The following is a 72,089-nucleotide window of genomic DNA, read 5'->3' on the forward strand; positions in this document are numbered from 1 at the left end:
TCTAGAATCCGGTACTTACAAGAGGGATTGCATAAAAGTTCTTGTTTATTTGCCCCACCCCCCACCCCACCAGGGCAGAGTTAGACACAATGTCGATTTTTAATGTAAGGAAAATCCAGCTCCCCCAAAAGTGGCACTCTGGATAGGAAGAATAATAAAAATTGTCTCAGTCATGAAGGATTTCTCCTCTACTGACTGAGGACAGAAAATACGAAGTGTAACAGTAACAGATATTGGCCCAAATTATGGAACTAACAGAATTCGAACTTGAAACACTAAACTCGTCTATTAACATTGATATATACACAACGGTAGCCTCTAATGAATTTGTAATTGTTGCTTGTAAAATTTAAGAAAATTTTACATATTTCTTCAATCAATCAGTGTCATTTGGCAAAAGTGTTGCAAGGCAAGCGATGTTGATTGATTTTACAATGAATTAGTGACACAAGACAAATGAAGCAATGCCCCCCTAAAAAAAAAACCATGAGAGTTAAAATGTGTAAAAAACAAGGAACGTTTATGATTTATTTATTTGTGGACTGTTATTCTCATCTTCATAGTTGTTGTTGGTTCACCACGTTTCGGCCAACTAATCTTTTGGCCTTCTTCAGGTGGTTAACCGCGATGGGATAGGAATGCTGAGTATCATAACTGTATCTGCAGTAATTACTAGGATTAAGACAACAGCATATTCTTCTCATTTGACCCTCGAGTGTGTATCCGTTGATATCTTATATGCTTTTATATAGAGTGATGTGGTTCTCGGTTGATTAACTGTGTCTAACTGTGTCGGATATATACGCGAGAGTCAAAACAATGAAAAGAATATGCTGTATGTAAGGAAAATCCATCTCCCCCAAAAGTGGCACTCTGGATAGGAAGAATAATAAAAATTGTCTCAGTCATGAAGGATTTCTCCTCTACTGACAGGACAGAAAATATGAAGTGTAGCATTAGAACAGATATTGGCCCAAATTATGGAACTAACAGGATTCGAACTTTAAACACTAAACTCATCTATTAACATTGATATATACACAACGGTAACCTCTAATGAATTAGTAATTGTTGCTTGTAAAATTTAAGAAAATTTTACATAATTCTTCAATCAATCAGTGTCATTATGCAGGCATACATCATCTTACACGTTCTTATTACATCACGTAATTAATGATGAATGATGCCTTTTTGTGACATTTGGCAAAAGTGTTGCAAGGCAAGCGATGTTGATTGATTTTACAATGAATTAGTGACACAAGACAAATGAAGCAATGCCCCCCTCCCGCCCCCCCCCAAGAAAAATATGAGAGTTAAAATGTGTAAAAAACAAGGAACGTTTATGGTTTATTTATTTGTGGACTGTTATTCTCATCTTCATAGTTGTTGGTTCACCACGTTTCGGCCAACTAATCTTTTGGCCTTCTTCAGGTGGTTAACCGCGATGGGATAGGAATGCTGAGTATCATAACTGTATCTGCAGTAATTACTAGGATTAAGACAACAGCATATTCTTCTCATTGTTTTGACCCTCGGGTGTGTATCAGTTGATATCTTATATGCTTTTATATAGAGTGATGTGGTTCTCGGTTGATTAACTGTGTCTGTGTCGGATATATACGCGAGAGTCAAAACAATGAAAAGAATATGTTGTTGTTATAGCCCTAATAATTACTGCCTTCCATAGTTTTTGTTGTCTCAGTACGTTTTGGCCAACTAATTCTCTGGTCTGCTTTGGGTAGGATTGAAACCACTATTTTCAAACTTCGAATTTCGCTATTATAGTGTAGTTTTCACCAGAGGTTCTTTTCCAATTAAAGGAATGAATAAAGTTAACGCCAATAAAAGAAATAATTCAGTATAAAATCAACGAGGGAAATAATCTCTATATTGATAAATTAAATATACCACATCTTGTGCGTCTGTAAGTATTCCTGTTAGTACATGACTGTTTAAAATAAAATAAAGGATGATGATGTAGTTTGCTTGACATATTGTGCACAGTGTGAAAGAAGTTGTGTTTGAAGACTACGACAATGCTTATGGGAAACATCGTAGACTGGTTGACTTTCGTCTGTATTGTAAAATTGGACGTTGAACAGGCTGCCATGTCACTAACATTCCTGTCTGCACTTTCCATGGCAAGAGCTATCTGTCGGGCATAAGGAAATGTTAGTTTCCTCTCGGAAAGCAGTCGCCGACGGATTCGGTCATCCATCAATCCAACGACGAGCAAATCTCTCAACATATCTTCTATCGTATTTCCAAACTCACAAAACTTTGTAATTGTTTTTAAATGAGCAATAAAATCCAAAATGGACTGACCTGGTTGTTAGCGGCACATGTAAAAGTTGAATCGCTCAACAATTACGGACGGTGTTGGGTTGCAGTGCTCTTTTAACGAGAGCGAGAGTTCCTCATAACTTTTGTCTCTTAGGCTGTGCGGCGTAACGAGATCCTTCAGCAGAGAAAATGTTTCACTACCACAAACAGAAAGAAGGACGGCCTTTTTCTTTCCTGGATCTTGTATTCCGTTAGCCTCGAAATAATACTCCAATCTTTCTGAGTATGTGTCCCAATCACCTCCACTCGGCGAGAATTCGTCGATTTTACCATAAGACGTCATGTTTTTAAAATGCGTGTGTGCAGGTAGAAATATGTCGCTATTTAATTTCTATTAAACGCGATGTTTTTCGAAGAAAAAGTTTAAATAACTTTCCCCTTTATGAGAAATGATCTCATCCTCGTCGCCGTGTGGTGTTTCTCACTGAGAACGCAAATGCCGAGTTTGTTTTAAGACTTTATTCAGCCGAGAACCGACCGCAAGTATCTACATGCTGTCTCTTTTTTCACCGCCCCCTTTTTTTCCGGTGTTCCCCCTGTTATCGTCCCCTGTGTACCTACGTACATTACAAAGATGTTTACAACCTGCCACAGCCAAATAGTGTCGGCAGTTCTGTCTGTTGTTCTGGCCAGCTCGTGTTCAGCTGTGACTTGTCACAGTGGCAACTTCATTAACTTACTTTCAGATACATGTTTCAAATTTTGTGCTTGTTCATTCGCTGTAATTAACATTTCTACTTCATGATTGTAATTTGTTTTATAACCACAGCAACAATTTTGGGCTTGTTCTTTCTTCATTTGCAACACATTTTTGCGTGGCACAACTTATCCCTGTGTGGCACAACTTACCCCAGAGGTTGGATCAACTTGCCCCATAGTCGGGGCAACTTGAGCCATTTAATATGCATTTTTGTAAAGCTCATGGTCGGTTTAGGTGTACTAGCAGAAGACTGCAACTTGTTTCACAATGTTCCCAAATAAAAGAATTGAAAAAAATACGCTCATCTTTGCAAAATAATTAGTCGTTTGGGTTCTGAACAGCCAAAATGGAAAATTAGCTCAACTTACCCCGTCTTCCTCTACATGTTCTAGCAGAATCCCAATTCAAAGGGACCACTTTATCAGACCAAAGAAGGGGCGATATATATGCCTCTGTATATGTTTGGGGTGTGTGTGTGTGTGTGTGTGTGTGTGTGATTTAGGTAGATTTTTTACATAATCATCAGTAGAATGAGGTAAATCTTTAAAAATTTTATTTACGTGTAAAGTATCATAAATCAAGTGTAAGGCTTTTCTCTAGAAAACACTTCGTTGCTATAGGAGATACATAGTTATTTGCAGTTCTCTTTTTTTTAATGTTGAATGAGTAAAGAAATGAAAAACATTGTCATACAGAATTTCATTTTTCCTGTTAACCAGTTCATTATGTTATATTGTATCCCTCTTGTCGTCTCTGGGTTTTACCAAATTCCGGGACAAATATCGATTTAGTCTGGTGGGATGCCTTACTAAATACTGTTAATAGGTAAAAAAAATCACTTGAAGATGCACCGTTCCTCGCATGGACCAGTGTGTAGAGATACCTAGAGGGATCTTATTTGGACTACAAATACTATGCTATTTCGAATATTTTGTCAGGGTTTTTTGTTGAGTGAAGTATCCTCACGTCAGGTGGATCTGACAAACTCTTGTACAGAGAGACCAGAGACACTTAAGAGGGTATCTAATAGATTATTCACTCTTTTTCTTTTGCAATTTTCTTATAATTTTATTCAATCTAGGTATATTATAACCGAGAGTTGTTTTTAAGATTCTAGCCATTCCTTTAAGTGCAATTATTTCCTATTTTAATTTTATCATTTTGTTTTTGCTAGAGATGGGGGATTCTACAGTATGCCCGACAGTCATTATTTCAGTCACTCCAACACAGAGATCTTTTTAAGATTTTAGCCATTCCTTTGAGTGCAATTATTTGTATTTCTCTTGCACTTGGTTAACAAATATATATAAAAGTATATTTGCCAAGTAGTTTTTGAAATTCTTTTCATGAATCTAGTTGCTTCTAGAATGTGTAAGTTCGTATGCATCTTCTTTTGGGAATGATGATTCACAACAAGCACGAGAATAATATTTCTTTTTGTTCAATTAGTTCTAATACGAGACTCTTTCCTGGGCAAAAACCTTATTTTCTTCATATTGTATTTGTATATGAGGAGACTGTTTAGGATTCATGTTGCCCATTTTAGATATGTTACTAGCCCTTTGATATAGTTCGTTTTAAAAGGGGTTTCAACCTAGGTATTTTTTTAGATGTTTGATTATATTAGTTTATCAGTACAATCAGCATTTCTTTCAAAACCTGACGCTTTCAAATCATCTTTGAGGTTCTGGTATTTTCTGAATTTATCACTCAATTCTATTCAGAAGATAATAATCCATGAAATTTACATGAATAATAAATTACTCCTATTCCTAATGATAATATCCGGATTTATTGCTTTTTTTATGTATCTGCCAACTTGTATGTCTTAATAGAATATTATCAACTTTCCATTTAATTCTTTAGGAAAAGATTAATGCTCCTAAATATACTGTGACTTTTCAAATATGTCTCTACAGATCGTCCAATCTATATATTCTATAATGGCCATCTCTTAACATGAGTTTGCATGCATAGGTAAATAGGTACGTATTTGAGTGTTTAAGTAAATTTCTCCGATACCTACGAAGCATTAGGTTAGTAAAGAGCATCAATTTTTCTCTACCTAATTGACCAGTCAACTATTTTATAGTATATCGTTTTTGCAATATCTTACTCTTACAGGATTCAAGGATGAGAATTAATCTATTCTGGTGGAGTACCCAATTAAGAGCTGTTAACTGAAGCCTATTAATGTAACATTATGACCAGTCTATAAAATAAAAATTATAGAAAATAACAGGTATTAATAGTTGACTGATTGTAATTATTTTTCCAATATCGCATGTGCCTTTAAATTAACTGAACTCATAAATGATGAGTCATGTACACCACAAGAATAGAGTTTCTAAGTTTTAAAAATAATCTTACCTTTGTTTTGGGGATGGGGTATCCTTAAAGATGCCAGACATTCAACTGCTATTTCAGAGACTCAAACAGAATTCTCCTTTTAGGAGTTTAATTGTCCCTTTCAGCGCAAGTATTTTTATGTCTTGCACTTGGTTCACTGAGTATATTTACCAAGTAGTTTTTTAAATTGGTTGTCATGAATTGGGTCACTTCAATTTTTAAAGGTATAATGGAGAGCTTATACTCATGTCGTCCTTGATATTTAATTATCTTTTTCCTATTAGTTCCCTTTAAGTCAACATCATTAGAGACACTAACTCCAAATAGGGTTACTACTTTCCCTCTTTTGTCTTGCATCACTATATCAGGTTTACTAGCTTTGTTTTCTATGTATATAGCTATAGTCATAGTCGACGATGTATGATTTATTTATAACATTTCTTTTCTGATATATGTTCCCACGATCTCTTATATTGAATATTAAATTTTCTACAAATGGTGCAGTGATTATATTTACACACTCCACTGTGTTTCGTTATATAATAACTATAATCCACTAGAACCTTACAGCTGGATGCCAAGTGGCTCACCCTCCCTACATTTCCCTGTGAGAAGCTTCACTTGTGCTATTATTGAAACTACTCATCTTCTTAAAAGCATTGATCAAGCCTTATCTTTGGAAGCCATTACTCTCCATTCTGATCTTAAAGAACCTTCCTTATCTATATTTTCCTGTAGTCATTCTTCAAGAAAATATTTGGCATGTTGTTGATTGATCCATTTGGACAGTTTTCTATAATGGATGGATGTCTAGCAGCTTTTTCTTCTGTCTATTTCTGTGCCGGACTTATTTTGCATTTTTATATCATCTGTGAAACAATCTTGTTCTAAATATTTAGCCAATTTGTAATGGAGTTTTTTACTGTCCTTTCTTGGTGTTGGTGTTTTATTATTTGTATTCTTCGGACTACTATTCTCATTTTAAGTTATTTTCAGAATGTTTCACTCAATGCACTCTCTGACCTTCTTCAAGTATATCTTGTCAAATTCAGCAATTTTTCTGTCCATCTCTGCACAGAATTTACCGCAGAACCCTTAATTTAATCCATAGGGGCAGCATGACCTCGTTGACTTGTTGGAAGTCCTAAGTAATTTGCAAATATATTTTGAGTATTGCTCACTGAAAATTGAACCTTTACCTTCCAGAAGAGTTTAACTTACAACTGAATTTTATCACATACATTATACACTATGCTACAAGTCATCCAGTCTTTTTATTTTCAATTTCACAATCATTGCAGATAATTTTTCATCCTTTTTTTTATTTTACTTCAGTTAGGAACTAACATTCGATTCCATTACAATTTACATTTATATCAGAGGGCTTTTTATGGATGTTGTTCCTTTTATGACTGTTATTTGTATTTTGCAACAGCTCGGTTTTCCAGGGATTGCTTATATATATTTCTAAAGATTCTTTTTCATTAGGCCATTTGCTACAATCACAAATACATAGGTCCTGATATTTTGTTATCTTTTAGCGTTGAAACTGTGATATCAATTTTGAGCACAGTTCTTTCAGGCTTGTTCAATATTACAATGTGATTTGATGGCCTTGTCTTTTATGTATCTTCTCGCCTGTATTTTTGTCATAGAACACTGTCACCTTTCTGTTTGCTGTTACCACTGATGCTTCATGTTCTCAGACGTTCAACGACTTGTCAAGCTGCATCTCTCCACAAATCTTCTAATGGCGGTATTTACATACTTTGTTATGGCAGGCAGTGTAAATACTATCTGCTAATAGAATTTGGTATCCAAACATTAGGTGATACGGCTCTCAATTGCTAATTGTAAAAACCTTCACTAGTTAGTTGATTGTATGTCAGCCATTTTTTAATAAATTTGTGAGGAATCCTGATCTTGTCTGGCTATAATGAGTCTTTCCTCATTAAATGGAAGTTTCCCATTCTTCTTTTTTTTCTAATTTATTTCAGTTAGTTTCAAAAGATCAAAGGAGCTAACTCCTCCTGGAGCTAACACTTGATTTAATTAATATTTGGATTTATATCCGAGGGCTCTATTAAGAATAAACGTTGCTCCCTTTATGGTTGCTATCTGTATTTCGTGCCAGCTTGGTCTTCCAAGGATTGTTTCTAAGTATTTAAGGTTTTTTTTATTCAGCCAATTGCTCCTATCAACCGGTATAATGTGTATTTCTTTCAGAGACTATGTACTTTTTAAATCATTTTTTAGGTCTTACAATGTGGATTTTCATGTGTTTATTTAAATCAGACTTGTTCATATACGATAAATCACACACTTGACAAGAATAGGCCTTCTCTCCACTGTGAATTCGCAAGTGCACCATTAAATTATATTTTCGTGTGAATGATGAGCCACACACTTGACAAGAAAAAGGTTTTTTCCCTATGTGGGTTCGTATATGTTTGATTAAAACAGATTTTTGATTGAATGATGAACCACATGTTTTACAGGAATGTTGTTTCTCTCCAGTTTGAATTTGTATATGTGTTGTCAACTTTGATTTGCATGAAAATAAGGAGCCGGCCACTTCAGATACCCCAATATGAATCCGAATGTGTCCCTTTAATGTAGATCTCTGAGTGAATGATGCACCACATACTTCACAAGAATATGGTTTCTCTCCAGTGTGTATTCGCATGTGAACCTTTAACGTTGATCGTTGTGCAAATGAAGTGCCACAAATTTCACAAGAATAAGGTTTTTCCCCAGTGTGAATTCGCATATGTAACTTTAAAGTGGATCTTTGTGCAAATGATGTGCCACACACTTGACAGGAAAAAGCTTTCTCTCGAGTGTGTGTTCGCTTGTGTTGGATTAAAATAGATTTTTGATTGAATGACAAATTACATATTTCACAAAAATAAGGTTTTTCTCCACTGTGAATTCGCGCATGCGCCGCTAAATCGGATTTTTCCTTAAAACAAGAGCCACATGCGTCACAAGGATAGGGTTTTTCGCCAGTGTGAGATCGCATATGTCTTGTTAACTCAGACTTGTATCTAAATGCCATGCCACACACTTCACAATAAAGATTCTGTACATGGTGAGATCGCACATGTTGTTTTAAAGCATCTAAAACAATAAATGAAGCATCACATACATCACAACAAAAAGGCTTCTCCCCAGTGTGATTACGAATGTGTATCTCCAGCTGCAAAGTTGTTGGGAATGATGAGTTACACATTGAACAAAAATGAGTTTTATTCAGTTTCTGTCGATTCATGTTTACATTTAAACTTAGATTTTCTCGTAATTAATCATTGTCATATTTTGGAATACAAAGATTTGCTAGTTAATATTGTTTAATTAGTCTTTGTAAATGGAAATTCATAAATGTCTATTTGCAAATTTCCAAAAGATAGTAAACAGGACATGACATTGCATTTTTGCAATGTTTATATTGTGAGACATTTTTTAAAAAACTGATGTTTAGTCAAAATTAATATTACGGTTGACATCCCATAATTTTATAAGTGCAATTTGCACTTTGCATCTGATGGTTTGCTTTTAAAAATAACTTTTCATTAAAAGTATTTGACTGGCTTCCATATCTGAAAATGAAAATAGATATGGATTATTCCTTCTGAATAGTGATATTCAGTTTATTATTTATGTACAGAGAAAAAAGTAAGGATTAATCTTTAGCTTTAACATTAAACATAATTTGATTTCAAAGACTAAATAAAAACAAGTTTCTTTGGGATAGACGACTACAAGAAATAATGATACAGGAATGCATAATCAGTAATTCTTTTGTGTTGATTTGATTGTAGTTGTAAGTTTATAACTTTCATAACTATAAACCGGTTAAAGTAAAATTTGAAAAATATCTCAGACAAAAGTAAAAAAAAGAAAAGATAAACAACATTACAAAGAGAAGCTGCAATTTATAAATGCATTAAAACATCATTTGGTAGTAATAAATGTACTAACATAAATTTATTAAAACAAAAGTAATTTCACAATTCTATTCAGATTTTCTTAAATCATTTTTAATTAACCAGATTATTAAAAACAACCTAATTGTATTATTGAGTACCACACATAATTATCAAAATTTTCATTGAAAGATTTTTCTTTTATAGTTTAGCACAGCAAATGAAACTGAAATTGTCATTGTAAAATTTGAATGAGAATCAATATAAATGAATAAAGTTTCATGCTTCATGTCTTTAGGAGTTAGTAACAAAGGACATGATACATTAGAAATATGTGGTAATAATGAATGTAATAGCAGTCAATTTGTAATAACTTAATTTCAAAGTTCTGCTTCTCTTTTTTGCTCAGATTATATTTTGGTCATTAGCATTGGCATAAACCTGCTATGCTCTACGATTTTCTATGATTACAATACATAAATAGTAGTATCAGCTAATGCAAATGAGTGCAATTGAGTGATCAGAACGAGTTAACGTCGTGTACAAAATTGATTTAATGTTGATAAGAGGAGACAATACAAAATAGAGAATAGCCAAAATGAAACGTTTTACAGTCAATGAAAATGTTTAATATAAAATAAAATGTTTAATAGCCTATACACGAACAAAAAATATAATTGTGAGTACATAATTTACACAATTTGTTTTGTTGGAGAAAATCTAATTTTCATCAGCAGTCATTTCTGGAATATTATTTTTCCTCATATTTAAGGTAAATTGGTTGTTATTATTATTATTATTGTTGTTGTTGTTTTGTAGTTGGCTAATTATTAATGAACTATTTATCAATGTTATGTTATGTTAAAATATGGATAGATGGAAGTAAATATATGACATAAAATATTTTAATTTCATGAAATATTGTTGTCATTTTTAATTTTAACTTAAATACAAAAGGCACATATTTAACACCGCTTTTCTGTTATAAGGCAATTTATTAAATTCTTTTTTTTCATAAAATTTTGTTATCCACTTCCATATTCTTTAGTTAATAAGCATATATTAAACTTGAAGTATTTGCTAATAATGTTCAATAGAATCGTTTATTTAACTGCCTATAATGACATATTATAAGCGCAATATTTGAAATTATATTAAGAATTTTGATCAAAATACTAAGAAGTCAAATCTCCCAATTTAGAAACATCTATACATAACACTATTTTACTGGAATTAAATGCATAATAATTACAAAATAGATAAACACGTTTTACAAACTTGATACACAATACGTATTTCCTATCAATCATATGAACAATAAAACTCATCATTTATTATAACAAGTTTAAAAGTTTATTACCAGCAATTCTTTCACCTTTACTAGAATTTTACATTAGATAAACCTTCTGTACGATTTTAATTTTTTTCAGTAGATTATGTTTGCAGCAATATATATATATATATATATATATATATATATATATACATATATACACACACAGATTTGACCGTTGCAACTCTTTCAAGACTGGCAATTCTGCACATAGATGAGGCCAGCACAATGAAGCAGCAAATAAAATCTAAACATTAATGACTTTTTCAAAATTAAAAAGAATATTTTAGATTCAACCAGATTGGAACATTAAAATGCCTTATATACAAATATGAAAAGGCAGCAATTAATAAAGTTAATTTCGTAAGCATTAAAATCATTTTGATTTAATGCTAATTTTAATGCTTTCACCAAATCTCATAAAAATATCTCAAAGCTTAGTTTTAATTTGATATCCAGACTCCGCTGATAGTTCTAGACAAAACCAGATGTACTATGAAACTGTTATAAGTTCGATCCCTAAAAATCAGACAATAATTTCACAACTCAAAAGGATCAAACGGAAAATCTACAGACAACCTGTCTTTACTATTTTATCAAATATGTTTTTGTATATAAATAAGTATATGCATAGACAAATATATAAGATTAAACAGTACATGCCGATTATATATATATGAACATACAGGGTGAACAGAAAGTCCTTGGACCATTTTTAGTTTTAAAATTAAATATTGTTAAAATCACTTTTTCTCTTTTCGAATAAAGTAAGTATTTAGTCTAACTATTGATCTAATTATTTTCAACAAAAATATTAAAATAATTTTGTTTAAACTTTCAGAAAAATGAGCAAATGATAGGCCATAATTCAGCTTCATTGCGTGGGAAGAACAAACTCAGAGATTATTAAGCCCTTGAAAGTGGCTAAATCCACCGTGTACCATGTTGTGAACAGATTTAAGGAACTTGGTACATCTGAAGACCGTCCTAGGAGTGGAAGACCTCGCACTGCTCGAACAAAGAAGGTGATTAAAGCTGTCCGAGAGAGGGTAAGGAGGAACCCGAAGAGATCTGCAAGACAAATGGATAAAGACATGAATGTGATCGTGACCTCGATAAGAACCATCGTAAAAAACGATCTCCAGTTGTCCCCCTACAAGATGAGAAAGAGACAGTACCTCACACCTGCCTAAAAGCACAAGAGACTTGAAAGAGCAAAGCTTCTTCTTGGAGAACTGAAGGCTGGCATGGCAGAGCGAGAGATCGTTTTTTCTGATGAAAAACATTTCACAATTGAAGCGACTGTTAACAATCAGAACGACAGAGTTTACGCAAAATCTTCAGCAGACATTGATGACTCTGTGAGAATAGTTTTCCACCGACAAAAGCAGTCTTCCCTCTGCAGTCTCCAAATCTTGGAAGTCGCCTCTGATTTTCGTGGAGCAGGGGGTTAAGATCAACACAGATCGCTACATTAACGATATTTTGGTTCCAGCATTTGAAGAGATGAAGAAACACTTCAAAGATCAGCCTTTCACCTTCCAACAAGATGGAGCACCATCCCACACCTCCAGAAAAACTCAGGACTGGTGCCAACGTCATTTTCCAAGATTCTGGAGTAAGGAGATGTGGCCTCCTGCATTGCCTGATTTGAATCCCATGGATTTTTCGGTGTGGTCTTTGTTGGAGGCAAAGGTCTGTTCTGTTGCTCATCCAAGTGTTGATGCTTTGAAGACATCTCTTCTGAGTGAATGGGCTAAAATACCTCAGGAAACGCTGCATGCCTCGGTTGGTAACTTCAGACAGAGAATTGAACGTCTAAACTACTGATGCAATTCTCTATCTATATAAAAGCCAAGTACGTCCAAGGATGGAATTCTGTTGCTATATCTGGGCAGGAGCTGCTAAAAATAGCCTATTCTGCCTTGACAGAGTACAAAATAGACTTTGTGGCTTAGTGGGGGATGCCCTTTTCTCTACCCTGCAACCTCTCTCCCACAGAAGAGACGTTGCGAGCCTATCCTTGTTTTATCGTTATTTTCATGGCAGGTGCTCGTCTGAACTCCAATCTCTGGTCCCCCCTCGCCAATCTTTCACGAAAAACACCTGTCTAGATGAATCCACTGTGAAAAATTTCCCCCACTCTATATCTGTGCCTAAATCAAAACACGGATTCCATGAACAAAGCTTCTTTCTTAGAACTGCATGCCTGTGGAACTCTCTTCCGTCTGCCTGCTTCCCACCGGACTACAACTTGGATGTGTTCAAGTCCAATGTTAACAAATTCCTAATGAACCGCCCCCTTAAGTAAACACTTCATCAAATCTCTACACTAACGTAATGTACTTGCAATAACCCTTATCCCTGAGTGGCTTCCGGGCCTTGATAAGTGGTGATCACTGTGTAAAAAAAAAAAAAAAGGGACATCACATTGAAAATAAATAATTTGAATTTATTCTTGGTTTCCTAACTTATAATTTTCATTCATATTTAATTTATATTTTTGTAATTTTCTTTTAATAAACCACTTTTGAATTGGTCCAAGGACTTTCTGTTCACCCTGTAGTCAAATTTTAGTAATTAGGAAGGAAAACAACAAAAAGGTCATTTTACATAGTCTTTTTGGTATTCTAGGTTAGGAAATTTTACTTTTTATCAACATTAAAATGAAAATGATTTCACTTATTAACTATTTATATAATAAAATATAGACAAAAAAATGACTGTCGATTTATTAAATAAAACACTTTTATATTACTGAATAAATTGAAATGGTTCTGTGTCTATACTCCTTTATTATTAACTGGTTGTAGGCGCACGGCCTTTTCTGGTTGTAAAATATGTATGCAGATTTTGTATATTTATTATTATAGAGCCAATTCTCTATTGAATATTATTTTGTACCTAACATGTAGTACTGATTTCAAAAGTTAAAATTAAATGACGTGGGTACCATCAGCTAGAATCGGAATCAAATCATTTAATGCATTCTCTACCATTCGAGCTATTGCCAAATGGATTAGAAAAAAAATTTAAATTAATCCACTCCAAGCTATGAATGAATTTGCCTGCACAAAAGTAATAGAAATATGTCAGCAAGTTGAAATTAACATTTTGCATTTCAATTTGCTGACATATTTCTGTATGCATTATTCATTCATTCAAACAATGATGTTACTCGTTATGAACCATCCTTGATTTCTGGTTACTATTTACTGTTAATTTCAGTGCTATGTCACAAGTAGTTTAAGAGTTTATCAGTAAAAACTTTTCATACAGACATACACATACATAAATCTACTGTTTTATTTATATAGAGGAGAGAAATAAGTAATGAAGATTAAAAAAAGAAAATGGAAAGTTGTTGGTGTTGAGAAATGAAGGCCAAAGCAAATGATATTCTATAAATATATATTTATTAATTTTTTTTATCTATAATAAATCTTACTTTGAAAATCAAACTTCTAAACAATGGTCTAATGTGTGTAACTATTCCATAATATTTTTCAAGGAAAGTCTTCTTTGTAAAATGGCAGGTGTTTCAAATCTTTTGAAAACTGTGTGGACTGGAAATTGTAGCTTGGAGCTATGTTGCCGTGATTAATTACATCTCTCAAATAGAATTTATTTATATTTTTGTGTGAGGGTGTCTGAGTTTATGTGCTAAGTGTGTTATTCATTTATTTTTCACTATATTACCTACTTTAGTATTTGTTTTTAGAATATTATGCTAATAAACTATATTCGTTTTATATATACCCTTAGGAGAATCCAAGAGTCCTGCAGAAAATGAAACTGAATAAAAAACAATCTACATTACATGACAGAATGGCTCTTATATATTAGGATAGGTGGATTTTCAACTTTGTTTGAAAGTGTAAAATGTTCCAGTACACAAAGTTGTACAAACATATGGGGAGTACAAATATAAAAAAAAAACTAGGTTTCTTAACATCAGCCTTTAGACAAGTATTTGATTTTAAAGATTGCTTACTTTGATATGAGAGAAAATCCTTGTTTTTGAAAGATTTATGTGAAATTATTTATTATTTTCCAGTTTCAGTTCTAACAAGGAGTGTTTATTAATTTAAATAAACTACATAACTGATATGCTAAATATTGAAAAAAATTACAATTGCTACCCACCTGAAATTTCTGAAATGCTGAATTTTACTTTATTGCACTATAACTGTAAAAGATAGTAAATAAGAATAAAAATTTTCTTTTATCAATGAAAAAAAGAAAAGTTTTAATTTTGTTTGAAAAAAAGTTCTAACATAAAATGCCACACATATTGTTTACCTCTGGGGAGTTCTATCTGTTTCTGTAAAAACACAAAACAATTGAAAAGTAGCAAATATAGTTATTTTTGTTCTATGTCAAAATTCTTCCTTTAAGAACCCTTTGAAGCAAAACAAAAGGTCTCATTTCACAGCATAAAATTTTAGCAATTATATGTCTATATCTTGCTTCAAGTCCATTAATTGGCAGGCTTCAGATGTGAATTTTACTGTCCTTTCAGCACTTTGTGAATGTGCAGGCAAATGAAATAACTTTTGCTTTCTGTCACTCATCAATAATTTCTGAGGTTCACCATTAGATAACCCTTTAGAAAACGCTGGCTCTGAAACTCCACTTTGGGAAGTGTCTATCAAATGTATCCAATGTGAAACTTCAAAATTTATTCGTGAAAAAAAAAATTTTAACGCTTTTTTACTAGTTTCCCACTACTGAAAAAGAAAAGTCAATTTATATAATTGAACTGAATAATTGAACCCAACTTTTTCAAATTGTGCCAGATTATTTTGTACATACACTTTTGTATACTGAATTTTCCGTGTACACCAAAAATAAACTCTTCAAATAACGATTACATAGGTGTGTCAGAAATTTCGTGAAAAATATTGAATAATTCCACCCCGTCTTTCCAAGCTTATAACTCCTCGAAAAATGTAATTCAAGCCCTATTTTTTTTTTTCGATTAAAGGAGCAAGGACCAAGGTTTCATTAAAAAAACAAAAACAAAAACAAACGTGTTTTTTTAAAAAAAAAAAAAAAGGTTTTAAACTTCGGACTTTACAGGTAAATTTCTAAAAAACACTACTTTTTTTTAATATGAATATATTATTTATTGATCTTTTATTTTCAATTTGTGATATATAAAACTTTGGTGAGTAAATTAATTATTTATTTTTTAATAGACACTTGAAAACGGGGGGGGGTTAAAAAAAACGTTTGTCTAAAATATTATATTCGGTTTATTGAAAAGAGCATAACATTTCACATTGACCTTGAAAATGTCGTAAAAATTGAATTAATAGAAAAATTTTGATAGATTTTTAAAGTTTAAAAATGGAAAAATACTGAGCTCGTAAAATTCAATTAATTTCATTACTGTTTAAAATATATATATATATATATATATATATATATATATATATATATATATATATATATATATTTCTATAACTTTTAAAACAACTTTATTAGTTTATTTTGAAAGTATAATCCATAAAGAAAATAAACAACCCACTTTTAAAAGAGAAATTACGAGTTTTTTTTTATATTTTATTCGCAGTTTCGTGTTAGGGGTGTAAAAATAAAATTTTTATTTTTGCTTTTTTTTTTTTAATAAGTGCAATTTTAAATAAGCAACATTTTAATATAAAACTTTTGCGATCGCCTGGCCTTTGGGTCAAGATCAAAGTGTAGTATCTGTTCTTCAGATGCTACACTTCAATTTCTTGTTCTCTGTTAGTGGAGGAGAAATATTTCACGACTGAGATAATTTTTATTTTTGTTCCTTTTCTCCACATTAAAAAACGACCCTGGTGTCTAACTCTGTCCCGTGGGGAGGCATTGTAAATAGGAACATTTTAATATAAAACTGACAAAATGTGTTATGAGAATTATCTTACCGACGAGTAAGGGGGGGGGGGAGAAAAGACGTTAAGGCCTGCAACGAAATGGCGTCGTTGCTTACACGCAATCTTTTCTTGTAACGGTAACAAAGACACACGTAGGTTCTGTTTGAAAAACAAACATTAACTACCAACGAGAGATCACGGTGTAGCATATTTATACACCTAACCTCTCGTTCAGCGAGATTTGACGAGACCGTGGTTATATAATGCATAAAATCCGGGAGCTAGTTTTATTTTATTTATTTATTTTTTTGTAAATATACAGAAAAACGGTCCAACGCCGTCCATACAGGAAAGTGTCTTACTTCCCCTCCTATTCACTCTCGGCAAATTTAACAATTCCAAGTTCTCACAGTTTTAAATTATTAAGGATAAAGTTATGAAAGTAACTAATTAATTTATTTTTTAAAAAATGCTCGGTCGAATATTCTTGTATTCGTTCGTCTAATAAATTGCGTACGTTCTCAGTGATCCAAATTGTCTCTTGAAGTTATCTCTCCTTTGATTCGCTCTTTTGATACAAGCGCACATACTCGTAAACGTGTTTTTTTATGTTTTTTTTTTTTCGAAGTGATAATTCATTAGAAAAGCCCTATGCAGTAGTGCCAAAAATGTATTTTCTCAAAGATCATGACATGCAGAATGTGTCGGCGTTAAAACTGTGGAGAAATGCGTGACTTACCTGGATAGACCACGTGCGGGTCGGTCACCAAAAATAAATAAAAAGAAAGAAAAGAAATGGTCAAGACTCTTATTTATAGAGTAGTGATCACGTGAGTTAGAAGAATATGCAAATAGAGGTGAACGATTTTGCGATATAAAAAGCCTGTGTTGTTAAGAGGAGGGGCAGACTGTTGGCAGAAGTCAGTGCTGTCAGACGTGCTTTAGAGTTTTGTTATTATATGCTGTGTTCGAAAGTTGGGAGAGAGAAAAGAGAAGAGGAGGAACCAAGAAGACATTCTGCAGATACTTGACTTTGTGTTGGTTTTAAGCTATCTCGGCGCTTGGTGTGCGGTTACTAACAATGGACAGATTCGACATTCGCTTAATACCCGAGTTCGACGGATCTACCACTGGACCGGCTGTCGTTGAATGGATTGAAAAGGCAGAGAAAATCTGTAAACTGTGCAAAATTAAAGAACCAGCCACAGTTATCCCTTTGAGGCTAACCGGAGGGGCCTATGCAGTCTACCAACAACTCGGGGATGAACCAGACTGGGATGAAATCAAGCAGAGCCTGTATACAGCGTTTGGTACAGATCCATTTGTTGCGTGGCAACAGTTCACGAGCCGGACACTTCAACCCAAGGAAACAGTCGACGTGTACCTAGCCGACCTGCGAAAATTATCTGTACCGTTTGGTGGGGTCAACGATAAAATATTAAGCTGTGCTTTTTTGGTAGGCCTACCCGAGGAGGTCAGTAAACTGTTGCGGGCATCATCAAGAATCGATGAATTGTCAACTGATGAGTTATTGGCCCGAGCTCGAAACATCTGTAAGGAACAGGAACCAATTGCAGCAGCAGCTCGTTTTCGACATGGAGGCAATGTGGACTCTCTTCCAGATAGTAATAAGCATGCCACCCCAGTGTGCTATAAATGTGGGGAGGCCAATCATTTTGCTAAAGAGTGCCGGAGTGATAGGAGAGGTGTATATCCACAATCAAAGAGACCAGTGCAATGCTATCGCTGCAATAAGTTTGGGCACATATCTCGCAACTGTTCGGGAAACGAAGTTGGGGGCAAGGTACTATCGCTACCCTTGCCCCCTGCCAACCAATAAACACAGGATTGCCTGTCATTAGCGTTAAACTTGATGATGTGCAGTGTTCAGCACTTATAGACACGGGGTGTTCCCGGTCTATAGTTAGTGCCCATTGCTGTCCGGTGTGGCGGAGGAACCCAGTTGGCGTTATGACCATCAATGGCTTATCACGGGTATGTTGTGGTGAAGGGACAGTCACAATCTGCACTGAGAAGGGTGACACAGCTAAAGTTGACGTTCTGGTGATGCAGGAGAAACCCCTTGGCTACGACATGTTGCTTGGAATTGATGCAATACAAGCACTAGGAGGCGTTACAATCACAGCAGCTAGAGGTATCAGGCTTGGAGAAGGGAAAGACGTCTGTGCAGCCATGTCGATTGAAGAAAAGGACTTCTGTGCTACATTTGATGACAACGAAAGGGTGTGGACTGCAAAGTGGAAATGGGCCATGGGCCAGGAACCAGATCGGCTGTGCAACACGATTCCAGAGTATGCAGTTTCTACCAAGAATAGGGCCGCATATGAAGAAGAACTTCAGATGTGGATTGACAACGGTTGGTTAATACCATACCCACAGGAACGTCTGGGACCACCCAAGGGATTAATTCCGCTCATGGCTGTTGAACAACCTACCAAAGAAAAAATTCGTCCCGTAATGGATTACCGAGAGTTGAATCGGCATGTTGATGCGTTTACCGGAAACGCAGATGTGTGCGCTGCTAAACTGAGAGAGTGGCGTCAAAAAGGGAGCAATGTAGCACTTCTGGATCTAAAGAGGGCCTACCTGCAGATACGTGTCCATGAGTCATTATGGCCGTTTCAGACAGTACTACTCAAGGGAAAACTATATTGTTTGACACGTTTGGGTTTTGGCCTAAACGTAGCACCCTTGATTATGACAACCATTATTAAAACTGTTTTGATGCAGGATGAGACCACAGCAAAAGCTGCTTCAGCCTACATAGATGACATCTATGTTAATGAGGACATAATGTCTGCGGATGCAGTTCGAATAAAACTGAAAGCGTTTGGGTTAATAAGCAAAGACCCTAAGCGCCTAAAGGATGGAGTGCCCGTGCTAGGCCTCGAGGTCTGGGAGGAGGGCAACACGTTGCGATGGAAACGAGGGAGCCCACTTCCAAAGTTACCCAATGTATTAACAAGACGTACTGTGTTTTCTATCTGTGGTAAATTGGTAGGACATCTACCTGTCTGTGGATGGCTCCGATCGGCAACAGGAGTGGTGAAAAGACGAGTGACTACAGTAACAAAAGGATGGGACGATGTTGCGGATGATGATTCTCTCCAACAAATGATGGCTGAAATGTTGTCCAGAGTGCATAGGAATGACCCTGCCCGGGGTGAGTGGCAAGTGTCTGGAAACGAACTAAATGCATGGGTTGACGCAAGTTCGTTGGCTACAGGTGTCGTGTTGGAGCAACTAGGTGTTGTTGTGGAAGATGCATGCTGGCTTCGTCCGAAAAATGATGCCCAACATATAAATTTGGCAGAACTTGATGCCACGTTAAAAGGTCTTAATCTCGCATTGCAATGGCAGACTAATGTTGTGCATCTCCACACTGACTCATTGTGTGTTTACCATTGGTTAACCGACACCTTGACTGGAAAGGCTCGAGTTACGACTAGAGCTGCAAGTGAAATGCTAGTACGAAGGAGACTAGCAATAATTAAGCGTCTAGTTGACGAATACAGCTTGCAGGTAGACATTACGTTAGTCTCGTCGATGCAGAATTTGGCTGATAGCTTGACTCGAGTACCAAAGAGGTGGATCGATGCAATGAGGCAGGGATCCGATCTTCAACAACAAACATGCGCGACTGTAACGGATCAATTAACACCTGACCAGATCCGTATGATACACCAGCAGATTGGACATCCTGGAATTCAGAGGACTGCATATTTTGTCCGAAGAGTATGCCCTGCAACTACAAAAGCATCAGTGAAAGCAGCCATACGTTCGTGTGAAGAGTGTCAGAGAATTGATCCGGCACCATCCCAATGGCAAAAAGGGAAGCTCGAGGTGGAGGGCAACTGGCAGCGAGTAGGGATGGACATAACACATTATGGGGGCAAACATTTTTTGACCATGACGGATTGTGGCCCGACGCGTTTCACAATATGGCGCCTGTTGACACGACAGGATGCAGCCAGCATTATACAACAGTTGAGAGCCGTCTTTTTTGAACGTGGTGCCCCGATTGAAATTCTGACTGATAATGCCGCCACATTTCGATGTCAAGAATTTCAGAAATTCGTGCACGAATGGGGGATTAAAATGCATTATCGGTGTGCATATTATCCCGAGGGTAATGGTATAGCAGAACGGTGTCACCGCACCATCAAAAGAATTGCAGCCAGGACGCAGTGCTCTATTCCAGAAGCTGTGTACTGGTATAATATAACACCCAAGGACAATGCAACACCAGCAACTGCACCAGCCAATGGGATTTACCAATATGAACAGCGTGTGAAAGGAGTTGATGCCATACCATCAGTGGTGAGTGTTGTCAATACACCATATCAGGTGGGAGACCTTGTTTGGATAAAACCCCCAAATGCTGGGTGCACTACGAAATTTTTCCGGGGAAAAATAGATGAAATCATAAGTCCTCAGACCATGTTGATTGGTGGCATACCACGTCACGTAAAAGATATCCGCCCTTGTTATACCTCTTCTGATTCTGAGGACGATGAGGAGGATCACACACCGTTCAGAGATGATCCTGATCACTTACTGCCCCTTCAGTTGAGCATAGAAACACCACCAACAGAACCAGATGAGGGAATGATGGGACATACTAATGACAATAGTGAGGAGAGCGATGGACACAAGGAAGTAATGCCTCATCGAAATACTCGACAGAGACGAATACTGCCCACCCCCCGTGATTGCGAAACCCAGCGAGAAGGGATGATGGAGCATACCGAGGAGATGACGCCTCCGATTCTTCGGAGAAGTACCCGACAAAGACGGATACTGCCCCCCTGCCCTGATTGTGAGACACCGCCTATGGAACCACGAGACGGGATAATGGAACAGACTGGTAGTAATGATGGTGGTAATGAAGAAAACAGCAATGAGGAAGTGCTTCTTCGAAGGAGTACCCGCCAACGACGATTGCCCGCATGTCCTGTTTGTGATCATGAGATCAGGGGGGAGTGTGGAGAAATGCGTGACTTACCTGGATAGACCACGTGCGGGTCGGTCACCAAAAATAAATAAAAAGAAAGAAAAGAAATGGTCAAGACTCTTATTTATAGAGTAGTGATCACGTGAGTTAGAAGAATATGCAAATAGAGGTGAACGATTTTGCGATATAAAAAGCCTGTGTTGTTAAGAGGAGGGGCAGACTGTTGGCAGAAGTCAGTGCTGTCAGACGTGCTTTAGAGTTTTGTTATTATATGCTGTGTTCGATTGTTGGGAGAGAGAAAAGAGAAGAGGAGGAACCAAGAAGACATTCTGCAGATACTTGACTTTGTGTTGGTTTTAAAAACCACTCCAGTATTATGAAATGGGGGAAAAAATCATTTTAAATTAGTGAATTAAAAAAAATGCTGGGATTGGCTGCTTTCATCGGCGTTACTAGTGAAAAAAACAGTAAGATATATTAAAAATATAGGTTATTTTCTTTCCTATACCATACGTGATACTAAAAGGAATTTAACGTTAATTATCACGATAAAAAAATAAGTTATTATATATCAAGTGTATTTTTCATTAAAATATTACTTCGAACATCTTACGTTGGAAAACATATTGTGGTGAAATCAGATGAACTCTCCCATCAGCATCCGTTGATTATCTCCCTACTTCCTGTACAGGCCCCCTCCCTTTACCCTTTCCTCCTTTTTCGAGAGTCTCCTCGTAGTACGCACGCTTCTCTCATGGACTCCTCATGTGAGGATTTAGTTCAATAAAGCCCACTTGAGCAGTTACTCCACCCTTTGCCTTATTCTGTTCTCGTTGGTCACTCAGCACTCTTTCATTACACATATGAAGACGAAAGAAAATCTATTTCATTCATTTTGGGGGAAAAAAATCTTCTTACTTTCATGTATTTTCTTCGTCTTATTTGTTGATACTTCTACACTTTATCGCCGAAACTGGAGACGCCATTTTATTTCGCGCACCTGCCATTAAAAATCCAAGGGAGAAATCAGTATTTTAATCTATGGCCGAAACATGAAATAAATAACAAAAAAAAAAAAACAAAAAAATTAAACTGGAGAACCAGAACGATTGTTTCCGGAAAGAATAAAGTAACTTAAAATTAAATGAAAAACTTTCCCATTTTCATTAATTAAATCGAAAAATTTTCAATTAAACAATTATGGATATATGTTCTCTTTCACTTTGTTTACTTTTTTTCATAGTTCTTTCCGGAAGTTTATCTAGTTTTATTTTTTTGTTATTTATTTCTAACTTCGGCCATAGTTTAAACTACTGATTTCTCCCTTAGAATTTTAACAAGTGCGCGAAATTAATGGCGTTCCCAGTATCGGCGATAAAGTGTAGAAGCACCTATTTGTTTACTTTGTAAAAGAGACATTAAAAAAACCCAGATTTTAATTAAAGAACATGTTGTAACGTTAAATTTAATCATAAAGAGGAAAATAACTTTTATAATAAAAAATTCGATAGATAACAAGGGAGATAATCCAGTCTAAATTAACAAAAATAAATTCAAAGTTAAATGCACTTAAGCTAAACTCTAAAATAGCAAACAAATCGGCAGCACCGATCACTACAAGATCAAAGTGTAGTATCTGTTCTTCAGATGCTGCACTTCAATTTCTTGTTTTCTGTCAGTGGAGGAGAAATCCTTCACGACTGAGACAATTTTCATTTTTGTTCCTGATGTATATCAACATTAACAATGCATAATGAATAAAAATGCACAAGACAAAATAACATTATAGATAGATCGGCAGACGGTACGTCTCGTAGGGAAAGATCGTCTCCCAGTCCTTTTATTTACAAAAAGAGCAGATTTCAAGACTGTCGCGCCCTCTAGCGGTAGTTCATTGAAGTGCAAGGGAGATAATCCGTAGTTCATTGAAGTGCAAGGGAGATAATCCTGTCCAATATATTACATCCCTTCAATCTTACTCTGGATCATGAACATAGTCTTCAAATTTTTTTGGTGGTCTCCGAATACGTCCTGACTTGCGAGAGGGTGGTGATGCCGATTTTTCTACCACTGCTGGAGTCTCTGCAACCTCTTCCATATGCCTGCTCTCAGGTATTAAACTTTCTTCAGGACTGTTGGGTGTGCTGGAAACTTCAGGTGTGCCGAAACTCTCAAGATTCTTTGCAGCATTATCTGCTTGTATCTCAGGCGTAAGTTCCACTGCTACTGGTGATGAGAGTTTCACAAGCTGGTCCACATGCCTCCTTACTAGTCCTCTACCGGTTTCCACTTCAAAATTCACTGCTCCCAACTGTCTGGTAATGGTATCTTCAATCCATCGCTGAGTAGATCCATAGTTACGCACAAGCACAGGATCGGCTACTTTAAATTCACGGAGCGGCACCATTACCTTGCTCCCCCTTTCCATTTTATTTTTTACATCCATAGCCTTGTACGTGTCTGGCTTTGCCAAATGAAACGCTGTTCGTAACTGCCGTTTGAACATCAGCTCGGCAGGAGAAACCCCAGTTGATGAGTTTGGAGTTATCCTATAAGTGAATAAAAATCGGTTCACCTTGGTTTCAAGTGTTGCCTTTCCGTCTGTATTCATCCTTTTAAGCGCTTCCTTGAAGGTGCGTACACTGCGTTCTGTTAGTCCATTCGAGGAAGGATGGTAAGGAGCTGTGAAAATGTGCCGAATTCCATTAGCATTCATGAATGCTTTGAATTCTTCACTTGTAAAACAGGGACCGTTGTCACTCACAATTAATACCGGTAGTCCATGAGTTGCGAAGATCCCTCTCAATTTTTCAATTGTGGTCATAGCAGAAGATGATTTTGTAATGCAAACTTCAGTCCACTTTGAATGAGCATCCACTACTATCAAAAACATGTGCCCCAAAAATGGACCCGCATAATCTAAGTGGACTCTCTCCCATGGTGAACTTGGATATTCCCAGCAATGAATGGGAGCCTTGCCGGGGTTGCTTTGATAATGTATGCAGGTTCCACAAGCTTTACCGGCTCTCTCAATATCTGCATCAAGATTTGGCCACCACACATAGCTGCGAGCAAGGGCCTTCATTCGCACGATCCCTATGTGTGTCTGATGTAATTGCTGCAACACTTTTGTTCTGAGTATAGCCGGAATTACTACTCTACTCCCCCATAAAACGGTACCATCTTCACATGTCAACTCTGTCCGTTTGTTGAAGTAGGGCTTCATTGCCGTGTCTGGAATACACCTACTCCAGCCATTCAGGATGTATTCGTACACCCGACTCAAAGTAGGGTCTCTTCTTGTCTCCAATCTTACTGCCGCCACAGTCACTGGAGCATCAACCAAGTTCATCATGTGTATCCTGTTAGAATTAGGTGTGACATCTTGCTCCTGCACACTGATTGGAAGACGACTGAGGCAATCTGCATTTCCATTAAGGGACCCAGCACGATACTCCAACCTGTAATTATAGGCAGCCAGAAATATGGCCCAGCGTTGAACTCTGGCAGCAGCAAGAGAAGGGATCGGCTTGTTTTCAGCAAACAACCCCAATAACGGTTTGTGGTCAGTGAACAACGTAAAATTATTCCCATACAGATATTGGTGCAACTTTTTCACCGCAAAGACTAGGGCCAGCCCCTCCTTCTCAATGTGCGCATAATTCCGTTCTGCCTCAGACAGCGTTCGTGATACATAGCATACTGGTTTCTCCCTTCCATTTTGTGAGCCATTACAGCTCCCAGTCCATAGGGAGAAGCATCTACTTGCACCAGAATCGGTCTAGATGGATCAAAATGAGTTAAAAGAGGTGCAGAACACAGCATTTTCTTTGTTTCTTCAAAAGCCCTGGTTTGTCCAGCACCCCATACCCAGGGAGCACCCTTCCTCATTAAGTTGTGAAGCAGTTCAAGTATAGTTTATAAGTTTGGCAAATGACTATGATAATAGTTAAGTGCCCCTAGATAGGCTCTTAATTCTGTGATGTTTTGCGGTCGAGGTGCCTCTGTCATGGCGGCTACTTTGTCTGGAAGAGGCACTATGCCTTCCTTACTAATTCTGAAACCCAGATATGTCACTTCAGGAAGGAGAAACTTGCACTTACTTCTCTTTAATTTTAATCCGGCCTTATCTAAAGCAGCAAATACACTGTATAAATTCTTCAGATGACTACTGTCATCACTACCTGAAACAAGGATGTCATCCACACGCACCTTGCAAAAAGGAATGTTCTTCAATCTTTTGTCCATCTCCCTTTGAAAAATCCCTGTAGCACTGTGTACCCCAAATTGTAGTCTGGTGGGCTGGTATAATCCTTGGTGAGTGTTTACTGTTAGCAGTTCCTGGGTTTCTGCATCCAATTCCAGCTGCTGATAGGCATGGCTCAAGTCGAGCTTGCTAAATTTTTGACCCCCTTTCAAAGTAGCAAATATATCTTCTGTCCGAGGAAGAGGGTAATACTCACATGGTGATGCCCGGTTTACTGTTTGTTTGTAATCTCCACAGATCCGGATGCCTTCATTATTATTTTTGGCAACCGGTACAATGGGGGCAGCCCACCTAGAGTATTCCACTCTTTTGTAAATTCCCTGGTTTTCCAGGCGATCTAGCTCCTTTTCCACATCCGCTTTTATGGCATAAGGTACTGGTCTTGCCCGACAAAATTTGGGACTCACCGTTTTATCAATGGGTATTTTGACCTTAAAATCCTTTAAACACCCCATTTCTTCACTGAACAGCGAATCAAATTCTTTTAAAAGCCTTTCCGACCTCGAAGGGGAATCTTCCTGGTATAAAGGAAACATGCTTCTCCAATCCAGCTTTACCTTATTCAACCAGTTGCGGCCAAGAAGTGTCGGTACATTACCTTTCACCACCAGCAAAGGTAGTCGATGCTTTAACCCTTCCTGGATTACTTCCACGTCTGTGGTCCCATGTGGTTTCACTAATTCACCAGTGTACGTTCTCAACTTGACATGGCTTTCCTTTAGATCACGAACTTGGCCAATTTTATTGAATTTTTCTAGGCTCATTACTGTGCATGCAGCTCCAGTGTCTACTTCCATGACCACTTTCTCTTGATTAATTAGCAGTTCCACTAATACTGGTGGTGTCCGAAGGTTAGCAACTGTGTGCAAGTCTAGCCTTTCCATATTTATTTCCATTTCTTCACAACAACTTTCCTCCACATTGTTCACCATCCTGCTTTCCTTACCTCGTTTTGCGGAGTTAGGAGGCCTGCTCTCTTCTTGCCTACACTTCCGACGAGTATGCCCTATTCGCCTGCATTTAAAACATTCCTTGTTTTTAAACTGGCACTTGTCCGCTTGGTGGCCAGTGCTTCCACAACAATAAAACTCTCGTTTTAATGGTAACCTGTGTACGGACGTTTCACTTCCACTCGTCTGTGCTCCCAACATCAACTTGGAATATTTCCTTGCCGATTCCATAGACACTGCTATTTCAATGGCCTTGTGCAAAGTTAGCATTCTTTCGCCCAGCAAGCGCTCCTGTATCTTCTCATCTTTCACCCCCACAACCAAACGATCACGTATGTGTTCATTTACTTTTTCTTCAAAGTTGCAATGTTCCGACATTTTTCTCAGTGTGGCCACATATTCACTAATGGACTCACCTTCTTGTTTGTCTCTCGTGTTGAATAAGAAACGTTCATGTATCTCATTGGAGGCCGGCCTGATGTGCCTCTCCATCAGAATACATAGTTCTTCAAATGTTTTCTGCTCTGGCCTGTTTTCGGCTAAACCCCTGAGAATAGCATAATTTTTTGCCCCAATAACCGACAAAAATATAGCACGTTTCTTACCTTCATTCAACACATCATTGGCAGTAAAAAAAAAACTTTACTCTCTCAATATAGTGCGACCATTCTTCTTCCGCACTATTCCATTCTCCAATGGTGCCTAATAAAGCCATTTTTATCCGCTACTCGGCAACTTTTCCTCGTTCGATTTGTTGTGGGTGTTCGCTTTTAATTTTAAATTGTCTTGTTACTCCTCCGCATTATTCGTTCTTCGTCGCCAATTGATGTATATCAACATTAACAATGCATAATGAATAAAAATGCACAAGACAAAATAACATTATAGATAGATCGGCAGACGGTACGTCTCGTAGGGAAAGATCGTCTCCCGGTCCTTTTATTTACAAAAAGAGCAGATTTCAAGACTGTCGCGCCCTCTAGCGGTAGTTCATTGAAGTGCAAGGGAGATAATCCGTAGTTCATTGAAGTGCAAGGGAGATAATCCTGTCCAATATATTACAGTTCCTTTTCTCCACGTTAAAAAACGACCCTGGTGTCTAACTCTGTCCCGTGGCAAGGCAAAGTAAATAGGAACATTAATTAACCAATCAATCGTAACCATCTTCTCTGAATATGTAAAATAAATAAATTAATTAATTAAAAACGATACTTTATTTTTCGTTTACTCTGAATATATGCTTTCTTTAAAATAATTTTTATTCGGTGTATTTTTGTTTTATTAAGCGGATTAAAGTCTTTTGAAAATGATTTTCAAAATGCGATTTAAACAAGTAAAATTGTCGGTGCTTATTCAAATTGGCACTGTGGCGACATGTAAAATTAAAGAAAATACAGAAATGTACGGGGCGAAGATAAAGAATTCCAACAATCACGTAATTTGATCAAGTAGGGTTTTTTTTTGGGGGGGGGGTCGTTTTTTGTTTTTTTTTAAGAAAATCAAATTTTACTCTGTTTCGATGAGGATGAAAAAATGAAATCAACCAATCTGTAGACAAAGGTATACAATTTTAATGCACGTGCAAACTGTCAAAATAACCCCGGATTACTTCATACATGGCCTCGTCTGTCATTTATCAGTAAAAACCGGCAAATTTGTTTTTCGTTAATTTTTAAAAAATACTTGATCAATTTTTGTTATTTTTGGAATATACAATCTTTATTCCTTGACAAGTAGGTACAAAATATAAGTTGTTCTTCATTTTTGTATATTACTATAAGCGCCAATCTGAATATGCACCAAATTGTTTATTATTATTTTTTTTATATTATGACATTGTGAACGTTTTTAAAATTCAAATCAAGTTAGTATAACGTAAAAAAAAAATTTTGGAAATGGATACGAGGATCGTTCCAAAAGTACCCCCCCCCCCCCCACACACACTTTTTTTTTTTTTTTTACTCAAAAACATGGAGAGCTTCAAAGACGGGAGTGACAATATTAAGACGAGCGACCTTTTGTGCTCCACAATTTATTTTTCTACGTGGTCACCACCATTCTCAAGGCACTTTACCAGGTATTTAATGATGCTTATCTGCTTTTGACGCACATCCATGACAGATGTTTCTTTCTTACATCGTCACTATTTGCAACAGAGAGATAAGTATTTACTGCTTACTCTAATGTCCAAACCGTTTTCCTCTTTTTTATTTACCATACTCTAATTCCCAACTAAATTAACTAATTTTCTGTCTTCATTTCCAACCCAATTTAGGTTTTTCTCTATCTTAATTCATAATGCTATTTACCGTTTTCTAATTACCTTGATTCCAACACCATTTTCTTATTTTCCTCCTACCATAATTCCCAACCACGTTTATTTTTTCTACTTACCCTAATTCACAATGCCATTTTCCTAATTACTGCCTAATTTCAACCTAATCTAATTCTCACCCTATTCACCTTTTGTCAACTTACCCTAATTCCTAACCCTATTTACCTATTTGCTACCTACATTAATTACCACTTACTTTCTACCTTCTCTAGTTTCCAAAACCATCTACACACTTTCTGCTATCCTAATTACAATTTCATATTTCTTTGTTCTACTTAGCCTAATTTCCAACCACATTTATCTTTTTTCTGCCTGACTTTATTCCCAACCCTATTTACCTACATTCTGCCTACCTTAATTCCCAACATCATTTTCCTATTTTCTACCTACCTGAATTCCTTATCCTATTAACCTTTCTTGGCTTAAACAGTTTCTCCAATTTTGTTTCATAAGCTTATCAATTACTGAAGCTCTAACTACCTTAACTGCCTGAAATATGACACAAAACTGGATCCAGTTGTGAGAACCTAATTTGCAAAATTTGAGTAGTGGATTCACTTCCCCCTTTACTTACTGCTACTCTCAAGTTCCGTCTCACTCAAAGTAATAGTACATGACTTGGCCCAATCTATCTCTTATAAATATAGATTTTGTTTGTCTGTCCATCAGTCACATTATTTTTTAAGTAATAAATTAATTTCAGAATTTGTCTTTTGAAATATCAAAGTTCTTCAATACTTTTAGAAAAGAAGAATATTGCATTAAATAATAAATTCTCAACAAAAAATCAAATATGATAGGACATTGAAACCCATACCTTGAGATCTTCGATTTAGGGTTCTATTAACTGACATATTTAAACTTTATTAATAGAGCTTAAAACATTACCTTAACAAAATAGTTATAGTGTGATTTCATAGATTTATGATTTATGCTATTTTTCAAAACATAAATTTAAACACAAGCAATAATAAATTAAATGAATGCACAGACTTTATCAATAGCGTTGGAAATTATTTTAATAGTTTAAATTTATTTTGCTTTAACTATGTATTGTATTTAGTTCTTTCACGATTATATAACAACCTTTTTGGGCTCATCTTCTCCGAGATTCGATATTAGTTAAGAATGGAGAAAAGCTTCTCACAGCTAATGATAACGCGGCCTGAAATATTTGTTAATATTAATGACAGAGTAAAGTAAATAAAACTTCAAAGATGGGAGCAGTTTTCTCATTTTACTTTGTGCAAGGTTTTTATGGTCTTTTATTTGTGTCTCATTGGTTGAATATCATTTCTTAATCTTGTGTATCAAATCACAATCAGATATAAAATACTTTAATTTCTGGTGTTTTTCTTTTAAAAGTGTCATTTGTTCTAAAGTAAAAACAATAAGCTTTCTTGACTTTGTCCAACAAATTCATCATAATTTGACATGTCTTATACAATGATTTTCAATTGTCCTGCATAATATTTAATTATCAAAAGTAAATCCTTACAAAGAGGATTGCCTTTCATTTGTGCATCCAGAGATTTCGTTTGTTTTGCATACTCAAAAATAAAATATCTTATTTCACTGATATTTAGTACTTTATCTATTTAAATGTGATTTATACCAATAGTTTTGCAATTTGCATACAAGCGATATATTCGACTTCTATTAATCAGGTATGATAGAATGAGAAAGAGGATTTAAATGGTTTATGTTATTCAACTTGCAATTGAATTCCAACAATACAAAGTTTTGAACTCAAATCCTTCAATTTTCTTTTAAATGTGCAACATTATTTGGTGGTGGGATGATTCCAATATTTTTCCCGATTCCAATATAATTACTGATTCCGATTCTTTATAAATCTCTGAATATTTATGTGGTGTTTTATCATAGAAAGGAAGACAGAGCAAAACCTCTTTACTAGGCTTTACTAAACTAATTTCACAGCCAATAATAAATGTAAGAGCAAATAGTAAAGAGCAGGTAGCAGCAGTAAACGCAAAAGCTGTTAGTAACGAAATGTTGAAGAAGAAAAAAACTCAACCCTTTTAAAAAGGAAAAGGAACGGGTGCAAAATCACGTGCCATAGAAACTTTTACTTAACGGAAATATAACAATCTCCCCCAGCCCCCCGCCTCTAGTAAGAGAGATTGCAAGGTGTAGGTATTTTTTTTTTCAAAGTATAGAGTTATCTTTGAAAGTGGCAATGTGTTTTATTCATAAGTCCAGTCGCTGGACTGGTTTACGGATTCGGCTAGACTGGCATGGAAGCAGTTCAATATTTGAAGGACTGGCAGGTCTCTGCAAATTCTCTATATTTCTGCTGGACTTGTTTCAATCAAATGGGCCGGGTCTGCATTTTCAAGGTTGGGTTGAGTATTCTCAGCAAGACCCTGAGGTCCATCAGAGCGCGGAAAATGAGCCAAATGTCTTAGCGCCACTGAATCCTCCCGAGCATCATTATGCCGTTTTCTCGCATGCGTAGGGTTGGCCTCGAGGAGTTCCACAGGTCGTACTTGCTCCTGTTGCCAAACCGTTTCAATAGTACCTCCCCCAGGTTCGCAGAGCCAAACAGGTAAGGCAGTACCGGTAGAAAAGCACCTTTCAAATTTGGACAATCGTTCGTGGGGAGTTGCATTCGTACTAGTGCATAGTAAGGAGTGAATAGAATTTAAAACATCAGGCAGAACGTCCTGTGAAGCACTAAGGGGTAACTGTTTAGATTCCAGGGCTAATAATATTGAGTGTCAAATAACACTGTTATAGCGCTTGCACTGACTGTTTCCTCTTGGGTTGTATGCAGTAGTGTTACTGCACCCAACCCCAAGTTGCGTCAGGAAATTTCTGAACTCTTCCGACACGAACGATGTTCCTCTATCAGAATGGATGAAAGTGGGGAGTCCAAAACTAGAAAAAATATTCGTCAGGCACTTGATTGCGGTCTGCAAAGAACAATCACGGCAAGGGAACGCAAAGGGAAATTTATTTTTCTACGTGGTCACCACCATTCTCAAGGCACTTTACCAGGTATTTAATGATGCTTATCTGCTTTTGACGCACATCCATGACAGATGTTTCTTTCTTACATCGTCACTATTTGCAACAGAGAGATAAGTATTTACTGCTTACTCTAATGTCCAAACCGTTTTCCTCTTTTTTATTTACCATACTCTAATTCCCAACTAAATTAACTAATTTTCTGTCTTCATTTCCAACCCAATTTAGGTTTTTCTCTATCTTAATTCATAATGCTATTTACCGTTTTCTAATTACCTTGATTCCAACACCATTTTCTTATTTTCCTCCTACCATAATTCCCAACCACGTTTATTTTTTCTACTTACCCTAATTCACAATGCCATTTTCCTAATTACTGCCTAATTTCAACCTAATCTAATTCTCACCCTATTCACCTTTTGTCAACTTACCCTAATTCCTAACCCTATTTACCTATTTGCTACCTACATTAATTACCACTTACTTTCTACCTTCTCTAGTTTCCAAAACCATCTACACACTTTCTGCTATCCTAATTACAATTTCATATTTCTTTGTTCTACTTAGCCTAATTTCCAACCACATTTATCTTTTTTCTGCCTGACTTTATTCCCAACCCTATTTACCTACATTCTGCCTACCTTAATTCCCAACATCATTTTCCTATTTTCTACCTACCTGAATTCCTTATCCTATTAACCTTTCTTGGCTTAAACAGTTTCTCCAATTTTGTTTCATAAGCTTATCAATTACTGAAGCTCTAACTACCTTAACTGCCTGAAATATGACACAAAACTGGATCCAGTTGTGAGAACCTAATTTGCAAAATTTGAGTAGTGGATTCACTTCCCCCTTTACTTACTGCTACTCTCAAGTTCCGTCTCACTCAAAGTAATAGTACATGACTTGGCCCAATCTATCTCTTATAAATATAGATTTTGTTTGTCTGTCCATCAGTCACATTATTTTTTAAGTAATAAATTAATTTCAGAATTTGTCTTTTGAAATATCAAAGTTCTTCAATACTTTTAGAAAAGAAGAATATTGCATTAAATAATAAATTCTCAACAAAAAATCAAATATGATAGGACATTGAAACCCATACCTTGAGATCTTCGATTTAGGGTTCTATTAACTGACATATTTAAACTTTATTAATAGAGCTTAAAACATTACCTTAACAAAATAGTTATAGTGTGATTTCATAGATTTATGATTTATGCTATTTTTCAAAACATAAATTTAAACACAAGCAATAATAAATTAAATGAATGCACAGACTTTATCAATAGCGTTGGAAATTATTTTAATAGTTTAAATTTATTTTGCTTTAACTATGTATTGTATTTAGTTCTTTCACGATTATATAACAACCTTTTTGGGCTCATCTTCTCCGAGATTCGATATTAGTTAAGAATGGAGAAAAGCTTCTCACAGCTAATGATAACGCGGCCTGAAATATTTGTTAATATTAATGACAGAGTAAAGTAAATAAAACTTCAAAGATGGGAGCAGTTTTCTCATTTTACTTTGTGCAAGGTTTTTATGGTCTTTTATTTGTGTCTCATTGGTTGAATATCATTTCTTAATCTTGTGTATCAAATCACAATCAGATATAAAATACTTTAATTTCTGGTGTTTTTCTTTTAAAAGTGTCATTTGTTCTAAAGTAAAAACAATAAGCTTTCTTGACTTTGTCCAACAAATTCATCATAATTTGACATGTCTTATACAATGATTTTCAATTGTCCTGCATAATATTTAATTATCAAAAGTAAATCCTTACAAAGAGGATTGCCTTTCATTTGTGCATCCAGAGATTTCGTTTGTTTTGCATACTCAAAAATAAAATATCTTATTTCACTGATATTTAGTACTTTATCTATTTAAATGTGATTTATACCAATAGTTTTGCAATTTGCATACAAGCGATATATTCGACTTCTATTAATCAGGTATGATAGAATGAGAAAGAGGATTTAAATGGTTTATGTTATTCAACTTGCAATTGAATTCCAACAATACAAAGTTTTGAACTCAAATCCTTCAATTTTCTTTTAAATGTGCAACATTATTTGGTGGTGGGATGATTCCAATATTTTTCCCGATTCCAATATAATTACTGATTCCGATTCTTTATAAATCTCTGAATATTTATGTGGTGTTTTATCATAGAAAGGAAGACAGAGCAAAACCTCTTTACTAGGCTTTACTAAACTAATTTCACAGCCAATAATAAATGTAAGAGCAAATAGTAAAGAGCAGGTAGCAGCAGTAAACGCAAAAGCTGTTAGTAACGAAATGTTGAAGAAGAAAAAAACTCAACCCTTTTAAAAAGGAAAAGGAACGGGTGCAAAATCACGTGCCATAGAAACTTTTACTTAACGGAAATATAACAATCTCCCCCAGCCCCCCGCCTCTAGTAAGAGAGATTGCAAGGTGTAGGTATTTTTTTTTTCAAAGTATAGAGTTATCTTTGAAAGTGGCAATGTGTTTTATTCATAAGTCCAGTCGCTGGACTGGTTTACGGATTCGGCTAGACTGGCATGGAAGCAGTTCAATATTTGAAGGACTGGCAGGTCTCTGCAAATTCTCTATATTTCTGCTGGACTTGTTTCAATCAAATGGGCCGGGTCTGCATTTTCAAGGTTGGGTTGAGTATTCTCAGCAAGACCCTGAGGTCCATCAGAGCGCGGAAAATGAGCCAAATGTCTTAGCGCCACTGAATCCTCCCGAGCATCATTATGCCGTTTTCTCGCATGCGTAGGGTTGGCCTCGAGGAGTTCCACAGGTCGTACTTGCTCCTGTTGCCAAACCGTTTCAATAGTACCTCCCCCAGGTTCGCAGAGCCAAACAGGTAAGGCAGTACCGGTAGAAAAGCACCTTTCAAATTTGGACAATCGTTCGTGGGGAGTTGCATTCGTACTAGTGCATAGTAAGGAGTGAATAGAATTTAAAACATCAGGCAGAACGTCCTGTGAAGCACTAAGGGGTAACTGTTTAGATTCCAGGGCTAATAATATTGAGTGTCAAATAACACTGTTATAGCGCTTGCACTGACTGTTTCCTCTTGGGTTGTATGCAGTAGTGTTACTGCACCCAACCCCAAGTTGCGTCAGGAAATTTCTGAACTCTTCCGACACGAACGATGTTCCTCTATCAGAATGGATGAAAGTGGGGAGTCCAAAACTAGAAAAAATATTCGTCAGGCACTTGATTGCGGTCTGCAAAGAACAATCACGGCAAGGGAACGCAAAGGGAAATCGACTGTACTCATCCACAATAGTAAATAGGTAATGACATCCTTTCGAAGATGCCGGGACAGGCCCTTTGAAGTCTATGGAGAGGCGCTGGAAGGGAGCAGTAGAGCGGATCCATGAATCCTTAGTAGGGCTGAAGAATTGAGGCTTTATTTTTGCACATGGTGTACACTCGGATGTCACTCGCCGAACTTCATCAATTGAGTATGGCATATTTTGTGATCGTATAAAGTGCCAAAAATGCTGTACACCAGGGTGTATTAATGAACTGTGTATGGCCCTTAGCTCCTCCAAGGAGGAAGCAGTGTCACCACACACTTTCGATAAAGCATCAATAACAATATTTTCACTTCCAGGATTGTGTTTTATATCGTACGAGAACAGGAGAAGCTCCATTTTCCACCAAATGATTTTATCGTTTTTAATTTTTCCTCAGCTGGCTTATACATAAAAGATACAGATTCCTGGTCTATTAAGATAGTGAAGTGCTTCCCAGCAAGGAGGTCCCTCCATTTTCAGACACATTAAACTATCGCATAAGCCTCTTTTTCAACTATGTGTAGTCATATTTCCGATGGGTTTAGTGAGCAGGAAAAGAACGCCACAGGCCAATCAGCCTGTAAGAGGGTGCCTCCGATAGCCTTTTCTGAGGTATTGGTTTTGATAGTAATTGGTAGTTCGTCATCGATAACCTTTACAGATGATTCGGTGACGTCTTTTTTAAGTTTCTTGAAAGAATTCACAACTATAGGCGGCATGGGAAATTATTTATTTTCAACCAGGGGACGAATGTTGTGTGAATACTTAGGTATCCATTTTGCATAGTAAGAAAATATACCAAGGCACCTTTTTAGCGAATTTGAATCCAAAGGAGGAGGCATTTGCAAAAGGGGTTTCAAACACTCAGGATCAGGTTGGATAGTTCTGTCACAGATTTGGTATCCAAGCAAATTGATAGAGCAAAGCGAAAACCTTGATTTTACTCGGTTTATTTCAAGGTTGTATGTTGAGGCAGCCTTTAAGAAACGTTCCAAATTAGCATCATGCTCGTTTTGAGTTTTACTGCAAATGGTAATATCATCAATGTAAGAAAAAGTTCCGAATAACTTATTTTCAGAAATAAAGGAATTCATAAATCATTGAAAGGCAGAAACCCTATTAGTGACACCCATGGGTATTCGTTTGAATTGATACAAACGATTTCCAGCTTGAAAAGCCGTGTAGGGCCGATCTTCGGAACAAATTTCAATTTGGTAGTAAGCCTTAGACAAATCAATTGTACTAAAAATATGATACTGGGCAATTTGGTTTACAAAATCCTCAATCCGAGGCAAAGGGTATGCGTCAAGTAAGGTGAAATGGTTAATAGTTTGAGAAAAATCAACCACCAGTTGTTTCTTTCTATTAGGTGATGAAGTTACGACAATTTGAGCATGCCACGATGAATAGCTGGTTTCAATGACATCATCCTTAAGCAGTTGAAGAATTTTCTTTGCAATAAATCGGGCATCCTCCGCACGGTAGTTTCGGGATTTTGTAGCAATGGGTCTGCAATCAGGGGTCAGGTTTCGTAACAATTTTACAGGGGCACAACTGATCTTCGTTAGCACGCAGATTTTTAAGGCATCCTGAGATCCACCAAAAGAAATAGTAATGCCTCGGTGTAGTTTCAAAAACGGCACCCCGAGTATAATGTCCATACAGGAGTCAGAAAGCACAGTAAGGTCAATCCCTTTATTTCGCAACCATTGAAGAAAACGTTCTCGTGCTTCAATCTGGGAGGCATACGATTCCACGCGAAAGTGAGCTTGTTCTAAAGCCCTAGCACATTCAGTAGCTTCTGTGAGAGTTAGAGTGTCTGTTTCAAGGAGCTTAGCACGTATCAATGAGGACCAGAGACCATGAATGAATGCATCGCGGACAGATTCATCCCTGTAAATAGTAGCCGTTACGTCTTTAAAACAACAGTCAGCGGCAAGTCGATTCAAGGCCTGAAGGTATTGGCCGACAGACTTGCTTTCTTGTTGCAAACGCGTGGAAAGCAGATGTCTAGCATGAATAATGCTTGGAGACTTGCCGTAAATGCCTTTCAATAATTCCATGGTATGTTCAAAACCAGAGCAACCTTCGATAACGTCAGCAACAGAGGGACCGATGTTTAAATAGAGAACTTCTAGCTTATCAGGATTTAACGAAGCAATAGTTGATAATAGTAATTAAAGTTGCGGAACCATAGTTTCCAAAGCTTGCTGGCCTGAGGGTCTGCTGAGGAAACATCAAATTTATCCAGGCGAATTATCTTCTCCATGAAGAAAATAAAAAATTAGTTTGGTAAATTGTGGTGTTTTATCATAGAATGGAAGACAGAGCAAAACCTCTTTACTAGGCTTTACCGAACTAATTTCACAGCCAATAATAAACATAAGAGCAAATAGTAAAGAGCAGGTAGCAGCAGTAAATGCAAGAACCGTTAGTACCAAAATGCTGAAGAAGCAAAAAACTCAGCCCTTTTAAAAAGGAAAAGGAACGTATGCAAAATCACGTGCCATAGAAACTTTTACTTTAACGGAAATATAACAATTTAACTAGAAAGTTGCTATTTTTGCTGATCGCCATAACAACATGTTAAATGTGCAGATATTTTCTCAAATGTAAAAATACACTTATTGGAGAATGATCTATAGGTTTTACTGGTTGTTTCATACCACGTGCCAGAAATAGGCAGTCGAACCCATCCCAGCATGCTGTAAACAAACAACATTGATTCCGTCCTTGTAATGTTAAACTCATGCATACCCGTTATTTAATTCTCCATGTGGAAATAGATTTTTACCCTTATCTGATGTTTTTCTGATTGTTTTAATTTCATTTAAAAGAACATTACTTCACCAGTCGGGATGACTTTCTTGTTAAATTTTATGTTTTTAATTATTTTTGAAAAGATCTGGTTTGTCATACCCAGAATTTTAACTTTTCCTACTTCATCTCTTAAGAAAAACATTCTGCCTCAGTTGGGGTAGGATTTCTCTTTTCTCCTGATGTTACATGATTAGGGCTGCCCCCTTTTCATGTAACTATAAAAATAGAGAGATTTAGTTAAAATGAAATTCGAACCTCGTAAATTAGGTTTAGAAATAGATTACGTGAAAGAATTAGAAAATGGAATGTAAAACAAACTATTGTTTAGCTTAGAGATAAAATAGTTTCAGGAAAAGAATGTGCACTGTCAATTTTGTTATGAAAAATTCAATTGAGGAATGCAACTATAGAATAATTTAATAAACATGTTTTTAACATATTGGAAATATAGGTTACTGAGAATATAGGTTAAAATTCCTTTTGTAAACAAAGGAAAAAGTTTTGGACACGCATGTCCAGAACACGTGAAAGAAGACACATGTTTTAACATGTGTATGACGTCATGGAAAATAGAAAGTTCTAGATATAGTTAGAAACTTGGGAGAAACTGAGGGAGAGTCAGAGGGAGTCTGAGGTCGGCAGACGACAGTCCAGTTGGTTTTCGAACGTCTAGAAGCGAGACGGTCACTTTTGAAACTTAATATGTGATGCTTTGAATTCTTGATGATGAAAACCATGGCAAGTCGTGAGAAGAAATAAACCCATCATGTGTTTTTATAAACGTTGTCTTTGTGTTGTAATTCTACCAAAAGGTAAAGTGAAAATTGTTATTATATGTCTTGTATATTATGTGTTTTAAAATATCTTGACATACACATCTCATATCTACAATGTGAACTCTACATCTCATATCTACACTAAGACTGTCTGAACACTATCTCCTCACTCTAAGAGCATATCTACACTTCTAAGTAATGAACTTTTTTAATATATATGAATCGTCATAATGGAAACAACAACATGCTTTATAACACGAACAATCTTCTTTACAACATCACTTGTAATAAAACTCTCACTAAGACTCTAAGACTCTCTTTTAATGAAACCCCTATATAACACTTTTTGTCACAATTTTTATTTCCTAGAAACTCTTTTCAAGAACAATTCTGCATTCTTACAAAACATAAACAGTTCAATCTCCTTTTCCTCATGTGTTGAATCAACACACACATTAAAATAAAACACAAAAATGATTTATTTTTCTTTCTATTGTTAAATAAAAATCATGTTGTGAACGTTTAAATTTGTCTTTGCTTGATGCTGATTCTGACACCTTTTAATGCTTTTGTTTGTATTGAGGTACTAGAAAAACATTATCACATTCACCCTCATAACACCAGTGACACTCTCCGCTAATCTGGTCCCTCGCTGCAACAATTTAAAAAAAACCAAAAAACTATGAAATAAATTGTCCATACTCTAAAGTGTGTTCTATTTCATAATCTCTTCAAGTATTATAGTAAACTGCTAAATGGTTCTAAATGGTACAATTCTATATAATTTAATAGCAAGGTCTAGTTAAAGATCAAATTTGGGTGACCTTTGTGAATGATAGTGATACTTACATTATGTTTTCATGTGTAAATATATCTATTTGTAAAAAGTGCTCTCTTTATAGCATTTTTTAGGATTGAACGATTTTTACAAATTTATATTCATCATAAGTATAAAATGTAAATGAGCAGTCTTTAGAAATTAATTTAATCAGCACCTGTGACAAATGACGTTTCTGGCTCTTAGAACTTGCGAGTTACACTTAAAGGTTGGAATTGGAAGGTATGTGTGTGTGTGTGCAAAATTATCTACTACTTCCTGGGATGCAAAGATGAATTCCCTCATTTGTGAGAAAGTGCCGACAAAACCACATATGTATTTTTAGTATAATCTGTAGTACCCACTTTTAGGAGACCTAGATTGTTTTAATCTGTTTAAAAAGAATCATTGTATTTATATAATGCTTCTTTGTAAAAGGAAAAAATATACCTTGTGAATAATGATGTGGGAAAAGTTTTCCTTCACATTAAGCTAAGTAAAAGATAATCAATTCCTAAATAGGAGTTGGCTGAAGAGTTCTTTATTTGTGTTCTACTGATTGAATGTCATCTCTTGAATGTCAAATCTTGTGAAATAAATCATAATGGAAACCATTTTATTATCTTTGTAATATACATTAGTGCTTTTTACTATTTTGTGATATGTTCTGATTTTTACCCTCGTTTTATAAATTTAATAAAGCACGTTTATTTAGCCACATGTGATAATTGTCTTTTGTTTGTTTCACGGTTTTATTAATAAAGAAAAAGGATATAGATAATACTTGTGTTATGTTGATTAATCGGACTATTATTCTCATCTTGGGTGTTATTAGCACAACGTTTCGGTTGCTGCAACCTGCGATCTTCTTTGGGTGTTGAAAACATGCTTCTGCTTCTCTACTTTAGTAGAAGCATGTTTTCAACACCCGAGTAGAGAAAAAGAAGCATATTTTCAATACCCAAAGAAGGTCGCAGGTTGCAGCAACCGAAACGTTGTGCTAATAACACCCAAGATGAGAATAATAGTCCGACTAATCAACATACCACAAGCATTCACATCTCATCTCAACAATTCAGAATTGATATATGTAGAACGCAAACGCTGAGTTTGTTTTAAGACTTTATTCAGCCGAGAGCTGACCGCAAGTATCTACATGCTGTCTCTTTTGTGCACCACCCCTTTTGCCAGTGTTCCCTCTGTTATCGTCCCCTGTGTACCTACGTACATTACATTTCCCCCCAAAAAAGAAAGGTACATTTATCATGGAAAAAGGTCAGGGTAGACTGCCCTTGTGACCCTTTTGTGGTCGAGGATTATTCTGCCTCAGTATGTGACCATCGAAATCCCTCCCCCCTTTCTTTTTTTAAAAGTTAAGAAAAAAATAAAAGGTAAATGTTCAATCTTTAGTCAATCCGGACTAAAACGATTCGGTGGTCTTATTGTACGGCCCGATCGTCGTGGCAGGGCTAGTGGGGTATGCTCACTCACTTCTCTATCTGGCTGCTCATAATCGGGCAAATTCTCATGTGTCAATGGAATCTGTGGATGTGTATTATTTTCTGTTGCCATATCTGGAGGCATGTTTAGTTCCGTGAAAATGCGTTCTGGATTGTTTTCACTCGGGGATTGAGGTGCTGCCTCGGTGATACAACGGCGAGACCTGATGTGATCCTGATGACGACGAACCAACCGGCCATCCTGCAATCTGATTAGAAAGGATAAAGGAGATACTCTTTCCAGAATGTGACCAGCCAACCACATGGATCCGGAACCAAAGTTCTGTGCAAATACTGCTTGGTCTTCATCAAATGAACGCATCTGGGCAGATTTGTTATGGTGAAACTTTTGACATTCTTGGTTGTTATATACAACACTTGAGGTGGCGGGCTTCATACGATCCAGATTGGTGCGTAATCTTCGCTTCATCAACAACTCTGCCGGGGTGGATCCCGTTGTTGTGTGAGGCATTGTCCGGTATGTCAGCAGAAAACGGGATATCTTTGTTTCCAGAGTTCCTCCCGACATTTTTTTAATACCGTTTTTAACCAGCCCAACTGAGCGTTCGGCTAGACCATTTGATGCCTGATGATGTGGACTGACAAATTTGTGTCTGATACCATTCCGTTTCATGAACTCTGCAAATTCTGAACTGGTGAAGCATGGGCCATTATCACTGACAACAATGTGCGGGGTGGCCATGAGTAGCAAAACAGCGCCTCAACCTTTCAATTGTAGTGGCTGAGTAGCTGCACTTGTGGTATAGACATCACCCCATTTTGTGTGTGCATCCGTAATGACAAGGTATTGGCCATTGTAATTGGCATAATCAACGTGAACCCGCTGCCAAGGTTCAGCTGGCCGTTCTCAGGGGTGTGGTGGTGCCTTAGCAGGTAGGCTTCTGGAGCAGTGACAAGGGTAACAGTTGTTCACCTTTTTTTCAATGTCAGCATCTATCCCAGGCCACCATACATAGGTCCGGGTGAGGGCCTTCATCTTGACTATGCCAGGGTGGCATTGGTGAAGCTCGTCCAACACTCTCTGCCTGAGATGGTGGGGAATTACCACTCGTGAACCCCACAGCAGGCACCCCCTTTCAACACTTAGTTCGTTTTTACGAGCGTGAAATGGTAAATACAGAGCATCATGTGGGAGATTGCACCCTCCATGTTGTGTGGCTTGAACAACCTTAGAGAGGATGGGGTCTTTGCGTGTATGAGCACAAATGTCAGTTGAGTCAACGGTGGAATTGTCCAGGTGATCCATGAGATGTATAATGCAGCCTGGTCTTGGGACATCTAATGCTTCCTGCAGGGGGAGACGACTCATTGCGCCGGCAGTGACGATGTGTGAACCAGGCCTATATTCTATCGTGTAATCGTAAGCACGCATCAACAGTGACCAACGTATTATTCTTGGTGGCAGGATGTCTAATGTTGGCTTTGTTGGGCTTAAGAGGCTGATAAGTGGCTTATGATCCGTAATGATACGGAATGCACGTCCAAATAAGTAGTGATGAAACTTTTTAACCCCAAAGATAATACTCAGTCCCTCCTTGTCCAACTGACTATAATTTTTCTCAGCCGGTGACATTGTTCTCGAAGCAAAAGCAACAGGTTTCTCTGAACCGTCGGCAAAGATGTACGACAAAACAGCTCTGACACCATATTGACTGGCGTCACAGGTCAGTACCAGTTCCTTCTTTGGGTCATAGTGAACCAGGACATTTGTGGTCTGCAATGCATCTTTGGCTCGCTGAAAAGCTGTTAATTGGGGGGTGCCCCACGTCCAAGAGACACCTTTCTGCAGTAGATAATAGAGGGGGCCCAACTTATCTGCGACGTTGGGGACGTACCTAGCGTAGAACTGGAATAAGCCCAAGAAAGCCTTAAGTTCGGTCACATTGCGTGGGGGTGGTGCATCCCGGATGGCACGGATCTTTTCTGCTGTAGGGTGAAGGCCTTTGGAGTCAATCCAATGACCTAAGTAGGTTACAGAGGGTGCCATGAACTTGCACTTGTCCAGACGAATGCGGAGACCAGATTCTGAGAGTTTCCCTAACACTCAGTCAAGGGTGCTCAAGTGTTCTGCGTCTGATGATCCTGTAATTAGTATGTCGTCCTGATAGCATACGACATGTGGTTCATTTGCCAACAAATTGTCCAAGCGTTGATAGATACCAGGAGCTGATTTTACTCCAAAACTGAGGTGGTTGAACCTGTAGAGACCCCGTGGTGTATTGATTGTAAGGTACTGCTTTGAGTTTTCCTCTAACGGAACCTGCAGGAACGCTGATCTCAAGTCAAGCTTGGTGAATTTCTTTCCCTGCATCAATTTTGCATACAAATCATCAATCCTGGGGATAGGGTACTGGTCGAGATTTGAACATTTGTTTATTGTAGTTTTATAGTCTCCACACAACCATATTGTTTGGTCAGTTTTGACAACTGCTACTATAGGGGCAACCCATTCTGAGTATTGTACTGGTTCGATAATACCCAGAGACTCTAGTCGATCCAGCTCCTTGTCAACTTTTTCATGCAATGCAAAGGGCACGTGTCGAGTCTTGCAGAATATGGGCTTTGTTTTCGGGTCAACACTAAGTTTTGCTGTGAAACCCTTCAGTGCGCCCAATTCATCCTTGAAAACATCGGGGTATTTTGCAATAATGTCTTCAATTGCAGGTGTAGCATTTACTGCTTTCAGCTGATGGATGTGTTTCCAGCTGAGTTGCACTACTCGTAACCAGTTTCTACCAAGAAGTGCAGGGCCAGAACCAAGAACAATCACTAATGGCAGACGAAACTGTCGGCCATCATAGTCTACCGACACTTGACACGTACCACACGGCGTGATACTTTATCCCATGTAGGTTGCTAGTTTCTGTGACATAGGCTTAAGTACCGGCTTATCAGGTTCACACCATAGTTTTTCAAATGCACTGCGGCTGATCAATGAAACAGCAGCTCCGGTGTCGATCTCCATCTCAACATTGCGACCATTTATGCCCACCAACACCATCAGGGGCTCGGTTTTGCTATTTGCTGGCAGGTTAAACAGCCTATGCACCGAGGCGCAGTTGCTGCCTGTATCTTCGTCTACTGGTTCTTCACTGGTGACCTTGTGGGTTTTACGATTTCCAGCTCTGTCGTTGTACTTCCGGGTCAAACAGGCTGGCGAAATGTGACCGGTTTTGTGACAAAAATTACACATTGCCTCTTTGAAACGACAGGAGTCGGGGTAATGTTTTCCGTTACATCGGAAACATGGTCTTTGTTTTTGTCTCCATAGTGGAGTAGGCCATTCAACCTGATTGACTTTCGTCTGTATTGTAAAATTGGACGTTGAACAGGCTGCCATGTCACTAACATTCCTGTCTGCCTTTCCATGGAAAGAGCTATCTGTCGGGCATAAGGAAATGTTAGTTTCCTCTCGGAAAGCAGTTGCTGACGGATTCGGTCATCCATCAATCCAACGACGAGCAAATCTCTCAACATCTCTTCTATCGTATTTCCAAACTCACAAAACTTTGTAATTTTTTTTAAATGAGCAATAAAATCCGAAATGGACTGACCTGGTTGTTGGCGGCACATGTAAAAGTTGAATCGCTCAACAATTACGAACGGTGTTGGGTTGCAGTGCTCTTTTAACGAGAGCGAGAGTTCCTCATAACTTTTGTCTCTTAAGCTGTGCGGCGTAACAAGATCTTTCAGCAGAGAAAATGTTTCACCACCACAAACAGAAAAAAGGACGGCCTTTTTCTTTCCTGGATCTTGTATTCCGTTAGCCTCGAAATAATACTCCAATCTTTCTGAGTATGTGTCCCAATCACCTCCACTCAGCGAGAATTCATTGATTTTATCATAAGACGTCATGTTTTTAAAATGCGTGTGTGCAGGTAGAAATATGTCGCTATTCAATTTCTATTAAACGCGATGTTTTTCGGAGAAAAAGTTTAAATAACTTTCCCCTTTATGAGAAATGATCTCATCCTCGTCGCCATGTAGTGTTTCTCACTGAGAACGCAAATGCCGAGTTTGTTTTAAGACTTTATTCAGCCGAGAGCCGACTGCAAGTATCTACATGCTGTCTCTTTTGTGCACCGCCCCTTTTGCCGGTGTTCCCACTGTTATCGTCCCCTGTGTACCTACATACATTACAATATAGATTATATTTTTGTTGACTTTATACTGAATTATATCCCCTGTTGAATCTTAATTTTTTTAAATCAAAGAATAAGTTAGATTTTTATGTCAAAATAAAACTAAACGTTTTACTTTAACATAAAATTATTTTATTAATTTTCCTTTTGCACAGAAAATAAATTAGATAAAAGGAATACATACTGGTAATTTCCAATCCTTTTTCTTAAACGATTGTGTTGTTCTTTCATATGTAATTTATCTGAATACATGAGAAAACTTTTGGGTAAGTTTTGGGTAATGAAAGGAAAACAGGCACATGAACTGTGACTCATTGTGCAGTTTTTTTGCAGGTCACACACACATATTCATAGAATTCTAAAACATTGCATATATCGTGGAAAATGAATGAGAAAGGAATTCGTTATAATATATTAATAGATATGACAAACAAATTACTCTTATTTGTATATAAAATTTCCATAAAATTTTTCATTGTAAAAATTGATATGTGTAGAACAAAAAGATAAAAAGCTGAAATAAAAATAAATTTAAGAGAAATTTGCAATTTAAACATTTTCTTTTTTCAAATTTTAACCTCTCCTATGAAAGAAGAGAAAAGGGTTTTATTTAATGTTTTTCAATTATAAACCAATTTAGAAAGATTCATACAAATTTTATTTCTGTAAGTTGCAGTTTCCAAATTTTTATTTATTAATTGCAAAATATTTTTTAAACTCATAATTTTTTCTATTCCTCAGTATATATTGAATAGTTTATTACAAAACTATTAGAAAATCTCTGAGGATTGTATATCATAGAGTTCCAAAAGAAAATATTACAGAAACTATAATCTTATCAATAGTCTATAGTGATATGTATAGTAATTGTGTTGAATGAAAACTTCATACCTTTCTTTATATCAAATAGAAAATACTTGTTTTTTGCTTAGAATGTTTACAAGTTTAGTTATAACTTCAAATTGACAAAATGACTGAAAGGTTGGTACTTGTACAGTTTAGTCAAGACATTAAAAAATGAAAATATAGAAAAAAGTTTAGATTGTATGTATCCGTTATGGAACGAAGTTCTCCAAAAGAAAAATTTCACTTAATTTCATCAAGTAGTTTTTTTACAGCAAAAAGAACAATTTGTTATGATACCGAGCAAACTGTTCAATTTTTAGGAAGAAAAGCTAGTATTAAAGATGGGAAGGGGTGTCAGTGCTTTAACTGGAGTTATCTTCCTTTGGCATTTCTAAAATTCAAACAAAATGTTTTTAAAATCCAAGATGTCTGCCTTCAACGCGCTCTCATAAAAACATGTTTTTCCGCTGTAAAAAAACAAAACAAACTACTTCATGAAATTAAGTGAAATTTTTTTCTGAGAACTTTGTTCTATAATGGATAGATACATTTAAAACTTTTTTCTGTATTTTCATTTCTTAATGTCTTGACTAAACTGTACAAGTACGGAAAGCTTTTCTCACCTGTCTATTCACATATTTTTTTGTAGAGTGAAAATACTGTTCCATAAACTTATCCAGAAATAAATTTCTCACTCTTTAAAAAAAAATTTCATTTTGAAAAATTTCATTTTCATTAACTGTGGATGGAGCATCATACCAGATGTAGACATTTACATGCTATCTGAAACATTTCAACGAATAGATCTTTTTAAGATTCTAGCCATCTCTTTAAGTGCAATTGTTTGTATTCCTTATCTCTCTTGCGTTTGATTCAATAAGTATATTTGCCAGGTAGTTTTTGAAATTCTTTTTTATGTGCCTGGTTTCTACTATAATTACAAGAATGATGGAGATCTTCCTTAGATTCCAGTTTCTTTTCAGGTCACACATAAGACCTTAATATTTTGTTATCTTTCTGACTCAGCTCTGTTTAACCCAGCATCATTAGAGACATTAAATTTTACTAAGGTTGCTTCTTTCTCCTTGTCTAATATCACTATGTCATGTTTAATAGCTTCGTTTTCTAGGTATGTAGGTGTAGGAATTGCATAATCATAGCGAATGGTTTATAACTTATTTCCAACTGTTCTTTTTTGGTATATGTTCCTAGGACTTGCTGCCACCCTGGATATTCAATGTTTTACAGTTGGTGCAGTGAAGATATTTACACACTCCATTATATCGCATTGTATAGAAGCTGTCCCACAGCAGAAACTTACAACTGAATGTCAGGTGGCTCACACTCTACTTCTGTGTGGCAAAACCTGCACTTGTCATTGCCGAGATCACTCATTTTCCTAAAAGCTTTGGTCATCAAGCCTTGATCTTGGGGAGCCATTGTAATCCTCTCCTGATCAGAGGAGTGACCCTCTTTTTTAGGCAGTATATAGTTTTATGTGAATTCACCTAGAAAATACATGACATGCTGTTAATTAGTCAATTCTTCCAGTTTTTTGTAAGAGAAGGTTTTGGTGTATTTTTGGTGACGCTTTTGGGTTATTTTTGTAGCAGACTTGTTTTCTGATTCTGTCTCATTTGTAAGACAGTCTTGTCCAAATTGTTTGGCCAATTCTGTGACAGAGGTTGTTTTGCTGGCTCTTGTTTCTTGATGTTGATGTACCATTATGAGGTTTGGCTTCTGGGAGCTGATCAGATATTGCTCAGTGTTCACAATAGTGGCACAATGTTGATGAGAGACCAATATCACCTGCTTCTCTGGACAGCCTAAGCAGACCCTTGTTTCTGCATATTACTGGATACACTGTCAGCACTTTCCCTATTTTAATGTCTAATCTGTTAATGTTCTTTTGTAGTCAATCAACAATGCCAAAGCTGTATGTTATCACAGGCATGACCAGTTGGCTAATGGCATCTACTTTGTTGTTTATTGTTTGTATTTTCTAGGAGAATTGTTTATAATAGATGTTTTTTTCTCACAAGTGTGTAATTGCATGTGCATCTGCCTCTTGCTTGTTTTTTTTTGTTCCAGGTATGCTCAGGAGAGATGTTAACAGATTCTGTCTGCAACCAGGTCAGTGAAGAGCTTGTAGGCCATAGTGAGACACTAGGTGGGCCTGTACTTACTAGGGCATTGTTTCACTTGTTTAGGGTATGAGGGTTTTATCATATTTTCATAACCATGCTGGTGTGGCCTCTTAACCTCTCAATAGACTTGTGAAGCAACTACTATAATGACTATGAAGTGCTGTCAGTTGCTTAAACCAGAAATTAGGGCAGTTGCTTATGCCAGTTTATTTTGTAATTTTAGAATTCATTTAGCTTTTGTTTTATCATTCAAGCTGTTATCTCTAGCTCTAACATTTGTGGTTTGTTTTCATTGATTTTAGCAATCTATTCTACTCAAATCTATATGCTTCATTGTAATTACCTTCATTCTAAAACTGAGGCCATCAATAATCCTTCAGTTCCTGCTTTTCCTTTACCAAATTTCAATAGAACTGTTCTGCATTTTGTTTAAATTGTTTATTTTCAGTTTAGCCACTGCTCTCTTTTTTTTTAAATTCTTTTGGCAAGGTATGGGATCCAGCCCTCATGCTCTTTCTTTCAGCTTCCCTACTTTTGTGCCATATTTTACACTGAGCCTGCATATGATGTTCTTCAGATGTTTGATCTGAGACAATTTCTTTCAACAGGTGTAGCTAATTTTGGAGCTTTTGTGGTGTTTTGTTTTGTATTTCATACTAATATTGCTATTGCTTTTGGAATTAAGGAACTGTTTTTTATATAGAGTGCTGTAGAATAAGATGTGTGATGGATGTGTTGTATTGGTAAGTCTTTAGAGAGGAATATTACCTTTTTTATCGCTTCGATAGTAAGTCTCATAGTTTGTAATTTTGGCAGCCCCTTTCCTCCACTGCCCTCCTCTGGAACACCTTAATAGTCTTACATCGCTATTCTTCCAGGAACAACTGCTAATCATCCGTTTCTGAATCCAATTCCTAAAGTAGTGGTGCTGTTATGGTTGTTGGCAGTTGTCTATGCCTTGTTTTTTTTATGATTGCTATTGTGTAATCGCATGTGCCTTTTCAGATTGGCACTCTGTGAAAATGCCATTGCACAAACTTGACAAGAATATGGTTTTTCACCCGTGTGTGTTCTTAAGTGCTTTTCTAAACAAGCACTTTGTGAAAATGCTGTTTCACAAACTTCACACATGTATGGCTTCTCACCAGTGTGAATTCGCATATGCCTTTCAAGACTGGCACTCTGTGAGAGTGTAGTTCCACAAATGTTACAAGAATATGGTTTTTCACCTGTGTGTGATTGCATGTGCCTCTTCAGGTGGGCATCCTGTGAAAATGCAGTTGCACAGATTTTGCAAGAGTAAGGTTTTTCACCAGTGTGGATTCGCAGATGCTTTTCTAAAGTAGCACTTTGTGAAAATGCAGCTGCACAAACATGACAAGAATAGGGTTTCTCACCAGTATGTGTTCGCATATGCGTTTTTAAACGTGTACTGTCGAAAAATGACATTGCACAAATTTCACAAGAATAACGCTTCTCACCTGTGTGGATTCGTTTATGTTTTTGTAAACCTGAACTGTACGAAAACGAAGTTCCGCAAAGTTTACAGGAATAGGGTTTCTCCCCAGTGTGTGATCGAATATGTTCCTTTAACTTTGTATTTGTTGTAAACGATGAACAACACACTTCGCATGAATACAGTTTTGGTGTTTCTTTTTTAATTTTCTTATTATTTTGTTCTAGCTGAGGATACATCATCCTACCAGATGCCAGAAACTCATCTGCTATCTCAGACATTTCAAACAAGAAATCTCTTTAAGATTCTATTCCTTTGTTTAATGCAACTATTTGTATCTCTCTTGCACTTGGTTCATTGGATAGGCCAAACTTCATAAGAATGACACCTTAGCCCAGTGTTGGATAGCATGTCTATATTTAAACTAGATGCTATTGATGAGTCTGACTTTGCACAAGTATGAAGATTCTCTCAAGATTTATATTTCAAATATGCGGATAAGTTACATCCTTTTATCATCATTGTTGCTGTTTCCTGTGAATGTATAAAAAGATTTAACAAATTATAAAATAATTATAACATATGTCATTTTGCGACCAAACCACACACAACAGCTAGTGATTGACATCCAGATCAAAGACTTTCTGCTTTTGATCAAACATCAGAGATTATAGGCCTTTGCCGACAAAGAAAAGTAAGGGGATACTTGCCCAGCAATGTCACAAAGATCAGATTGATTTCCTTAAATGTTAGCTCTCAGATTTCTGCTATAGGTTTTTACTTGATATAAAAAGGCAAAGAACAAATTACAAAAGCATGGATTCTAGAGAGTAACAAGCAATTAGCTCCTGTCTACCTACCCTATTTTTATCTGTTGCCCAAGTACCAACCTCTTCTAACTGATAACAACTCTATACTTCTGTAGCTTTTTTATATAATTAATCTATTTCTCTTTAATTTGTGGATCACACAAATATCAGAATCAGAGTATATCACCTAGTGAATAGTACAAAATTTTTGTGACAAAATCCTTCAAGGATACATTTTTGTTGGTTTTCAATAAGTTTTCAGTAGCTTCACTATAATAATGCTTTGATAAAAAAGTTCAGTGTCTAATACGATTTTATCTTCCATAATAATACTTGCTAAAAGATGATATTGCTTAAAGTTGAAATTGTTTTAATAAAGATTGTACACAGTAAAGTAGCTGCCAAATTTTTACACATTTTAAGTTTATTTTAACTAAATATTATTACCGTAATTAAAATGAAACTAGAGATTATTTTAAATATTAAACGGTTTTAAACGCAAAGCGATACTTAAATGTTAGTATATACCATCCCCTGGGCACTTCCTCGGTCTTTTTCAATCTAAATTTTATTACCCTATTTTTAAACGAGATTAGACATAATTTAAAATGAATTTTTAAAACGCTTTTAAATGAGACTTAAACTGAATGATAGGGGGGGGGGTATTTAAAGAAAAATAATAATATAGAAGGCATCATCCCATACTTTTTAATTTATTGCTTCAAATTTATTACCTTATTAAAGTAGCATACAAAAAAAATAAATAAATAAATAAAATAAAATAAATAAATAAAAATTACGGTTTGCATATATAGAGTTCCGTTTCCGGTTAAAGACAGATGAGAGTCGGCTGAAGAGAGCCTGAGGCGGACATTAAGAGCAGTCCTCAACTACTGGGCTTGAAACCGTCGGTACCGACTACCAATGTAAATTCCTGTATATATTATACAAAAAAATATATTGCTCTTATTTCGAGAAAGGTTTTTCCCTAATAATAGAGCACTGTATGGGATTTCTTTTTCTACAAAAAAGTACAAGTATATATATATATATATATATATATATATATATATATATATATATATATATAGTAATAATAATAGTGATATTTTCAACTAGAAAAATTCAAAAATCATATAAATCAAGTATTTTAATTTTCTATAAAAAATCATTTTTTTACAATTTTAATAAAAAATTTTATCCATTACAAAGTTAATTTTGATCTCAATAGTTCAGATCAAGTTGTTTTTCTCTTATTTAGTAAACATGAAGGATCAAAACAAGGTACTGCTTTGCCATAGAATTTTATTTTTCTAGTTAAAAAATACTTCATCAATTTACATGATTTTTGGAATATGACATCCTTGTTCCATGACAGGTTTCATACATCATAAATTTATTTTTAAAGATCTTTCTGTATTTTTATTTTAAAAATAGGTTTAATTCTAAATAAGCACCAGGGATGTTTACTTCTGTGGTGGGCACATTTATTTAGGTAACAGGAAATCCAGGTGCAAAATGTACTATAGTGAGAAAGCTGTTTTGTAATGGAAGCAGTTTTTATAGGATTATGCTAAAAGGTGATGTGTCCCTATGGATCAGCCTTGCCATTATGATTTATCTCTACCAAATCCAAGTAATAAAGATTGATGCATTACTATCAGATGAACCAGATTGTTGTATTTAGGAAAAAAAGGCTCAAATTGATGGTACATCCTTGTATACACTTAGATACATGACAAGCAGAACTAACATGCAAAAAGTTACTGCTAATTAGATACCATGCCACACAAAAAAAAAAAAACTTTGTCTGGTTATAGGTTAGAGCAGTGCAAGGCATATGCTATATTCACACCATTATTCAACCATAGTTGAGATGATAGAGTTCACATGCTCACACCAGATATCCAGGTCCTGTCTCTTAACATTGGTATCCTTTGCAACGACATCTGGCTATGTGATTATTCTACTCCTGGAGTGGGTAGTAAGGTTCTACAAAAGTAGAGAAGGAATAATTTCATTTACTGCTCTAAAACAATGATATGCAAACTGAACACATCTTGCTTTGACAATAAATGATGCTAATGGAAGTTTGGTTAGATAGGCTTTCAAGGAAAGATTTTGAGCTCTCATGAGAAGGTGGGCATATGCACCATTCAGGCGTTTACAATTTTTTGGAAAGTGTCCATGTTTCCAAACCATATAGGATGGGCTGTATTATAGATTAAAAAATGTTTAATTTTATATTTTTGTTGAGATATGATGTCCATATTTTGCTCAAATCAGAAGCATATGATGCTATTTCCTTTCTGATGTTGGAATCTTTTAATAAAGATCCAATGAAGCATCCTTTGTACTTATAATCATAAAACCTGTTTTAGTGGCATTTGATTTGAATTATACTCACATATTTTGCCCCACAAACGAAAAATTTACAATAATAGACTTTTTAGCACATGTTCTCCTATTTTAAAAATGCATTATAATTTCAAACATAAAAAGCCAAAAGTTCTCAGACAGATAGGAAGTGGAAGAGGGAAATAAGGGTTAACTGAACCACAGAGCAGGAAGCTAGCATGTGGAAAAAATCATAGAAAAAAAAAACAGAAGAGAGCTCAGTTGATGCTAACTATGAGAAAATAGAAAGTATCACTTCTCACAAAGAGGACGGCATGGAAATTTTGCTCTAAATTTCAGAAAAGAAATCATGAGAAAGAGAAATAATTAAGAGGTCATTTCTTAATGAAGGGAAATTGCATAGACCAAAGTTCCCAAAACGATGTAATCAGCATTCCTTCATAATTTTCAACTCCATATTTGCCACCAGCAACAAAGTTTTCTAACTTACCTCACTAGAAACTTACACAAGGTACATGCCAAATTTAACAGCAACAACAAGGCAATGAAGATACTTTTTTCTTAATTACATTTCAATCTCTTATATATCAGCAAAAAGATATAAATAATTAAAACGCTACATTGAAAATTTTCACTGTGAGGAACTCAATCAAGAAACCAAACTAATACTACCAAGAAACTGCATATATTTCTTTTGTTTGTTTTGTCTGTTTTTTGCTTTAATAAATGCATAATGCTGTTCATAAAACCTGCCTCATGTTTTATTTGTTATGAATATTTTCAATATATTTTATCATTTTTTTTAATGTTGAACAAGGAAGATTATTTTCTCTATACACCTGTTACTGATACATGTCTTATTTACGATCCTCCCCACGGGAACAGAATGAACACAAATGTTAATAACCAAAACTATGACAAGTACAATTGATAGTGAATCTTTCCACTCAGGTATGAAACAAATGCATTATATGACATCTCATGTGATGAGTCACTGCAAAAGGAATATGCAGTGTAAAAGGCTTACTTCATGTTGACACATGTTTAGAGAGGAGTGCAGTGGTGTTAATATGTAGAATGAATAACCTACTATTAGAGATAACATGACTTTTTTGCAGTGGCAATAAATGGTAGCTTTAATAAAACAACGTCAGCACAAACTATGAAATGCTTAGATGTAAACAATTAGTTAATATAACCAAGTAATCCTTGGTAAAAGAAACGAATGAGGAGGAAGAAGAAACAAAAAATATATCTTTCTAATATAAAACCATCTTAGAAAGTTCTGTATAAATGAATATGCTGATATAAATAAGCATTAAACACTAACATTTGAATCAGACAGATAAATGAAAAAAGAATAAAGTAATTATTTATGCTTCTTTAACTATCATCTCAATTCAAATCGTAAAAGAAAACATTTTAAAAAACGTGAATAAAAATATTTAGAGAAAAATGTAAACAGCAATTCTTAGTAATTATACAATAACATGTTTAAATTCAATATAATACTCATTTTTACATGTAAAAATATGTACTTTATCTTTTTTTCGTTTAAATTTGAGAAAATTTAAAAACAAAAGAAAACATTTATTTTATAAAATATGCAATTTTGGCATGAGAAAAAAATTGAATGCACAAAAACGTGACCACAATAGTAGGAATTTCATTGGATAATAAAGGTTTTACTATTAAGAAAACTATTAGTCTGCCCGTTTTAAATGCAATATTCATTTTCAGCAGACATGAAACTTTTTAAAAGTCATTTTGAAAAGCAAATGTTGAGTTGGAAATAAAAATTGGTCAATTACTTCTTTTAATATAAAAATTTGAGAAAATTGATACGTGTGAAGATTTGAGAATGCAAAAGCAATGATTACAAATTTAATCAAGCTGAATTGGAGATGACTCAACTTGTTAGGCAAAGCATCGTCATTTTTTGCAGTGGTATTGAATGGTAGCTTTACAAAAACAAGCAGTCAAAGCAAACTATAAAATTCCTGGATGTAAAGAAATAGTCAAAACAGAAAGAAATGAATTAGGTGGTGGATGAGGAGATTAAGAAGCCAAAAAACAAAATATATTTCTGATATAAAACCGTTTTAAAATAGTTTTCATCCATGAATGTACTGATATAAATGACTGTTAAACTCTTTCACCTTTAAAATGACAACTTTTAAAAGTTTTCAGGTATGCTGAAAACGAATAATGCATTTAAATTTTCTGTAAACAAGTAGTTTTCCAGTTATGAGGCAATGTAATTCCTTATGTTATCAGTGGTGCCCATTTCTGTATGTGCAAAATTTTTGCACACGTGCATACAAAAATTGCCACTACTGATACCATAATGAATTACATTTGTTAATATCCGGAAAACTACCTATTTGTAGAAAATTCAAATGCTATATTCGTTTTCAGCATACCTGAAAACCTTAAAAAATCATAATTTTAAACGTGATTGTTTAGGTGGAAAGTAAGGAAATATTTACCTACGTTTTAACTATCTTTTTAATTCAGATGAGACATTTAGGAAAATATTAGGTACGTGCAAAATGAATAGCCAATGCTCAAAATGTATAAACATTTTGACCCCTCCCTTTTCTTAAAAATCAGGAAATTAACCAATTTTAATGAAGTTTTCGCTATTTATCAAATAATGATCACAGAATATAATGAACCTATCATTTCTATTTGAATCTTAGTGGAAATGTATTATTTTGTTAAACAAAAAACACCTTTACTAAAGTTATAGTTTTCAGTAGTAAAAAAAATGAATTAATTTTTGCTTTTTTTATGAAAATAAAGCATCATAAATTGCAACAATAAAAAAGAAAAATTAATTTTTTCAGGAACATTACAAAAAATCCCCTAAAGTCCCTATTAATGAATCTGATATAACCCAAAGAAAAATTAATTGCTCAAACTACTGATATTATCATTGAATTAAGCATTGCTTATTTAATATTTTCACACAAAAAATAATAATTACAAAAAATATTTTTACTTTTCGTTGAAATTATGTTTTGCATAATTTTTATATGTAAGATTTTAATATTTTCCTTGCTTGAATGAACGTGAAGCTTTCAGTGTAACATAATTTTATATAATCTTGAAAAAAAAAAAAATTTTATTTAAAAGCAGAAACAGAAAAATAAATTAAAAAATGGTAAAAATTATACAAACGTTCACAATAGGAATGGCTGAGGAAAAAAAGAAAAAAGAAAAGAAAACCACTACTCCCTACCTCCTAACAACCTGACATTATTTTCAGACAGCCTTTAGACTTTCTGACATTTTGGGCTTCTGTAAAATTCACACTAAGACGACCTTGTTTGAATTTGTCTAAGTGAAGCTAGAATCTCACTTTTGGGGGCTAATTAAGCTTCTTTTTTTTTTTTTCCTTTTTTTTTAATTGACTTTCGTTCGCTCGATATAATCCAACGGTTTCCGCGCGAGACTCCTTGGAAAAACGGGTACTAAAGTGCAGAAGTACCAAAAAAAAAAAGTCAATAAAACCAAAAGATTAACCAGAAATTAAGTCGAAACGGTAATGGTAAAGATAATCGTAAAACAACAATTCTATGTAACTAATCAATAACTTAAAATTTAAAAATTAAATAATATATATTCAATTAGTTTTTTGAAGAATAAAAATTCCACAGTTGATGCAAATATATGGAAATGTTATGATTTAGAAAGAAGAAAAACAAAATGTTTAATCACATCAAATTTAAACATTTACAACGAAAGTTTTTTTTTTAGTTGAACTAAAACTTTAATCGTAAAATGAATGTCATAAAAAATTCGATAATAATTAGACTTACCTTTATGTGTTTTGTCTTATTTGTTTTCTTGGGTGGGGGTGGGGGGATGAAATTCATAAAATAATGAGATGTTGTTTCAAGTAGATGTTTCAAGTTAAACAAAAATGTTTGCAAATAAACTAAAGAGTCACCAAGGAAGATAATTCGGTATGAAGTCAACAAAGGAGATTTTTGTTTTAATTTTAAATTCAGGACAAAGAGAAACCACTTTTAAAATTCATTTTTAGGTGTAATAGAAGCATTGCCGACCATAACCGGTGTCAGTTGAAAATCGCTTACGACAGATGTAAAATTATTTATCTTACCAGACCGGACTTCCTTTTATTTTTTTCGTTAGTAGTCACGTTTAAGAGTTGTCTTTTTTTCTTTTTTTTCTTTTTTTTTTAATCACACCAAAAGTATTATTGCTTTACGAAATATTTCAGGGTGCTTCTACACTTTATTGCCGAAATTGGAGACTCCATTTTATTTCACGCACCTGCACTCCAAATCCAGGGAAGACTGGCCGAAGCATGAAATAAATTAAAAATTAAACTGTTTAAAATTATTTGTTCGAAAAAAAAAAAAACAAAAAAAAAACTATTTTATAACCCTAAACCTAACCCGACATATTTTTAGCTACGGATGACCAAAACTGTATAGAATGAACCTTTTTTTATAAGTTTTATTCAAACAGTCTTTATTTGAACTTAATGGGCTGTTTTTTTTTTTTGTTTGTTTTGTTTTGTTTTGTCTTTTTTGTATTTATTAACTGTTTTAATCTTTTTATCAAACAAAAATAGAACTTTTATAATGAAATATATATTATGGACTGCTTTTCAAACATCGAAATTTTAAAATTAAAGTTAGTTTTATTAAAAAAAAAAAAAAGAAGAAGAATGACGAGGTGTTTGCAAAACTTAATAGTCATCTACAAGAATTCCTCTGGCGGCGGTGAATCAAAGACAATTATTTTGGGAATATCATGTATTGGATACGATTTTTTTTAATGATGTTTGATTAAAATACATGAACAATGAAAAAAACAACTTTTTCTTTAAAGAAATTTTAAAATTTTATGTTATAAAAGATCAATAAAGTCTATTTTTTATGCAAATTTTGTTAAAAAGTTCAAATAAAAAAGGACAATTATTTGGGGAATATCATGTATTGGATACGTTTCTTTTTTTGATGTTTGATTAAATACATGAGAAATGTCAAAAAAAACAAAACAACTTTTTGTTAAATATATTTTTTTTTTAAATTATTATAAATTATCTATGAAGTCTATTTTATGTATGTAAAAGTTTGTTTAAAAGTTCAAATAAAGTTTATAATGTAATTGAAAAAAAACACCTTGTTTTTTTTGGGGTTTTTTTTTTTTTAAATAAAACTAACTTTAATTTCAAAATTTTGATATCGACGTTTACCTAACTTTTATTATAAAAACATATTAATGGTGAAAAACAGTCCATAAAAAAGAAAAGGTCCATCAAGTTCAAATAAAGACTGTTTAAATAAAACTTCTAAAAAAAAAAAAAAGAAAAAAAGTTCATTCTATCGTGGCTACCGAGAGTAAAGAAAGCCGATGATGCACATGACAGCGTGACGTCATTATCAGATTCAGTTGCAGGTATATGGTATAGGCTATCAGCAGCAGTTTCCTCTAGTTTTCAGTTTGCTAACATGATGTATTCTTGCGTTGTTCCAAATTACCGGGGAAATTATCCAAAAGGCCCCAAAGTACATACATTTTCTTTTCCTATAGTTTTTCAATTTGGATACGTACCATTAGAAGGGAAAATTTTTATTCCAACCAAATATAGTTAAGTAATATTATTTGTTAATAATTAAACGTGTATTTAATTAGAACTGTATTCAAGTACTTTCATAACTTTTGATAGCATTATTAATATAAATTAAAGTACTTTCATAACGTTTGATAACATTGTTATTATAAATTAAAGAAACAATACTATTTATTGCTAATATAGCAAATATTATGTTGATATTTTTAACTGTTTATTTTCTTATAAGGCTAAAAAGTCTATCAGGAAGGTTACAAATTTAATTTAATTTAGCTTTAGTTTTTAAAATTATAGACAAATAATTTTTACATGAGAATAATTGTTAAAATGTCTTTTTAATAATAAATAAAACCTTTCATTGAGTATTTCCAAATTATTTTGAAGTTCTATATTTTTTTCTAAAGTCGGTTTGAAAATTATCCACCACACGGCTATTAATGAAATTAGCCATGACGTGACCGTGATATATTAAAATTGATTGTTTCTTTTTAAAATAATAAACAAATAATTTTCACATGAGAATAATTGTCAAAATGTCTTTTTAATAATAAATAAAAACAAGGATGGAATACTGTTGCCACATCTGGGCAGGAGCTGCTAGAAAAGACTTGTTCTGCCTTGATAGAGTTCAAAATAGACTTCGTAGCCTCGTAGGAGATGTCCTTTTCTCCTCCTTACAACCTCTATCTCACAGAAGAGATGTTGCGAGTTTGTCTCTGATGTATCGTTATTTTCATGGAAAGTGTTCAACTGAGCTTCAATCTATGGTCCCCCCTCGCCAAACTTTCACAAGAAACACTCGTCTAGCTGTAAACACTATCAATAATTTCCCCCACTCTTTATCTGTGCCTAAACCTAAACATAGATTCCATGAACAAAGCTTCTTTCTTAGAACTGCACGCCTGTGGAATTGTCTTCCGTTTTCCTGCTTTCCGGCTGACTACAATATGGTTGTGTTCAAGTCTAAAGTAAATAAGTTCTTGATGAGCCGTTCCATATAAGTTATTAAATTTACCAAATTTTCATTACTAATGATTACTATATTGACCAACTTCTACTGTACACTCTTTAACCCTTATCCTTGAGTGGCCTCTGGGCCTTGATAATGTGGTGATGCCTTTGTAACAAAAAAAAAAAAAAAAAAAAAAAAAACCTTTCATTGAGTATTTCCAAATTATTTTGAAGTTCTATATTTTTTTTCTAAAGTCGGTTTGAAAATTATCCACCACACGGCTATTAATGAAATTAGCCATGACGTGACCGTGATATATTAAAATTGATTGTTTCTTTTTAAAATAATAAACAAATAATTTTCACATGAGAATAATTATCAAAATGTCTTTTTAATAATAAATAAAACCTTTCGTTGAGTATTTCCAAATTATTTTGAAGTTCTATATTTCTTTTTCTAAAGTCAGTTTGAAAATTATTCACGACGCGACTATTAATGACTGAGCGTTGATGTATATCAACATTAACAATGCATAATGAATAAAAATGCACAAGACAAAATAACATTATAGATAGATCAGCAGACGGTACGTCTCGTAGGGAAAGATCGTCTCCCGGTCCTTTTATTTACAAAAGAACAGATTTTAAGACTGTCGCGCCCTCTAGTGGTAGTTCATTGAAGTGCAAGGGAGATAATCCGTAGTTCATTGAAGTGCAAGGGAGATAATCCTGTCCAATATATTACATCCCTTCAATCTTACTCTGGATCATGAACATAGTCTTCAAATTTTTTGGTGGTCTCCGAATATGCCCTGACTTGCGAGAGGGTGGTGATGCCGATTTTTCTACCACTGCTGGAGTCTCTGCAACCTCTTCCATATGCCTGCTCTCAGGTATTAAACTTTCCTCAGGACTGTCGGGTGTGCTGGAAACTTCAGGTGTGCCGAAACTCTCAAGATTCTTTGCAGCATTATCAGCTTGTATCTCAGGCGTAAGTTCCACTGCTACTGGTGATGAGAGTTTCACAAGCTGGTCCACATGCCTCCTTACTAGCCCTCTACCGGTTTCCACTTCAAAATTCACTGCTCCCAACTGTCTGGTAATGGTACCTTCAATCCATCGCTGAGTAGATCCATAGTTACGCACAAGCACAGGATCGGCTACTTTAAATTCACGGAGCGGCACCATTACCTTTTTTTTTTTTTTTTTTTTTTTATTACATTTTCACCCCAAACAAGGCAAATTGCCACTTTGGTGTAGGGGGCTACTATCAGGGGCAACAACTACTGGGGTACTATGTAGGGATTTGGGCAGCAAGGTGTCGGTTCACGTTACACTTGAACTTCTGCACGTCAGTACTGTTGGGGAAGCAGGGACCTGGAATGGAATTCCAGAGTCTTGCGGTTCTGGGGAAGAAACTATTGGAGTAAAAAGATCTTTTACATCTAGGGACCTCTACAGTGTGGGGGTGGGATCTAGTAGCCTGTCGGGTTTGTCGAGGGTGCTCGCGTCGTGGGGGCACAAGTGATTGCAGTTCATCAGAGCATTCACCACTAAAATACTTGTAGAACAGGCAGAGGGATGCAACATTTCGTCGATGGGACAGAGGCTGAAGCTTAGATGCCAGTTCAGGGCCTATCAGATTTGCGACTCTCTTTTGAACCTTGTCAAGGAGCGAGAGACTAGTAGCAGATGCACCAGCCCAGATGTGGCAGCAATACTCCATACATGGGCGAATGGTGGCCTTATAGAGGTACAGGATACTTTCGGGTGTTAGTAGTTTTCTAGCACGGTAGAGAGAGCCTACCTTTCTTGCAGCGGCCCTGGCAATGCCTTCAATGTAATTGTTCCAACTCATGTTTCCTGTGAACGTTAGGCCAAGGAGTTTGAAAGATGGACTCTCAGATAAAGGGTCGTTGGCCATTGCTATTGGTGGTAGAGAGGGTTTCTTGTAATTATTGAATGAAACTAGTTTAGTCTTGGCAGCATTGAACGCGACCAACCACTTTTGTCCCCATTCCACTACAGATTGGAGGTCTTCCTCTAGTGTTTCTGCCATTACCTTGCTCCCCCTTTCCATTTTATTTTTTACATCCATAGCCTTGTACGTGATTGGCTTTGCCAAATGAAACGCTGTTCGTAACTGCCATTTGAACATCAGCTCGGCAGGAGAAACCCCAGTTGATGAGTTTGGAGTTATCCTATAAGTGAATAAAAATCAGTTCACCTTGGTTTCAAGTGTTGCCTTGCCGTCTGTATTCATCCTTTTAAGCGCTTCCTTGAAGGTGCGTACACTGCGTTCTGCTAGTTCATTCGAGGAAGGATGGTAAGGAGCTGTGAAAATGTGCCGAATTCCATTAGCATTCATGAATGCTTTGAATTCTTCACTTGTAAAACAGGGACCGTTGTCACTCACAATTAATACCGGTAGTCCATGAGTTGCGAAGATCCCTCTCAATTTTTCAATTGTGGTCATAGCAGAAGATGATTTTGTAATGCAAACTTCAGTCCACTTTGAATGAGCATCCACTACTATCAAAAACATGTGCCCCAAAAATGGACCCGCATAATCTAAGTGGACTCTCTCCCATGGTGAACTTGGATATTCCCAGCAGTGAATGGGAGCCTTGTGCAAAGTTAGCATTCTTTCGCCCAGCAAGCGCTCCTGTATCTTCTCATCTTTCACTCCCACAACCAAACGATCACGTATGTGTTCATTTACTTTTTCTTCAAAGTTGCAATGTTCCGACATTTTTCTCAGTGTGGCCACATATTCACTAATGGACTCACCTTCTTGTTTGTCTCTCGTGTTGAATAAGAAACGTTCATGTATCTCGTTGGGGCCGGCCTGATGTGCCTCTCCATCAGAATACATAGTTCTTCAAATGTTTTCTGCTCTGGCCTGTTTTCGGCTAAACCCCTGAGAATAGCATAATTTTTTGCCCCAATAACCGACAAAAATATAGCACGTTTCTTACCTTCATTCAACACATCATTGGCAGTAAAAAAAAACTTTACTCTCTCAATATAGTGCGACCATTCTTCTTCTGTACTATTCCATTCTCCAATGGTGCCTAATAAAGCCATTTTTATCCGCTACTCGGCAACTTTTCCTCGTTCGATTTGTTGTGGGTGTTCGCTTTTAATTTTAAATTGTCTTGTTACTCCTCCGCATTATTCGTTCTTCGTCGCCAATTGATGTATATCAACATTAACAATGCATAATGAATAAAAATGCACAAGACAAAATAACATTATAGATAGATCAGCAGACGGTACGTCTCGTAGGGAAAGATCGTCTCCCGGTCCTTTTATTTACAAAAGAACAGATTTTAAGACTGTCGCGCCCTCTAGTGGTAGTTCATTGAAGTGCAAGGGAGATAATCCGTAGTTCATTGAAGTGCAAAGGAGATAATCCTGTCCAATATATTACAAGCGTGATATATTAAAATTGATTGTTTCTTTTTAAAATTATAAACAAATAATTTTTACATAAGAATAATTGTCAAAAATATTCTTTTTTTAATTTATTTACTTACCTCTCTACGAGGGCACAGTTAGACACAAGGTCGGTTTTTAATGTGTGAAAATCTAGCTCCCCAAAAAGGGGGCACTCTGGATAGAAACAAAAATAAAATAAAAATTGTGTCAGTTATGGAGGATTTCTCCTCCACTGACCGAGGCCAGAACAAATGAAGTGTAGAGCGTCAGAACAGATACTACACTGTGATTATTATTATTGCAAATGTTGGTCGACCTAGACGAGAGTGCCCAAAATGGCCGACCAGGACTGAGATATGACACGTGACCGGATGTAATGGAAGAAATATCTCATGTATTTAATTTAAGCCGTCGTTTCGTATCTTACAACATCGTATCTTACAACATATACAACAAATACTTTATTGTAACTTTTTCTTTAATAATCTACATTTAATAAATATTTATATAAAATTATCAGAATTGAAAAAAAAGTCAAGCTGGCAACCCTGATAGGCACTTGAATGTACTTTGGCAACACGGCTCTAGCTGAAATAATTTACGAAACGACGGCTTAAATTAAATACATGAGATATTTCTTCCATTACATCCGGTCAAGTGTCATATCTCAGTCCTGGTCGGCCATTTTGGGCACTCTCGTCTAGGTCGACCCAAATGTTTGTTTACTGTCTTTTCTTATATTTTAACAATAGTTTACATTATGGTATGAATGTTTTCTTTAATTATGTTTTTAGGTATGTGAACATCATTTTCAGCCTGAGGATCTAATAAAGGAGAAGTCAAGATTCGATGATAAAACGTTGTGAAATAAACACACAAGATGAGAACATTAGTCCGAATAATCTCTAAAGTTCCAAAAAATAACATTCAACCCATGTGATTTTTCTCTAAATTAAATTAAAAAATATTTCTGCACTAGTAACTTTTATTGTTTGCTTGTATTTAAATTATTTGTTTTATTTATTTTTTATTTTTTTTGTATTTTATCGTTGGTTTTCATACTTAAAATTATTTATCGTTTGTTTTCACTTTTAAAATTATTCATCGTTAATTCTTTGTTTCCTAAATTCATAATTCACTTTTATCAGTAGTAAATTGTATATTGCTTAAATATTACTTAATTTTACATAGATAATATTCATATTTTATATTGAATAAAGTTCAGTTTCAGTATTAATCGAACTGTGTTCCTTTTTCTTTTTAAAATGTCTTATTGCTCTTTTTCGAATGGCTCTGCCAGTCTGATAAATCTTACCTACATTTCCTGCTGGCATTTTTTTAGTTAACAGCCGTGATTCTATACAGTTTTGATCATCCGTAGCTAAAAATATGTCGGACGTCACTTCCGCCAAATGGCTTTGTAAACAAAGGAAGCCGAATCTTCAACATTACCAATTTTTTTTTTTTTTAGTTATGGATATATGTTGTTTTTACGTTTTTGCTCACATTAACGCGCGGAGCGTTTTAGCAGTTGGAGAAATATTTTGATTGGAAATGATTATTTTAGTGACAAGAAGTATTTAAAAAACTTCCTCACAAAAGTAATAGACTTTAAACATTCTTTTTATCCAAAAACGTTGGAATAAAATTTTAAAATATCTATATATAACAAAGAAATGAACAAATTAAAACATATAGGGTCGAGACTAAACGTTAGCTAAGTTTGAGCCTCGATATCGAAAACTAAAGGTGTCTGCAAAATATATGAATAATAACTGTGAAAAATATATTTAAGAGAATAGATGGGGAAAACTCTCCTGTAAAAATTATTTGTTTAACATGTTTTAAATCTAAGGTATTCATGTAACAATTGTGCCCGTCTTTATGTTCTACTTTTGGTATTATTTAATTAATTGGAATTCTTATTGAGATGAGTAATTTTTATTATTTATCCATTTATTTATTACGGACTATTATTCTCATCTTTTAATTGTTGCTTAACGACGTTTCGGCCAACTATTCCTCTTGCCTTCGTCAGGTGGTTAACCACGACGGGATGGGAACACCGAATCTCCTAACTGTATTCTCGGCAATTACTGCCTTTTATAGTTGTTTGTCGTCTCACCACGTTTTGGCCAACTAAGCCTCTGGCCAGCTTTGGGTAGGATTGAAACCGCTATCTTAGTAGAGAGTTGTATCCCTCTGCACAATAACAAATTGTAAAACAGCGCCTCAATTTAGCGCTATTTGTTTTTCGAACCAAATAAAAACTTTAAAATACGCAAGTATTTCTTTATCTTTTTTTCGTTTATTGGCTTATGTTTGTTAAAGTGTAAATAAATGCGAAGACAGTTGGAGAAACTGTTTTTACCTCCAAACCAAATCATATTTATATGAGATTTTTCTAAAATGAGCTGTGTTTAATTATTATTAGTTTGTAGAATCAGATGTCAACAAATATTGCATATTCGCCATCACACCGAGAGTCGCCAAAATGTAGAAATAAAGAAGACATGAAATCTCATTCTAACACTTAATAAAGAACTTTATTGATTATCTTCTTTGGTAAGAATAAGGAAACGGGTCAGTCGTGAAAGGTGTTCTTATGTGGAGACGTAAATGAATGATTAAACAGGCCCGTTGAAAGAGAGAACAGTTTAAGGATATGTGTTGAAGTTGGAAGTCAGACTATGCGTCCACGTATGGAAAGGTACAAAAAAAAATCCTGTGGTAAGAAGAGAGTTTGTGTGTGTGTACCGCATGTGAAGATAGCCACGCTGGATTGTTTGTATTCATGTCTTAGTTGAACCCCGAGCCCAAATGGCTGGGTATGTTCTGTTGAGTCCAAAGAGAGAAGTTAGGGGCGACAGGTCTGTTCCATGTGGAGTTGCTGTCAGTCCAAGATTTAGGGAGAAGGAGAGAGTGTATTGCTGGTTTAACCGTTTATAAACTCGGTCACGAGACAAAGCTGGCTTCTGATTGGACAAGCCAAGAACGAAACATATTTAAAATCTCCAGCCGCAAGAATTTGCTCCTGCTTGTGTTAGTCGCAATTTGGTCTGCAAGTTTATTAGGTACTTATGAACTTATGTTACCATGCTGAAATAATAACGTTATTAAGTCATCCTTTACATGGGAAGGGGGTGTTTTGAAATTATTATGTACTTTCACCTAACAATATATTAAAAAAGATATTGTAAAACTTGAATTTAACTTTAAAATACTATTTAAAAATAGCAAGGTAGCATAAGCGCCATTTATTATTTTTTCTTTAACTGTATATATATATATATCTTAGTGCATAAAAAAATAAATGCGAAGACAATTAGAGAAAGTATTTTTTTAAACTTGAAAACGAATCATGTTTACAAGAGATTTTTTGCTCGGCTTGTTGTCATAATAAATAATACCTTTTCATTGAGTTATCAATTGATATTTATTAGCTTCCTCATGAAAGCAAAATGTCACACAAGATCTTTTTTAATATGAGGGAAAAACAGCTCCCCAGAAAGGGACTCTCTGGAAATAGGTAAAAATAAAAATTGCCTTAGTATAGAAGGGTTTGCAGATTTGTGTTACAACCCACAAAGATACAAAAAGTAGCCAAAAATTAAAAATATAACAAATAAATGTTAACAACAGCAGGATAAGTTACTCTGCTACCCATCTGCAAAAGGTTTTAGTGCTTTTACTCACTTTAAAACGTTTAATTGGTTCAAAAACATACTGTGTCTAACGATAGGTGTGAACAAGAAAATTGGCAGCCAGCTGGCCCCTAAACATGTGAAGGTTAGAAAATGATTTAAAATTAAGAAAATTATACAAAATACTGCCAGAAACTCACCCAATATATGTCATGGTAACATATATTGGGTAGATTTCTAACAATATTTTGTATAATTTTCTTATTTTTAAGTCATTATCAAACCTTCACATATTTTGGTGTCAGCTCACCACCATTTTTTTTTGTTCACACCTATCATTAGACATTGTATATTTTTCAAACCGATTAAAAACACTAAAAATTTCTCAGATAGGTAGAAAAGTAACTTTTCTTGCCTCTATTAACATTCATTTGTTATTTTTTTTTTTTTTTAATTATTGAACACTTTTTTGTGTCTCTGGATTGAAAACAAACCTGGGTTTCCCCTTCCATTGACTAAAGACAAATTAATTTGAATGTAGTATAAGAACAGATACTACACTCTTATCTTAGCCCGAGAGCTAGATTTATTTTGAGTTATCAATTATATATTTTTAGTTAATTTTCAATAAATTTAGTGAACTTTTAGCCCTGATCGCGAGTTTATGATGATATTGTAGATATTGTTTTACTCTCTTTTCTTAGATAGTAAAAAGAGTTTTATTTATGGTACGATTTCATTTAAATTATTTCTCTATGTATGTGAACTTTTTTTTTCGCCCTGACAACATACAGCGAAAGACATCAGCATTTGATGAAAAGACAGACAAAACAATTACGGTTAGACTAAAGAAACAATATCTTAAGGATAGTGCTATTTCTCGAATCTACCAAACTGTCCCTCCTATTTATCATCATCGACCACTATTGGAGAAACACTTAACTCAAAGAAAATATGTCTGGAAAATTCTAACCTTAAATGTGCATCAACTGAAAGTATTGCCGCCGAAGTATAAATGAACATACGTAATTTTACATGCATAAGTTTTAAATATTTGTTAAGCTATATTCAATAGATAAAATTTTTAAATATGTTTTTTTTACAAGGTGATCACCACTTATCAAGGCCCGGAAGCCACTCAGGGATAAGGGTTATTGCATGTACATTACGTTAGTGTGGAGATTTAATAAAGTGTCTACTTAAGGGGGCGGTTCATCAGGAATTTGTTTACGTTGGACTTGAAGACATCCAGGTTGTAGTCAGGTGGGAAGCAGGCAGACGGAATAGAGTTCCACAGGCATGCAGTTCTAAGAAAGAAGCTTTGTTCATGGAATCTACATTTTGATTTTAGCGCAGATAAAGAGTAGGGAAAATTTTTGACAGTGGTTTCAGCTAGACGGGTGTTTTTCGTGAAAGATTGGCTAGGGGGGGATCAGATATTGGAGCTCAGATGAGCACCTACCATGGAAATAACGATAAAACAAAGATAGGCTCGCAACGTCTCTTCTGTGGGAGAGAGGTAGCAGGGAAGAGAAAAGGGCACCCCCACTAAGCCACGAAGTCTATTTTGTACTCTGTCAAGGCAGGATAGGCTGTTTTTAGCAGCTCCTGCCCAGATATGGCAACAGTATTCCATCCTTGGACGTACTTGGTTTTTATATACATAGAGAATTGCATCATTAGTGAGATATCTTCTGGAGCGGTAGAAGGATCCCAACATCTTCCCAGCGATCTTGGTAACAGACTTGATGTACGTGTTTCATTTCAGATCAGGAGTAAAGGTCAAGCCCAGAAGCTTGTCAAATCATGGGGCTTCTCCTAGACGAGAGCCATCCATTTCAATTGATGCCAGATGGGGATCAGAGCGTTGATGATGTAAAGATAGGAGTTTGGTTTTAGATGCATTAAAGGTAACCAGCCATGTCTTCCCCACTAAACCACGTGCTCAAGATCAGAGGAGAGAGAATCAGAGAGAACTTTGTCATTTACAGCCTTTGATGTTTTGCCATAGATGGTTGTGTCATCAGCATAGATGTCAACGAATGATTTAAGTATATGTTTAGAGAGATCATTGATGTAGATCAGGAAGAGAGTTGAGCCCAGGATGGACCCCTGAGGAACTCCAGCATTTATACTGCAGGCCTCTGATTTTTGTCCATCGACCACTACTCTTATCAGAGAGAAATGATTTAATGATTGAGAAAACATTTCCAGTAATACCGTAGCTAGAAATCTTATGAAGTAGGCCTTTATGCCATACTTTGTCGAAAGCCTTTGATATGTCAAGAGCAATTGCCCTAGAAAGGAAGCCTTTGTCAAGAGATTCGCTAATCCTATGAGATATAACCGTTAGCACATCTGCGGTAGATCTTGCAGAATGGAAACCATATTGCGTGTCACTAAGAAGGTTATTTCTGCTGAGGTGGTTAACTATTTCTCTATTTAATATGAATTCCAGCAACTTACTCATGACACACAGGAGACTTCTTGGTCTGTACTGAGAGGGGGATGACCTATCACCTGAATTCTTAAATACAGGGCATACTGATGAGGTTTTCCAGGGTGTTGGAAAGCATTTCTCCTTAAGGCAATGCTTAAAAAGTTTCATAAGTATGGGAGCAAGTTCTGGTTGAAGCTTTTTTAACACTATAATTGGGATGTCGTCAGGGCCAGTTGCTTTACTGGAATCAAGGTTCTTGATTAGCTTGACGACCTCATGCACAGATATTTGTATGTTACCTATCGTGTTGTGTGTTATGGGAGGAAATATGGGGAGTTGATGGCCTTCATCACATAGGGTAGAATTAGTTGCAAAGTTCTTGGCAAATAGTTTGGCCTTGTCTGAAGCTTACGAGATGACCTCTGGTCCATTGATAATGGTTGCGATAGAATGCGCACTTCTGTTTAGGATACTATTTGTTATTTGCCAAAACTGGTGGGAACCAAGCCACTGATCAGCTACTTTGGATTTAACGAACTGAGCATATAGCTCTCTTGCATTTTTTATTACTCTTTTACAGTGGTTGCTGGCGTTCCTGAAAGCAGCTTTAGTCTCAGTGCATCTATTATGTTGGTAGCTATGGAAAAAGTGATTTCTGTGCGCAATGGCAGCAGCACATTCTGGGGAGAACTATGGCTGGCTGTTGGGTTTTTGTTGGAATTTTTTAGATGGTATGAATTGATCTATGCCTATAATTAACCATTCGGTCGTTTTAAGCAAAAATATTGTCATGTCGAAAAATGTAATATATCCAAAAGTTATGATAATTCATGGAGTATGACAAATGCTATTGTGTTTTTTTGTAAAAATAAATCTATTGCTACAGGCAAAAAAAGGAGGGCAGCCATTAGCAAGAGAGAATCTGGCTAAAAGGGAGATAAGCCAAGTCAGTTTAGGTGGAAAAGGAGGTTAGGCAGTTTACCAGTTTTTTCAGGGTTCCAATTTCAGAGAACTGCAGTTCACACATAAAATTTTCAAATTTTATATACACACATGTAGGTATGTTTTTTTTTTTTTGCTCCTGTCGTTCATTATGAAAAATATTCACATTTTATTCACGCACATGTACATATATTGCTTTTTCTTTTTTAATAAAAAATATATTTTTGATACAAATTTATGAAAAAGGAACTGAAATTATTGTTTCTGCTTCATTATTTAATTAAATTACTTTTTCTTTATATAAATAAATTTGATAAAAACATTTAATAGTTATGTAAAGAAATTTTATTCAATTTAAACAATTTAGTGTTTTGCTTAGTTTTTTTTTTTTTGCTAAACTGCTCCACTCTTAATGGTTCACGTCAAATTGTGCAGCTGCTATTGCATAAAGGCAGCATACATTTTGCTGAATCGTCTCCATAACTCTAGTACAAATAGGCAAAAATTCATTGATGCTCAAAATTATATGAATGAAATAGGTGCATCCAAGAGAAAACATACCAAAATGACCAGGAGTTTTCTCTCTATTCTTAGCAAAGTTTTTGAGAGATTGGTCAACAGCAGTCTTATTCATTTTCTGGAAAGTTTGGGCATCTTTAGTAATGTTTAATATGGTTTTTGTTGTTTCATTCAACAGCTGATCTATTAACTGTTGTAACTGAACAGATCTGTCAGTATATGGATAATTCAGGCGAGCGTAGAATCATTGCACTTGAAATTTCAAAGGCGTTCAACGGAATGTGGCATCCTGGTCTTCTAAATAAACTTTGAGGTTATTATATTAGTGATAAAGTTCTTGATATTGTTAGTTTTTTTCTTTCTGATTAAAGCCTGTGAGTAACTCTTGATGAAGTATTGTCATTTTATTTTCTTATTCTAGATTCAACACTGTTTCTCCTCTATATAAATGACTTTCCAGATATCACCTTCTATTCTGGTATTGCTTCTCATCCCTCTTTCTCGAATCAGTTGAAATATGCAGTTGATCTAGAAGTTGATTTGGTTTCTATTATGGATTTGGGTAAGAAATGGCTTGTTTCATTTAATCCTGTTAAGCCTTAACTATTTTCCTTTCATAGGCGTGTCTCTTTTCTTTGTGAGATTCTTATGAAGGCTCTGCACTCAATGAAAAATCAACTCTAGAACTTAGTCTTTCTTTCTCATCAATTTTTTTCTTGGAGTTCATATATGAAATCTTTTGCTCTTTCTGCTTCTCATAAAATCAGTTCTCTCTTTTGCTCTAAACATTCTCTAATGCCTGAAGCTATTCTCTATCTCTACAAATCTATCATCAGACCATGTATGGATTATTGTTGTTATGTTTGGGCTGGTGAATCTATGTCCCATTTGAAAGTTCTTAATAAATTGCAGAAACGTATCTGTAATTTGATTGATCCCACATTATCTTCTTCATTACAACGTTTCTCTTACAGAGTGATTTTCTTAGTCTTTTCTACAAATACTATTATGGCATGTTTTAGTCGGAATTGTCTGCTTCCTTTGAGCCAGCTCATTTAACTCATTGATCTAGATGTCTCCATCAATTTGCTGTTATAATTACTCATTGTAATACAGCATCCTAGTCCAGTAGCTTCTTTCCAAGGACTGCAAGATTGTGGAATTCTTTTTCTGCTCAGTTTTCCTTCTACCTACAGCCTTAGTCTTTTTCAAGACTAAGTTCAATAGGCATCTCCTGTCATTGCAATAATCAGTTTTCATTCTTTTTAGCTCCTTACATGAAGTGGAGTCATGCCATGTATCAAGCGATTCCCATAAAAGAAGAAAAATATATATTATATTGAGTCACAGAAATTAGAAATTCAGGATTTTTGGATGAGCAATCAACAATTCCCTCACTATCAAACAAACATGACATTGCTTGCATGACAACCAAAAAGCTTAATTAATTGCCAAGTGGTTTGCTTTTAACTCTACTTTAGAACCTACAAACCATTCCTTCTTAAATTTTCCTTT

The 72,089-nt window shown here is 35.4% G+C and overlaps 1 protein-coding gene across 3 annotated transcripts; it reads right to left on the reverse strand.

Moving 5' to 3' along the window:
* Positions 1–1,616: 1,616 nt before the first annotated feature.
* On the reverse strand, positions 1,617–57,811 carry LOC145242739 (uncharacterized). 3 transcript variants are annotated; one of them, XM_080105882.1, is made up of 4 exons: positions 56,851–57,811; positions 22,412–22,493; positions 14,798–14,840; positions 1,617–8,991 (listed from the first exon to the last, which is right to left on the reverse strand). In XM_080105882.1, the coding sequence occupies exon 4, from the start codon at positions 8,661–8,663 to the stop codon at positions 7,638–7,640; it is 1,026 nt and encodes a 341-aa protein (XP_079962008.1). In that variant the 5' UTR covers positions 8,664–8,991; positions 14,798–14,840; positions 22,412–22,493; positions 56,851–57,811; the 3' UTR covers positions 1,617–7,637. The 3 variants fall into 3 exon arrangements, with proteins under 3 accessions (XP_079962008.1, XP_079962007.1, XP_079962009.1); XM_080105881.1 differs by lacking the exon at positions 22,412–22,493 and having other exon boundaries at positions 56,851–57,810; XM_080105883.1 differs by lacking the exons at positions 14,798–14,840; positions 22,412–22,493.
* Positions 57,812–72,089: the final 14,278 nt, after the last annotated feature.

This window comes from Euprymna scolopes, chromosome 21, assembly GCF_053919585.1.
Source record: "Euprymna scolopes isolate OS-2025 chromosome 21, ASM5391958v1, whole genome shotgun sequence".
Classification (NCBI taxonomy): Eukaryota; Metazoa; Mollusca; class Cephalopoda; order Sepiida; family Sepiolidae; genus Euprymna; species Euprymna scolopes.

Bases quoted from the DNA above. Each gene is read 5' to 3' on its own strand.
- LOC145242739 (XM_080105883.1), bottom strand. From the start codon at position 8,663: ATGAATCGACAGAAACTGAATAAAACTCATTTTTGTTCAATGTGTAAC.